Source organism: Pelophylax lessonae, assembly GCF_965119305.1.
Source record: "Pelophylax lessonae genome assembly, chromosome: 1".
NCBI classification, from domain to species: Eukaryota; Metazoa; Chordata; class Amphibia; order Anura; family Ranidae; genus Pelophylax; species Pelophylax lessonae.
In genome coordinates, this window is record NC_138768.1 from 287,827,278 (window position 1) to 287,899,366 (window position 72,089).

A 72,089-nucleotide genomic window follows, 5' to 3' on the forward strand; every position below is an offset into this window, starting at 1 on the left:
GTAACTGCGTTAATACACGCACTTGCTGAATTAAAAGAAGACAATCAGGCTCTGTCGCAGCAGGTAATTAGACTGACACAACTTACCTCTGCTCAGTCCCCTGAACCCAAGATAAATCCCCCTTTGGTATTTACAGGCGATCGCAAAAAATTTCACGAATTTAAAAACGCATGTGAGTTACTTTTTTTGCTAAAACCTCGTACCTACCTTACTGATCACATTAAGGTTTGTACTATTATTTCTTACCTAACAGGCGATCCTCGAGCCTGGGCAGACTCGCTTTTTGAGAAAAACGACCAGCTTCTCAACTCCTATGCCTTGTTCCTAGCAGAACTCACTAGCCTATATGATGACCCCAATAGGCAGAGTACTGCCGATCTTCAATTAAGATCCTTGAAACAAGGAAGGAGGCCTGTAGAAGACTTTGTCGCGGAATTCAAGAGATGGACCCTTGATTCAGAATGGAATGATGCATCTCTGAAAACCCAATTTAGGCTTGGCCTATCAGAAGCCGTTAAGGACGAACTCGCCCGAGCGGATCTACCAAAAACCCTGGATGCATTAATACAACTCAGTATTACCATAGATAGAAGACTACGAGAAAGAAAGGCTGAGAAAATGGGAATGCCATTATCCGTTTCCTCTCGGATTCCGGCCGTTAACCCCGTTCCTATGGAGGTAGGAACCATACGCCCACCGCTATCAACTATGGAAAAAGCCAAAAGATGATATGAAAATCTCTGCTTGTACTGTGCATCCCCGGATCACAAGATAAATGTCTGTCCCCTAGTCAACAAAAAGAAGGGTGAGTGTTCACATGTCCTCCTAGGGGGATTGACAACTTCATTCACTAACCCTTACATTTTTGTTTGTTTGACATTACAGTGGGACCAGAACAGGATTACTACTAAGGCCATGATTGACACAGGATCTTGTGGAAATTATATTGATATATGTTTTGCTGCTTCAAATAAAATTCCTATTATTTCTAAACTTAAACCTGTCTCAGTAAGTCTTATTACCGGTGTTCCGTTATCCTCTGGTCCAATCACCGATCAGACACAAGCACTTCTAGTCACAATTAACGAGTCTCATAGGGATACTACTACCTTCGATTTAATACCTTCACCCCACTTTCCCATTGTGTTGGGACTTCCCTGGTTACACACACACCAACCAACCATAGATTGGAAGGAACGGTCCTTGGCCTTCCTCTCTTGCTATTGCGAGGATACGTGTAACCTCCCGTCTTCCGGGAAGATTCTGTCTATGGAGACAGATGAGATTGCACCACTATGTTATCGGGATCTTTCTGAGGTTTTTCTTGAGAAAAATGCTCAAGCATTACCTCCTCATCGAGACTATGATTGTAGCATTGATCTACTCCCAAATAGCAAATTGCCGTTCGGTCATGTTTATCCTCTTTCACAGGATGAACTTTCCCATCTCAAAACCTATTTGGATGAGAATTTGGAAAAAGGTTTTATTAGACCTTCCACTTCTTCCACAGCAGCAGGACTCTTTTTTGTTCGCAATAAGGACTCAAGTCTCAGACCTATCATCGACTACAGGAAATTGAATGCTATCACAATAAAAGATCGCTATCCTCTACCGCTTATCCCTGAGCTCATTGAGCAGGTGCGTGGAGCTACCTATTTTTCAAAATTGGACCTGAAAGGAGCATACAATCTCATTCGAATCCGTGATGGAGACGAGTGGAAGACTGCATTCAGAACCAGATACGGATTGTTCGAATATCTTGTGATGCCATTCGGGCTATGCAACGCCCCTGCAGTTTTCCAACGATTTATAAACAATATTTTTAAAGACTTACTAGATGTCTGTGTTGTGGTATATCTGGACGATATACTTATATATTCACGATCCCTGTCTGAACACATAAGACATGTAAGACTTATACTATCGAGATTGCTTGCACATAACCTTTATGTGAAACTGAAGAAATGCTTGTTTCATAAAGACGAGGTACTCTTTCTAGGCTACATCATATCCAAGACAGGAATCGAGATGGACATGAGTAAAATATCCTGCATTCAGGATTGGCCTACACCAACCACACGCAAGGCGCTACAGCGATTCCTGGGATTTTCAAATTTCTACAGGAAGTTCATTAAAAACTTTTCTGCTATTGTGAGACCCCTCACACAGCTCACTAGCATAAAAAAAACATTCAAATGGTCAGAAGAAGCCAATAAAGCTTTTCACTTGTTAAAGACAAGGTTTACTTCCGCTCCCATATTACGCCATCCAGACCCATCCCTCCAATACATTCTGGAGGTAGATGCGTCAAACATGGCAGTAGGAGCAATACTCTCCCAACGACCAACCCACACTTCACCACTTCATCCAGTCGCCTTTTTTTCTAAATCCCTAAGCAGTCCCGAGATAAATTACCCCGTGGGTGAAAAGGAACTGCTTGCTATAAAATTGGCTCTGGAGAATTGGCGACATTTACTTGAAGGCACCCAATTACCAATAATAATATACACGGACCATAAAAACCTCCAATATCTTCAGACTAGCAAAACTCTCTCGCACCGACAGGTACGATGGTCACTATTCTTTCTAAGGTTTAACTTCCTAGTGACTTACACACCTGCAGATAAGAACAAAAAGGCGGATGCACTATCACGACTAACTGAAGAAAACTACTTTGAAATCCCTTCCGTTCCTATAATATCTCACAAACGCATTATTGGAGTTGTCCGTTCCTTGAAGGAAGAGGTTTTGCATGGTATAAGTTTGGATTCACCCCCACCACAACTAAATACTGATGCAGAAGGCTTCCTCTACTACAACGACAAACTTTACATACCACCTACCCTACGCACCAAGATCTTGGAATTATCTCATGATGTGCCTATGGCAGGACATATGGGTATGACAAAGACTCTTAATTTGATTTCCCGGCAATTCTGGTGGCCTGACATGAAAACATCTATACAAAAATTCGTCTCTTCATGCAATGTCTGTGCCAGGTCCAAAATTGACACTACGAGACCATCCGGTCTACTATGCAGTCTACCAATACCCCAAACTCCATGGGAAGTTTTGTCCTTGGACTTCATCGTAGAATTGCCTCTTTCCAAAGGATTCAATACCATCTTGGTGTCAGTGGACCATCTGACAAAGATGGCACATTTCATTGCTATTCGCAGACTACCTTCGTCCAAACAAACGGCAGAACTCCTGATGAAACATGTCTTTAGATTACATGGTATCCCAAAAACTCTTCTGTCTGACCGTGGATCCCAATTTATTTCTAAGTTCTGGCAAGAACTATGTCACATACTACGGATCGAGCGGAAGCTCACTTCTCCTTACCATCCGCAGACCAACGGACAGACTGAAAGAGTCAACCAATGCATCGAGCAGTATTTACGTTGTTACACTTCTTACCAACAGGATGATTGGGTGGATCTTCTCCCTCTGGCAGAATTTGCCTACAACAACACAACCCACAGTACAACCAAGCAGAGTCCGTTCTACTTGAACTATGGGTTTCATCCCTCTATTCTTCCACCATGCATCCTTCCTTCAAACAACCCAGTAGCCTCAGATTATCTTACCCAAATAAAGGATTCTCTGGGTTTATTAAATACTACCATTGCACACGCTCATAGTCAACAAAAGAAGTACTATGATCTTCGCAGAAGACCTTCTCCACAGTACACTATCGGGGACCTCGTTTGGCTCTCAACAAAAAATTTAAGACTGAAGATCCCTAGCAAAAAGCTTGGACCTCTGTTCTTGGGACCTTTCCCAATCAAAAAACTTATTGGAAAAGCTGCAGTACAGCTTACATTGCCAATAGACCTAAAAATCCATCCCATTTTCCATGTGTCCCTACTGAAGCCCCATGTTCCGGACCAAGGAATAAGGCCTAATATTCCACCTCCACCTCCTGTACAAGTTGAAAGTGGAGAAGAATACGAGATAAAAGAGATTCTGGATTCTCGTATCTACAGAAGAAGACTTCAGTACTTGGTTAGATGGAAGAACTATGGGCCCCAAGACGACACCTGGCTAAACACCTCTGAAATACATGCCCCTAGATTAATCCGCAATTTTCATGCGAGATACCCAGACAAACCAGCTCCAGAGGCCTTCAGGAGCCGGCCTTAAGGGGGGGGGGGGTATTGTAATGTTCCGGTACCTTTGGTACCCTAAATTACTCTTTTCACAAGTGTATACGCCCCACCATTCTCTTTTGGAAAGGTGCGCATACACCTTTAAGACTGAAGCTGTCATCACTCAGCGCCGGACTAGATGGCTATTTAAAGCGCCGGTTCTCACTCACATGTGTTCGTTCAAACACCCTTACCTGGATGCCAACTTGGCTTGAAGCTTTCGTGCTTGCAAGCATACTTCGCTGACGGAACCTCGCTGCGCTGATCCCTGCATCCCGCTTCCGGATCATCCGCTCCTCCTGAACCAACCTTCGGCTGTATTGCTATTAGTGCTAAGTACCCCGCAGGGGAACATTCTATAAACTTATACTAAGCTTACACTATCTAGCTCTGCATAGTAAAGACTATTTATCACATCTGCATATCTAGATTGCTAGCTCTTAAGACTACTGCTACTTATTCCTGCACTGGGTTGATCACTCTTGTATGTCCACCTGCTACTCTGTCATCTGCTACCATACATGATTGCTAAACCTACCTGCATCCATCTGCTACTGTCTTACCTTCAAGTGTCTGTCGCCTACCACCTCCACTCAACCTGTCTCTTAAATCTTCATCACTGTGTTACTACATACATAAAGTCACTCTAGGAACCAGCTTGTTGAGTGTGTGTATTTACTAGCTGAATTAAGACCTTCCACACATGATGAGTCATTGAGGTTGGGAATGGTATCTCAGCATCTCTCTTACATGACTACTGAAGTGGAATATTTCTGCAGCTGAAAATCCACACCATACATGAAACGCAGGAGCGTTACAAAGACTTAGTCAAAAGAACAAAAGCATTTGCATAGACACACCCATGGGGGCTGTCCCACTGGTCAATACCCCCCTGCAGTGATCACTCCCAACTGAGTTTGGTAGCATAGCAGTAAGTGTACAAGAAAAAAAACCCAAAAGAGGGGCGGGGGCAGGGACTGTTGGAGGACTCAGAGAAAGGAATTTTACAGGTAAGATTTTACAAAAATTCAGTTTTCTCTTACGTTCTCCGACAGTCGCCGCCACCTCTAAGTCATCACTATTGGGATGTCCCAAAGCAGTGTAGACATGAGGGGTGGGAGACAAAACCAAATAAAAGGCAACGCAGTACCCACATCAGAGAAAGGAACCTTACACGCACAGTAAGAGAACCTTCTGGGCAACAGAAAAAGCTCAACAGGAGCAACAGCCCAAGAAAGCAAATAACCCAGGGGATAAACAACACCAACATTTTTAAAAGAAAATCAAATAAAAAAGATTAGAAAGGCTGAGACTGTAGCCCCAGCACAGGGAAAGCCTAACTACACCTGACGCTAGGCAGAAACAAACTGAGTTGGGAGTGATCACTGCAGGGGGGTATTGACCAGTGAGACAGCCCCCATGGGTGTGTCTATGCAAATGCTTTTGTTCTTTTGAAAGTCTTATGCCTAGCTACTCCTGCGGAGCGAAAGTCAATACCCAATAGTGATGACTTAGAGGTGGCGGCGACTGTCGGAGGACGTAAGAGAAACAAAGGTTAGAGTACATACAGATTGAATCCTTAAAGTATATTTATTGACAAAACTTGAAATCATATATTCATGTCTATATTGAATTGCAGTTATTTCTGGCCCACTCCTATTAATCTGAATGATATTAATGTTTGGAAACCTACTTTTTAAACAATCCTACACTTTTACTTCCTTGAATATAGTGACACATATTCGCCTTGTGAGTATTCACTGCGTAGTCGCCCATTTTACAGAGTCTGCTGTCTGAATTACAACTGCATCTGGACAGTCTGAAAAGAAGGAGTTTCATTAGGCACAGCCAGTACAGAAAACACACACATAACATCATCACAGCTTTCAGGCAGCAGTGATATATAGTCCTTAGAAACTAAAAGTAAACCAAAGGAATGAAGAGAGGAGAATCCAAAAAGCATCCAGGTAATCAAGGAAAGAGATGGCTAGGAGATAAGCAGGCAGCACTCACAACATAAAAGGAGATTTTTTTTAAGTAAGGTTATATTGGTTTGTCAATAAATTATTTTATTTGTATTGTATCTCAAATAAAATGTTATTGAATGAACAATTGAACAATTGTGCCAGCAGTACAATCTCAGTCAAAATACAATACAACATACGGATTTAAAATCATAAAAGTATTACATCCATAGAAACATAATAAATCATAACCATTAACAAATACACGACTTGCATGAATATGCCCATAACCCCACACCCCATTACCCAAGGGTAACCTCTAAAACCAATTCGTAATCACCCCCTACCAATGACCAGCCAGTCCACAGTCAAGTCTACTGCTGCTAGACCAGGTGTGTGTAATCAAGGTGCCCATTGTTTATTGAATTTATCATAGCAGCCTCTGTACTGAAAAATATATTTTTCTAATCAGGGGGTATCCCACATTTGAACTAACTATTCCTTTGAGGTAGGGGAGTCTTCAGAAATCCAGTGGCGAAGTATTACCTTCCGGGTTTGAAATAATGCCCCTGGTATGGCCTGCCTGGGTGCATCCTCTATCTGTAGGTCATTAAGAATTCCCAGCACACAGATTTTTGGATCCTCAGGTATATGTGCCTGAAAGACTGTGGCAGTGACCTCCTTCCAATATCTATGCAACTTTGGGTAGCGCCACAAAAGGGGAATCAAGTCTCCCCGGTCTCTATTACATCTGGAGCATGTAGGGGATTCCCTTCTCCCCCTGCGGAATAATCTCACTGGGGTGTAGTGGACCCATAGGAGTAAATATAGCTGTGGCAGATGCTGTGCCACATTGAGGGAGCACTGCTTGACTGCCAGGAGAGCAACCTCCCACTGTTCCTCCTCCAGAGAACCTACATCCCCTTCCCTTTTGGATACCACACTCATGGGGTGATCCTTTAGGAAATTGTTTTATAGCATTGAGTAACATTGGGAGATGAAAACTCTGTATGAATCAACCTCACACATGTAATTGAATATCAGAGCAGGCGATTGTACCCACAAATCGGACCCACCTTGTGTTTTCACCACATGGGATAGCTGCATGTAAAAGAAGAACATTGAGGCATAGGGTTTTTATATATCTTGTCATTCCGGGAAGGAGCACAGCCTACCATTAGTGAAAATATGGTGTAAGTGAGTGATCCCATAGGGGGACATCTCGCTTCACCATCCATCCTATCCAACTCCTGGTAGTACTCATTGTTTCCAGATGGGACTAAATCTAGTAAAACCCATTATCTGTTGCAACTGCCTAACTTTATTTCAATTTTTTTTGCATTAAGGTATATGTGGGGTATAGTTTGTTGGATTTTCAAAACTTAAGTCTCTCCAGGCCTCATGCCACATTTTTCACCCCTACTGTGTGGGTAATTACTTTAACAGAGGGATCTGTCCCTTTTTCATTAGTGGAGGAGTGCATGGAGCGTGCAATATGCTGCATTTGGGAGGCCAGGTAATAAAGCCAGGGGTTAGGAAGAGTCAAACCTCCTGCATCCTTAGGTCTCTGAAATTGTTCCAACTTCACCCTTGGTTTTTGGATAACCACAGAAGAGATCTAAATATAGTGTTAATTATCCGAAACATTTTAGTGGGATAACCACCGGTGAGTTGTTGAGTATGTATTACAGTTGTGGGATGAGTATCATCTTAAACATGTCAGTCTGACCAACGAGAGACATTTTAAGTTTTGCCCATCCTTTAATATTAAACTTATCATGTGTTATATATTCATCCGCATTTTATAAAAATGTTTTATACACTGTATGTTACATTTATAAATAAAAAAGTAAGCCAGTTATAAAAAAAAAAAAAAACAATAAATCAGTATTGGAAGTATACCTGCTTAGTTAGTAATATTAGAAACCTTAAAAGCGAACATAATATTCCTCAGTTTTAGTTTTCTCACATAATCCTTTGCCTCCAGGAAATATTGCAACTAACTCACATTTGAATGTAGATAAGCATTCTTATTGGTCATGAAGAAATAAGAACGATATTGAAAATCTGAAATCATTCATTAATATTGAGATTGTAATTATGCTCACAAAGAAAGAGCTGCTGATTTTTTCAAATCTGTTTCTGAGTTTGGATTTGTTTGCAGATAGACCAACATGTTAAAAAATGTGGCTACTGTTAAGGCTTTTCCTCAATAGCTGATAAAGCAGTACTAATAAATCTCCTTTTAAAGCCTCACTCCAAACCAGGCCTGCAGTAAAAAATCAAAGGACTCCTTAAGTGGAGTACACACTAGTAGAAAATCTGCCGAAAATTCCCGTCGGAGGTAAAATCGTACGATTTTCGGCTAGTGTGTACACAACTTTCAGCAGCCGATGCCGACATTTTCAACGAAAAAAGACGGAGGGACAAACACCAAAATTTTTATCGTCCGTCCCCAGACGACCAATTTTAGTTTAATGTGTATGCAGTACGTCCGCGAAAAAACGCATACGAAAGACCGCGCATGATCTGAAGTTGCTGACAACCCGGAAGTCTAGGAACAAATGTCCCAAAGAAAAAGAAAAAAAAAATCAGACTAGAAATTTTGTAAACATTATGCACTGTCAACTAATCAGACTAGAAATTTTGTGAACATTATGCACTGTCAACTAAAAACGGTTATGACCGCTGAGCATGAAAGAGAAAAATCGGAGGATATTTTGTCCGATTTTCGTCAAGTGTGTATGAGCCTTTACAGCCTAGCTGACAGAACAGAGAGTCAAGCCTAAGTGTGTACGAGCCTTTACAGCCTAGCTGACAGAACAGAGAGCCAAGCCTAACAGGCAGCTCCGGACGCATGAACAAACCACTCATTCATGCAACCAGTATACCTGTGAGAATGAGCCCTTCAATTATGTTTTTACATTATTTTTTACAGCCCTGTGGGGGTTGGTGAAATATTGGGGGCCCAAGCCGACATCCAATGTCTTGAGTTAGAGAAGGCTAGGCACTGGACTAGTAAAAAAGGGGGATTGTGCTAATGATTTTTTAAGTCCTGTGATAATTGTGCAATTGCTTATCAAAAAAGTCATATTTTAATAATAATGCTCTAAAATCATTATTAGCACTTACAAGCACAACACAACTCACAAAATCCCTACTAAATATACAAGCTAAAACTATATCAAATTAATAAAAAATACATATTTATAAATCCTAAATTGTGCCTTTTTGTAAAACAGTTAAAAAACTGTTTAAAAAGGTATACAAAACTGTAAATAAGCAGTTTATTCTAAAAATAAAACTGGAGGTTATTATTTTCACTTACAGCTTTCAGAGTTTGCAAAAGGCACTTCAAACTATTCCCTGAAGGCACAAGACTGGGGGAATAAAAAGATGGAGCTGCTGGTTTTGTAGATGCCAATGCCATGATAGTTGCTCAAATGTTTATCAAAAAATATATTCTCTATAAAAAAATTCACTAAAACTATTATTAGTGCTCACAAACACTACATCATTTACAACATTTCTACAAAATTCCTAACAAATTAAAAAGCTAAAACTGTATTGAGGTAAAAATAACAAATATTTGTAAATTTTAAATCGTGCCTTTTTGGTAGAAGGCAAAAGAATGAAGGTATGCAAACCTTCAATTTAGCCGTTTGTTCAATAAGTCGTTCAAATAAGCCATTTGTTCTAAAATTCTGGAAGTTATAATTTTTCCCTTACAGCTTTGTAAACCCCCCCCCCCCCCCAAACTATGTTTTTTGAAAGCATAGGACCAGTAGAATAAAATGATATGGCTACTTAAGGCCCGTACACACGTACCGATCGTCGGCGGACGAAAGATCTGCCGATTGTACGCGTGTTAGTATGGTGCCTCCGACAGCTGTCTGCGCACAATCCGCGGACAAAAGTCTTTCTTGCAAACATGAACATTTTTGTCTGCGGACACCAGAACGGACGATTGTTCGCCTGTCAGTACAGAATTCGGCCGACACACAGCTACAAATCCCAACACGCATGATCAAACCAAATGAGTTCCCGGAAGAATTTTCTCTAGTAAACTCATCATTTTATTCAGAAAGAACTTTCGGCTCACGGCAGTCCAAGAAATAGGTGAAATGCGGAGCACATGCTCATCTTGATAAATGTGAGAAGAAGGAAGATGCTGCTCATAATGCCATACTTTTCTAATCAAAAGGCATGTGTTCTGTTATGATGAAGATAATGTTTGTCTATTCTATCTGTTCTATCAAATTTTATAATTAAATAATTTGAACTCTTCACCATTATTATTTTGTAAACAGCAAAGATCTAACTATTGATATGACCCTTTATTCTTGTATGAATTAATGTCTAAAACATATTTTTCAGGTTATGCACAATATTAAACATGTTAACAAATTCAGATAGGCCATTTTTTATTTTCATTTTCTTTATTTTTTGTATCTCAGCAAAAAAAACCAAAGAAAACATTAATACTTTCCGTATAACTAAACATAAAAAAGGTCCATTTGGACAAAATTAAACTAGAAACTGGCAAACAGGGGTAAAATAAATAATAGGGGGTTACAAAAATTAAAGTTGCTGGTAACTGAAATCAGGTTGCCATGAGGGCAGGTTTGGATCCTGCTGGCCATATTGCCACTGGCCATGTGGCATTTGGCGAGGTGGTGGGTGTTGTGGAGGTGGAGGTGGAGGGCACGGGTGCTCCTGGCATGCATGGCTGTGCTCAGTAAGTATGCCGTTTTCTGCGTTTTGCAGCACATCGAGGATAATTTTTCTGGCATACTGACACTGCCTGAGGTCCACCTTATCCAAGGTGGACTCATTGGCCTCCGGTTTCCGACGTAGGGCTATGGTGGCCTCCTGTATGAATTCGTCTGTGATATCATCCACGTGCTTCCTCTTTTGCCTCCGTTTGGCAGGAGGAGGTGGTGGTGGAAATAGTTCCACAGGCTCCTCAGGCTCCGCAGGCTCCCCAGGCTCCTGGCTGCAACCTGGCTCCTCCTCAGTGACACTTCCCTGTTGATGAAATGAACAATTGATTAGAATGTTATAGTGTATATAAAAAGTCATGTTTGTTATATTATTGTGAACAAATAGCAGACTTTACATACAGTGGCGTATCTAGGGTCTCCAGTGCCCTTGTTGAGGAGCTGTATTTGGCAACAACCCCCCCCCCCCCCCAAGATCAATGTAAAACTGTAACCCACCCCCCAAAAAAAAATTAAAGGGCATTAAAAGTTTCTAATTTGCCCCTTGTTTGCCCAGTGTAGAGCTCTCTAGTGGGCAATCATTGTCTCAGGTGTGAAAAAGAAAGAGAGGGTTGAGAGCTAGAGAGAGGGAGAGAAAGAGGGGGGAAAGAGGGGGTGTGAGAGAGAGAGGAGGGGGTTGCAGAGAGAGAGGGGCCTGAACTTGCAGAGGGCTTGATGTAGGGCATTGAGGGTGAAGCAGTGCAGGGAAACAGGAATAAGGAAGCCACCTGCCTTGCTGACCCAGAGTGAGAGACCAGAGACATGGAAGCAAGGATGGATGGATCATTTGCAGGAGCTGTTAGTTTTGTATTAAAAAAGGTTGAGCCAGAGGAATGCTGAGGCTACAGCAGTGTTTGTTAGGACCAGAGGTGTGCTGGGGATGCAGCAGTGTTTGTAAGACCAGAGGTGTGCTGGGGATGCAGTGAGAGGCAGTCTCAGTCTCCTGGTCTTTTGGCTCAGCTGCTCTCAATGTTTTACACCTGCATGAAGCAGCTCTCAATGTTTTACACCTGCATGAATCCGCCTGCAAACTGGGGGTTCTGGGGTGTGCAGGCTGAGTGGATTGTTAAAATAAACACTAAAACAATGCCAATGTTTTTGTGACCCACCCCCCTTGGCCTGCGCCCCTGGCGGTTGCCTGTCATGCCAACCCCTTGCTATGCCCGTTTACATAAAGGGTCAATTATGGTTTAGCTTATAATTTTGTTACATGATTACATTTTAGCAGACAATATATTGTGAAATGCCATACCTGAGTAAAACTCTCCTCCAGGAAATCCTCATCCTGGCTTGGATCTACAGACACTGAGCCCTCTGCTGAAGTCGAAGGCAGCGTAGAAATTGACGGCCTGGATTCCAAGGTGTCTGCCAGGAACCGCAGGTTATCATAGTACCACAGCCGTGGTACATGTACATTCCGTGCACCTGCTCCAGACTGGGTGGACTCTTCTATTTTCTTTACCTCCCGCCTGTAGGCAGTGCGAATGCTGTTTATTTTTTTGCGTATATAATTAAAATTTGCCCCAGGACAGACGGGCTTGTAGAAGGCCACCAAATGTTCCATGGCCTGTTTTTTTAGTTTCTTATTTTTATATTCTGCCGACTTCACTTGCCACAAACACGGCAGTTGCCTGAACTCATCAATGAAACTGATGAGAAAGTTGTGGCTGGTGTAATTGTCCACCATATTGCAGGACAGTATATGCCTGCAAGACACAACACAACACAAAACATATTAAAATAGCATGTATTTTGGCACATAATAAAGATATTCCTAATAAAAGCTGTATAGGGCCCAAAACACACACTTTCTATTAAAAGAGTCGTACCTTTGTTTGTGGGGAAAAGTCATGATTCGCCGCTCGATCGTGCTCCAACCCTCGATATGTCCGCTAGCGAATCGTCGGCCGAACGAACTTGCGTCCTTTAAATACAGCGCAGGCGTCAACTCCTCCTCCAGTGGCGGGCTTGTGCAGGGGTGTGTACGTGCCGAAGATCAGGCCTACATGCGACACTCACACCTGAAGCAGAGGAACAATCGTTTTTTAATTACGAACCATGTCTCAACAATCTGGGAGCTCAATTAGTGCGGGCCGAAGTGATTGGGCCACCAGAAAATCAAGGGCTACACCCATGTCAAAGGCAGAAATGGTGGAGATGGTCTCCATTTTACAAAAAATGGACTATGATGGCAAGTTGGCAAATTACGATCGGCCCAATGCCAGGAAAGATGGCATCATGGATAAGGTGGTGGCCTGTTTGGTAAAAAAATTTGGTGTGGAGCGATCGAAAGATCAGATTCGTAAACGGTGGTCTGACCTGAAACACCGTGAGCAGGATCAGCTTTCCCAAATCCATCGGATTTTGAAAAAAAGTAAGTTTTATTTATTTTTATTTTTTTTAATCATGCAATATGTTTTTTATAATTTGGTGTATGTTGTATTAACATGTCTAGATTATAATGTCTATGTAAAAAGTTAGATTACTCATTTTAGTTGTCATGTCGTGATTAGATCGATCTATTGTTGATGTTTTAGTATATGACATTAAAAGTCAGGAAGCCATAGTTAAAAATATATGTATTGTGTTGCAACGAACGTTCTTTCCTGCACGAATCTTCTCAGCAAACATTCCTATTAATCACAGATTATTATTCAAACCTTTAAATAGGAGAAAAACGTAAACTCCGTGCCAAACAATGGGAAAGGAGGAGGAGAAGTTTGGGAGCTCCATCGGCAGTTGTGGAAGAAGAGGAGGACATGGGCCCAGATGGTGGCACAGATTCGACTAAAGGTAATTGGTTCCTATGCACTGTCAAACATTAATGTACCATATTTTTCGTAGATAACCATGTACATGTCTTCATATTTGTTACTGAAAGAGCTATCAAGCAGGGCACCATGTCCTAACAAATGTACCTCTTGTGACTTTTATGATATGGCCAATGTTTTGTATTATGTAGATGAAGACATTATGCCTGAGGTTATTCTGGTGGAGCCAACAAGTGACCAGACACCAGAACAACAAGAAGGTTGGTAGTCACAGATTTTTGTGTAGTGGGATCATAGAAATATGTGTATTTGCAATGATTGTTTAACCTTATATTCTTGTATTCCCTTACAAATTTACATTGCAGATGTTGCATCATGCCAGGATGTGGCATCCCCAGCCAGCTCAGAACCCAGATCTCCTGGCAACTTGCCAAGCAGCGTGGAAGCCACTTCCCAAAATCTTGAGGATCCCGGACCAAGTGTCCAAGAGCCAATTGTGTGCCCACGTAGGTTTTTTCAGAATGATTTTTATCAGTGTTATTTTTAGCCTCCAATTTACAACACTAGTTCCCTATGGGAGCCTCTTTATTTGAATGGAAGTCGCACCGTAAGTCGGATCAGGATGCTCTGACTTGCGGGGCCACTTGCGTTGTGAAGATTTTTGAGGGGGAACTACACCAAAAAATTGAAGAACCCACCGTGGGTGTCCCCCTAAGTTCACAACCAGGCCTTTTGTGTGTGGTATTGAGTTTGAGGGTATGCCCACAACAAAAAAACAGCGTGGGTTACCCCCAAAACCCCTACCAGACCCTTATACAAGCATGCAGCTTGTCAGGCCAGGAAAGAGAACGAGCAAGCGGAACAAACACCCCCTGGACCACAGCAGGACACATGCCCTCAACATGGGGGGGTTTTGTTGCTTTGGGCCAGGGGGCCTCTGCACCGCACACCCAAAAGCACCTTACTCCCATGTAGAGGAGGACAAGAGCCTCATCCCCACAACCCTGTCTGGTGGTTTTGGGGGGTCATGCGGCCAGGGGGTTCCTAGGACTTTGGAAGCAACCTTCAACAAAGGGTGGCCCCCAGATCCCGGACACCAATCACTGTGTGAATGGGTATGGGGTACATAGTACCCCTACACATTAACCACATAAATGGAAGTGTATGTGAATAACGACAGGAGACGTTTATGAAATGTTCTTAAATATCTTCATCCGGTCTTCTCCACTCTGCTCTTTGGATCTTCTCCTCTCCACTCTTCTGCTGTGCAATCTTCTGCTCTTATGTTGTCTGCTCTTTTGCCCTAGGTTCTGCTTCTTCCTCCTGTCCTCATCTGATGCTGTTGCCGTGCATTCTGCCCATCTCTGGTCTCTGCAGCTTAATATATATATACATTACGACCATGCCCTCACAATGACGTCATCATGCGTTCACACCCCTAATGAATATATAGTAAGCTCAGGAGACCGGCAGAATCATCAGCAACAGGATCAGAGGAGGACAGGAGGAAGAAGAAGAGCCTAGGGCAAAAGAGCATAAGAACAGGGTAGGTATTAACTCGAGAGTAATTAAAAATAACCTGGACACCAAATGTTTCTCTATTATGACCTCATGTAGGTGATTCACATTGACTCAGTTGTATATTTTTTTACAGATCATGATTTACCTACTTGCACTTTAGCAAAACTAACCCGTGAGGCACTCCAATGTTGCTCAGACCTCGAGCAAATCAAGGAAACAGCAACGGCATTGCAATCAAAAATGCGAGATTTTGTCGACATGATTGCCAAATTTTAAAAAGTTTTAAAGACATTTTTTATGTTTTTATTGGTTCCTTTTCTTACAAAAGTTTTTTAATATTTTATGATATCTTGATGGCACTCAGTTGTTAAGAGTGTACCCACGTTTGGGAAAAAAACTTGAAAACACCCTAACCCTAACCCTAACCCTAACCCTAACCCTGTGAATGTTTTGAAAAAAAAATTTTGTACATTCAACAATGTGTGTTCCATTCTTTATTTGACTTTCGTTGGGGGGGTCGAGATCTAAAGCTGTGTAAAGAAGCATTACATGTATGATGGCTGTCCTATTCCCACATTTACATGTTAATGAAAGCATTTTGGACACTGCCATATGCGAGTTGCTGGAGGTGTCAATGAAATGTTAAAGATCCCAACCGTTTATACGCATATCACAGTGCGATCTGACATTTCATACAGGATTGGATCATACAAGTGTGAACGACTGTGCAATCCTATCCTGATGCAGCTGAATAAATGCATCATGTGCGACTTTTGTGCGAGTGTAGTGCGAATTGAGACATACACTTTGTATGGCTACATTCACACTGAACACGCACACAAGTCGCACATGACCCTTTATTTCTGATGTATCAGGATTGGATGGCACAGTTCTTCAGACTTGTGTAATACAATCCTGTGGAAAAAGTAAGTGGTGGGTCACCCTTATGCGATGCAGGAAGGATGCAAAGTCGCAGACTTCCCACATTGCATAAGTGTGACTCAACACTCAAGGTACTAGCAGTCCTAGGATTCAATATGGCATTGATATTGGCAGTGTAGGGAGATCAGTGTAATCTATAGTGTATTGCTTGTTCGTTGCTCTAGTTCACTTTCCATTACTTATATATATAACACTTTGAGATGAACAATGATCAAGTTTCACATAACACCGACATATCCTAACATTGGTGGGCAGTGAGAAGGATGTCATAAATGAACACAACATAACAGGTGTAGGTACGTTGTTAATACCCTAATGTATTATATTAAATATATACTATGGGCAACTCCTGGACAAGAACCACCAATGTAAGGTGACATTAGATGAACCATGGGTGTGACCTAGTTCTCAATGTGACAGGGTTTGTGTAAATTTTGTGGGGTGCAGAAGGCCCTTGTATTTACACCACTGGCTCAAAAATAACACATGGCCATCATCACTTTGGATCAGCTGGTGAGAGACTACAGTAAAGAAACACACTGATGAATGTATTAACCCTTCCAAAGTCACACATATATAACACATGATTAACCCAAATAATTGTGTTTGGCATATGTGCCCAAATGATTAGAATCCACAATACTGAATCATTGCAATTTTTTTTTAATGTGTTGAAAAATAATATATCTCTGACATTTATCTTGTGTGTCCAATCTTTAACAAGATTAATGGGTGTGTGACAGTGATTGCTGCCAGGACACAGCTCCTCTCCCCACGAAATAGTCCAGATATTCTTGGCGGATCTGATGGGCCCTGTGTGATGCCAATGCTGACCGTCCAACTTCCATTGACGTCATGGACTCCACTTGGTTAGAAGGTTGGGCCTCTCCACTTGTACCTGGCATAGCAGGGTCAGTATCCAGTTGCTGCAATACATAATTTTGTGCATTCCTGCGTAGGAAGTTGTGCAAAATGCAGCAACACAAGACCACATTATCCACTTTGTACAGTGCCAGGTTTATGGACGTCAGGAATATCCGGAACCGGTTGGCCATTATCCCGAAGGCATTCTCCACAACTCTGCGAGCTCTGAACAACCGGTAGTTGTAAATCCTTTGGTCTGGGGTGAGGTTCCTCTGAGGGTAGGGCTTCATGAGATGCTCCCCAAGCGCAAAAGCCTCATCTGCGATAAACACAAAGCTCATACCCTCAACAGTTTGCTCCCTGGATTGCAGGTTCAGAGTGCCGTTCTTTAGACGACGAGCGAACTCCGTCTGATCAATAACTCCCCCATCCGAATTGCGGCCATTTTTGCCAATATCCAAAAAAATAAACTCATAGTTTGCATTAACTATGGCTAGCATGACTATACTAAAAAAACCTTTATAATTATAAAAAAATGTGCCGGAATTCGGAGGGGGGACAATGCGGACGTGCTTCCCATCAATAGCACCCCCACAATTGGGAAAATTCCACTTCTCCAGAAATTGATCAGAAATCTCCAGCCATTGCTCTGCGTTTGAAGGAAACTGTGGGGAAAAAAAAAAAAAAATTAGTGCTTGAGCACATCACATTATTAATTACACACACAGTTGTCTGTTAAATGCTTATGCAACTTGCTAAAAAAATAAACAACAGGAAGGCAAAGGTTTGGATATGGGGATGTAACATCTACATACATTTATTTTCAACCTCCTATTGTTCTTATATTGTAAAGGGCCATACACACTAGAAGATTCTCTGAAGACTTTTTCGTGCAGATTTACCTTTTCTATGTAGTGCAAGGGCCTACCAGATTGCATAGGATTTGAAAGTGTTTGTTGGACCTCATATTATTTGGTTTTGGTAAATCGGAAGGATAAATTGTTCTGACAATCTTCTAGTGTGTATGGCCCATTATACTCACCAGCTAGAGCTGAGATTTACAAACTACGGCCCTCCAGCTGTTGCAGAACTACACATCCCATGAGGCCTTGTAATTCTCTGACATTCACAGACATGACTAGGCATGATGGAAATTGAAGTTTGTGAACAACTGGAGGGCCATTGTTAAACTTTCAGTGCGAAATAGAAATACATTTTTATTATTACAGGTCAAGAATTGTGAACTTTGAGGCCTCCATTGACCTTGCTACATATTGAGTCAAAACTCTTTCAGTTTGAAACACACATTGCGTCCATTGTTTGACATGGTTTTGTTTGCCTGAACTTTGAGATGAGAAGCTGTGTCATCTGCCCCGAAAGGAAAATGTGTTTGACAAACTTTTAAATACAATACTCAGAAAGACAGATAAATAAATCGCTTATCACAGGTGGATCGGCCTTTGGGGGAAAAGGTTTACATAAGACATCCTTCCCCTGGTCTTGAAACACGAAAAACCAGAGAGGTCGTAAAACTTTATGTTCAGGCCATGACTCACACAATGGGCGAAACTCAATTTCAGGATAACACCTGTGTTCAACCATCTACCATGCAAGTAAACTATTGTTTCCACCCTGAGAAGACAAACAAAACTGTCTGGACAAAGACTAGAATCTGTCAATTATTTACCTAAACACAAACAGGGGGATAAAGTTGTTGAAATCTACACGGAGTCACATAAACATTGTCACTTAGATTGATGAGAACTGCAAATCTCAAAATGAATTTCAGAAAATCATAAATTGATATCTCTGCCCCATCATATACAAAAGGTGTTATGGAACTATGATGTTATGACAACCTCCTACTGAGAAGTACATTATATTCTATCATATAGTAGTGTCAAATGGTCAGAAATTTCACCCATATTTTATCATCCAGTCCAAATCATAAATGTACTGTTGTTAACATAATAATCCCTTAAATGGATAATACTCCAATTGGAAACAAACCATGTGTAGAAAAAGTTACATATACAAGCTGTTGTGTATCAATATATATAACTGTATGTATCTATATAATTCTTACTGCTACTAATCGAAGTCTTGGGTTAAAAAGTAAAATCCAATATATATATATATTACGTAAGATATATTAAATATTAGAATAGTGTTACCAAGATTAATCTTTATTCAGATACCTGGTGGATTAAATGGACGTCATAGATGAGAGCATGATTACATTTTATGTTTTTTATAATAGTCTTAAATAGAGGAATCTTTATTTAATTTTAATATACTGGTTAACCAAGAGGGGTCACCCTATGACATCACCAGTTAATGAATAAGTAACTCCAACCAATAGGATAATGTTCCTCCCACTGGGTTTGGCTTATGATAATTTTTACTGCCCTTTTGTTCAACACAAAATAAAAAGAAACCAGAGATGTAATAGGAAACACAACACAACAGACACACACAAGACACAAGACACATCACACTTACAACATACACATTACAACAACCATGTATAGACTCATCTACACAGACGCCATCTTGGTCCACCATGTATCTGAACCTTTGAGGGACGCCAAGCGAAACTCCTCCCTAATTGGCCACCATCTTGGAAATGCAGCCATCTTAAGGAACCTGGTAACTACCATTCTAAATTAGCGGCCATTTTAAATATAGTAATTATGCCTTGCTGTTACTTGATTATTATTCAATATTGTTTATGTACTTCCTTAAATGTTTTACATTTCGTATTTAAAGGGTAACGAAAGTACAATCCCAGCCGTATAAACCATATGTAGATTTTTCTCTAAAGAGATGATTTTTGTTTTTATAACATTTTTAATATCAGATTAAGCGCATTATTTGCGATTTTACGTCTTCCGTTTTGCATGGCTTATTCTCACTTCATCTGCAGTGGAATGACTTTCGGCCATGTGATTCGCAGACAATTGTGGTCTGATTATATAGAATATTAAAATATGGTTTCTACTACATCTGGGAAAAACGTAATCTTGCCTTAGTTTCACTTTCATCGTTTAGCTAAATATCACATTGCATTTATCGTTTTAAGTTTGTATCTTATGTAAGGTTATCTCTTTGTGTCACCCAAGTATGATCATTTATGGTGAAAATATGTCTTGCGAATAAATATTCTTATATATATATTCCCTACTGTAGACTGTTTCACTAAGATTGGTATATGCTTTTAAAAAGAAATTAACTGATAAAAAAAGAACTCGGGAAAATTACGTGGTATACTATGAGTGTCTGAACAAAATTGATTGGGTTTTGTTTTTAGTTATTAAATTATTTGCCGTAATCGGCTGGAGGCACTGCGTCATAATTCTATTGATAGTTCAGACATCGCCTTTTAGTAATAAATTAAAAATAGTCAAATTTTATACCAAAACGCACAACACCATAGTTTGAAGACCTCTGAACTTGAGCTTTGGTATATGCTGACTTTGAGATTTAGCATGTGGGTGGGGGATGGGTAAGTAAAACTGGGCATTTATACATCAATAAGGGCTTGTGGTCAGTGAAGGTTTTAACATCATTACATAAACATACAGAATCATAGGTGGGAATGGATGGACTGATGTATTTTAGATAAATCATTAACTAGGTACTAAAACATTGGCCAAGGAATAATTGTTTGAGGGAAAGCAATAAAATTTGAAAAATTCGACATACTGTTAACAGGCAATGCGTTTAGGGACACATAGGAGAGAATGGTGGGGTGGTTAGTGGGTAATTTTACAAATGGTTAAAGATAATCTACATCTTTACTACTATGTGCATGCGGACAGAGGGTAGTTTACAAATAATGGCCTGTGTCAATTGCTGTACATCCAAAAACATCATAATTCGGGTGAAACTAGTAATACATGTAATGTAATGTAAAAAATCAAACATACCTTGATATAGTCCTTCTGCAAGACCTTGATGATGGCAGAGCAGGTCTCAGGGATGATGATACCAAGAGCTTGGGGGGAGATGCCTGTGGTGAACTTCAGATCCTGCAGGCTTCTCCCTGTTGCAAGATACCTCAACGTCGCAATTAACCTTTGCTCAGGAGTAATTGCAAGCCGCATACAAGTATCCTGCTTCAGAATATAGGGGGACACCAGGGCAAGAAGACGGTAAAAGATGGGATCCGTCATCCTCAAATAATTCCTGAAGTCATCAGGATTATTTTCCTGGAGCTCCCTCAGCAAGGACATATGAGAAAATTGATCACGGTTAAGCAACCAATTTTTCGTCCAGGAGGTCCGCTTCTTCTTCCTATTGCTCGTACGTCGTCTCAGAGCCAAAACTCCAACACTAACGACAGCAACGGACGAATTCACGGTCGCCATAATAAATTCTCGAACGATGTTTCGGAAAATAGCGAAATGTCGTCAACCAAACAAATGCTACCGAAATCAGCGCGAGATGCCCAGAAGGGTCACGGCCAAACACTCACTTCCTCTTTTGTAGCGGCGAACGTGCGTGGAACGTAGTGACGTCATTTTCTGTCGGAAGACAAATGTCCTGGGCAAGTTTTGAGCACTTTTCAACAGACAAACAACAAACACACCAGCCGCGAACATTTGTAGGACGTTCTGTCGGCCGACGATCGGTACGTGTGTACGGGGCTTTAGTTGCTCAAATGTGTTTCAAAAACAATATTTTCAAAAAAAAATACACTAAATTTATTATTAGTACTCACAAACACAACATAACTTATACAATTACTAAGGCGTTCCTTCTAAATAGAAAAGTAAAACTTTTCTGAGATTAAACACACAACATGCAGCAACATGCCTAAGGGCCATTCTGTGTCAAGAAAAAAAATCTATTTCTCCTACACTGGTGTTTGCATTCAGCTTTTACCAGTCTAGAACAGGCTGACAGATGTCATTACTGAATGCATGTAACCATACATCTGAGCAGTTGCATGTGTATAGGGATGTATGCGCATCCAGGATGTGTGGGTTTTTGTATACACCTGCTTATGTTTATGTGTCTGTCATCGTGTTTTTGATTTGTAGGCGAACACCTATGACTTCCAGGTGCATAAATATTCTATGTGTATGAATGAGGTCTTAGGGCTGTATCCAGTTCCTGCTGCCTAAGCAATCTATTCACTCACACTGCATGGTCCAAAGCACTCATGTGAGTGAACCCTTAATTATGTTTTATTTTTATTATTTTAATTATTTTTTTTCAAATTATTTATTATGACATTTTTATTGTGCACAATTTTGTATGTTTACGTTCCTTTTACAGGCTTATTTGGGGGGGGGGGGGGCTTTTGTCAATGTCAAATATCAGAGATCTATGCAGACTTCTGATATTTCCTTTTGAGACAGCCATAGCTGCACTCACTGAAAGAATGAACAGAAAGTGTTCTATACAGAGCTTTGTGCTTTTTCACATAATATCGCATAGTAAACACAGTTTATCAGTCACTGTGGTCATTCAAGAAAGGAGGGAAGGAGGGGCTTGGAAAATATGACATGTTTTCTGCCCCTCAAATTCATCCTGAAATCCAAGCCCCCATGAAATTGCAGGCTCTGGCAGCTATCCAAGACAAAAGGGGAGAAGCCAGGGGATCAGAGCTGCGGGAGGCAAGACATAGAGGAGCTTAAGGCACAGTGAGGAAAAAGGGGGTGCACAGGTACAGAGCCTGCAGCCACACAGGCTGCAGAAATAGAGGCGTAAGTGGTACAAAGCAGTTGTAAGTATCTGGGGGGCACATTTTTAATGAATACCAGTAATTAGTGGCCTGAGGACAGTTCTGGTATATGCTCATGGTCATGGAAGTGACCATGAGCTTATAGCAGAAGCAGGAATGCAGCCAAAATACTGACCTGGCCAGCTGTAAGCAGTTCTGTGCTGCCGTTTGGCTTAGGTTGGAGACAATAAGTTTCAATGCTGATTCAAATTTTTTATTGTTTATTGAAGAAAGTTCACAAACATTATTAGGAATGAGGGTGTAAGAAAGAGGAATCCTAAATATCAATTGTTCAGCTGCAACTTTTGTAGCATAAAAATGGTGCAGTAACAATGATCAATCTCCAGACATGGGCATCAGGCAGCTAAAAATGCCTTCTTGTAGTGGTAAGAGGTGGTTAGACCCAAAATTTTTCTTGTTACCCTAGTACAGTGATGGCAAACCTTGGCACCCCAGATGTTTTGGAACTACATTTCCCATGATGCTCATGCACTCTGCAATGTAGTTGAGCATCATGGGAAATGTAGTTCCAAAACATCTGGGGTGCCAAGGTTCGCCATCACTGCCCTAGTACAACCAATTGGGCAGCACTCATCAGGTATTGGACAGACTGATAAACATCAATTCACAGAGCTAGTGCCCTTGACACTGATGACTGTAGCTGCTAAACAGTAGCGGAGCAATCATCATTACAAACTTAAGCCTCATACACACGCAACGAATTTCCGCCGACTGGTCATCCATCTTTTGTCCAGAGTGGTGTCTGTTGGTTGGAATGTGCTCTAGACTGCACACAAATTTTCCCGCAGGAAAGAATTCTACTTCAGAAGTGATGTCATGTGTTGGATTGCTTTCTTTGTGTTCTTTCATCTCTGAGCATGCCTAGTTTTGTTCATAAGATTTTTCCCCATCGAAATCTGTACTAATGAGACGAAAATCTGACGTGTTTTGACGGTCGACAAAAATTATATAGCCTGCACACCAGGATTTTTTCGGCCGAAAAGTCGGAGTCGGTTGTCGGAAGCACCATACTAACTAGCCGAAAATCGGCAGATCGGTCGTCGGACTGAATTTCTACTCGTGTGTACGGGGCTTTAGGATCACACAGTTTGAAGGACAAAATAGACATTTAACTGGCTACAGCCCAAACTGCCCCTTGTATGTAAAAAAAAAAAAAAATGCAGGAGGTAGGGTCGCTACAAGTCTATGGTGTTGTATCATCAGAGTTTAAACTTTCTATGCAATAAACTATAATTAAAATTTTCTTCTAAAGCTAGGCATGAAAAAGGCATCTTAAAGATTTTTAGTTTGTTAGAAAGTAAAATCAATACCAAGAACAGGTAACCAAGGTTTCTTATACATTTTAATGGCAAATTGTTGTCCACTGAGTGTATAGGTGCAGTGTTAGGCATTTCTGCTGAACGAGTACATGCATTTTTAGTAATTTTCTTGGAATTTGTTTTGTTTATGTTTTATTAAATTTCTCATAAATTGTAAAAAAAAAAAAGTACAAAAACTATAAAGACAATGCAAACATACAGTGTCACAGTGTACAGTGTCTCTCACATCTCTTAGATTTGCAATTGCCATGAGCACTACAATACAAAGTACAGATTAGTCCATTGTAGAAAATGAAGCATATCAATGTCTTGTAACCTTGATCTAGAGAGAGATCAATGTATGTGGACTAGAAAGTCACATGCCGTAAAATGTATCAGAGTTGTGTTTTTTTCCTGAGTTTAAAGTATGTACAGAGGAAGACTACCATTAATTAGCTGAAGCCAGGTGGTTAGCGTGGGGAGAAATATCTTTTTCCAGGACAATAAAATTGTTTTTTAGCAACAAAATATAGGATTAGTAATAAACGTTTCAAATATTTAGATATAGTAACATCACTAAATATACCTAGCAGACTATTTTTGGGGTGCAGTATATTAGGGAGGCCTAACACCATGGATATGAAGGAACCATTGTCCAACCAGAATGCTTGGACTAGAGAGCAGGACCAGAAACAAGGCATAAAGTCAGCAACACTACCACAACCTCTAAAGCCCTCTGCCATTGGGTGGAGCCCCATTTTTTGTAACCGAACAGGTATAAAATGACTATGATGGGATATCTTCAGTTAAAATATTCCATCTTTAGAAGAGATTACTGAGCTTTTAAGTATTTCCAATTCAAACCTGTCAGGGCCAGTGAGCTGGATGTCTAGGGAGCACCATCGAGCTTGGGCAATGGAGAATCTAGGGTTGAAATCTGTCATTAAGGCAGCATAATATTCAGAAATCAATTTTGTTGTATCAGGTCATCGCAGCAGCATCTCATGGTGTGCGATTATGAGTAATGTGGTTAAGGAACCAAATTGTGTTCTAATATCATGGCATAGTTGATAATAGTAAAACAAGTAAGTAGGGGGTGGCTAAATTTTTTTTGTAGTTGTGATAAGAATTTAAACCCTTGTGGGGTTTTTATCCACTTGCACACCGCCCACTGTTTATTTATTGTGGCAGGGTGGCCACTCTGTGTCAGATCATATACCTTGTACGTGATCTGACATTTCTGGGTCTGGGGGATGTGCACAGCGGGAGCTGATCGGCGGGTAAGGTGGACTCGATGTTCGCTGGCAGGCTTTGGTACACAGGCAGAATGGCAGTCTGCCTATGTAATCAAGGCATCAATGCATATTGCCGTTCTGTCAGTACAGAAGGTATGGATCCTGTGTTCCTGTAAAGCAGGAACACTGATCCATGCCTTTCACTAGTAAAAACACCTCCCACACTACACTAAATCACAGGCTAGGCACACAGTTAACCCTCTGATCGTCCCTGATGTTATCCCCTTCCCTGCCAGTGTCATTAGTACAGTGACAGTGCATATTTTTAGCACTGATCACTGTATTAGTGTCACTGGTCCCCAAAAAGTGTCAAAATTGTCAGTTAGTTTCTGATTTGTCTGCCGCAATATCGCAGTCTTGCTATAAATCACTGATCACCACCTTTACTAGTAAAAAAGAAAATTAAACATTTTTTAAAAAAAAATCTTATAGTTTGTAGACACTATAACTTTTGCGCAATCAATATTCACATATTGGGATTTTTTTTACCAAAAATATATAGCAGAAGACATATTGGCCTAAATTGTTGAAAAAATTTGATTTTTTACATTTTTTTTGTTGGATATGTTTTATAGCACAAAGTAAAAAATGTTTTCTTTTGCAAAATTGTCTGTATTTTTTTGTTTACAGCCCAATAAAAAAAAAAAAAACCCAGAGGTAATCAAGTCCCGCCAAAAGAAAGCTCTATTTGTGGGGAAAAAAAGGACATAAGGTCAATACACAACAAAATAGTATATAAAGCTCAAAACAGTGCAGCGCAAAAAACAATTAGTAATAAGTAACTATAAAGTCCATAGATAGAAACAGTTCATAATAAACAGGATGTTTGCCACTGTGAGGATGTGCGACCAAGCCAAACATGCAAGTGTCAGAGTGAGTCCAGCCCATCCACCAAAGACATCAGCAGCCGCTCACCTTAATAATATGACCAAAGGGCCTAAATAAGCTTTCCCATGTAGTGGGGATAACAATCCTCCAATGGTCAATCAATGGAACAGAAGATGATCCCTCCAACTCCCCTTTATGAATAACTCACAGATGAGGGAATTCCTTTCACTCAGGGTACCTTTAAATCTTTCCCGGACTTTCAGCTGGAGTTTGGTATACCACATTCCGCATATTGTGGAGATCTTAAAAAAATTAGAAGATTTTTGCAGAGGGTTGATCAAGTAGGAAAGTACACCGGTCGTATCCTTGGAAAGGTCCTGAAAACTCTGTTATGCAGAAACATGCAGTTGGGGTTGATAATGTGCTGAAGATGGGAACTTCACAACAGATCATATACAGTACTCATCAGCTGTCTCTCACAGGAGATTTCTAGTGCTCCAGTGTCCAAAGATTTACATCCACACGGTGATGGTGTTCCTGGAAGTTTCCTGAACCAGCCTGTAGGAAACAGAGGAGAGACAGATAAATCATGCTGGGTCAACAACACAACCCATCTCAGCATCCACTGTAGAAAAACAAGTAGCTGTGAAGGAGTGCAGACAAGTGCAGACAAGACTATAGGCAAATAGACTGTTCACTTTTCAAGGGCTGTTGCACTTTTCAAGGGAATTTGCCTAGAATTCGGTGAATGAGGTGAAGATCTGCAGACTTCCAACATCCAATTATGTGCAAACAAAAAAGGCAACTTTTTATTTTCCTTGCACATGATCGAGTACTATTTGTAAAGTGAAACTTCACCACATTCACTAAGCTCTCAGCAAATTCTCTTTCATACTGTAACTTTCCTTTAAGCCAATTTGCCTTTAATAAATCAATGCCTACTCTCCCTCTTAAAATTATGGCCTAGCTCGGGGCGTGGTCTAGCCATGTGAGAGAATAGCTGCCTAGACTCTGTGCTCTGCTCCTCCACAGCCTGTCTCAGCAACTTTTAATGCTGCACACCGCTCCTATCTCCTCTGGACTGGAGGCTTGTTATCTGGGCTTCCCATGGATTATGTCCCGCAAGCGATCCCAGCCTCGGGGATCACGCCGGTTCCTGGACTTTTACATAAAGCCTCTACATTACGCTGACAAAAATGGCGCTGGGCAGAGCCCCTACGAACAGGCACCCCTTTCCCCAGCTGATACAGCTCCTGACGAACCAGCCACAGACCTGAAAGAAACTGAGGACCCCCAAATGGATCAGAGCCTCTCTCCTGGGGATAGAGGTAAGAGAGTGGCAAACTCACCAGCGCACTCTCCTTCCAAACCTCCCCTCCCACTCAATTCAGACATTTTTAGACTCGCTACAACTCCCAACCTTAACGACTACCCAACTACATGAGCTTTCTCAACCTTTTACCAACTCGGGATTACTCTCTGCCAAACCTTCTCTTCCCCTACATAAAGCTCCCGGACCCGACAGATTTTGAAACGAATATTGCAAAGCCTATACCGACCAACTACTACCCTATCTGTGTGATTACCTTAATAGATTCCTGACCACGGTTGATATACCCACTGAATCCTTAGAAGCCTTGGTTGTAACTATTCCCAAATTATGGCCTAGCTCAAACACTCCAGGCCACTAAACCCATCTATCTGAGCAAACAGACTGTATCTATTAAGCTTTAGGTTAGATAGCCATCTCTTTTACAAAAGAGTAACAGCATAGATAAGTCCAAAGGGAGGGAGGGTAGGCACTTAGCAGCAAGGGGAGCCCTCTCAGCACCTTGACCTCAGATCAGGTATGTGACAATATATCTAACATGCTCTGCAGTGTGGAAAAAGGTTTGTAAATCACAAGATTGGCTACAAGAGATTACAAATGCTTTTGAAATATATATGAATTTCAGTTGGGTATTTTGCTTTTTGCCTAAAATCCTACTCCAGGCAAAAACTATTTTTTCATCCTACCTATTCCTTATCCCCTCTAACCTATCCTTATATCACCTGCCATCTCATGAAGGCAGGTATACTTACCTAAGACCTCCATTTAGGTCTCTCACTGCTGCCGGTTCTGGTGTGGTCTGGTATTCCGATTGCATCCTGAGACCACCAGCCTCCTGCCATCCCCTTGTGAATATGCCACCCTCATCTTTTTCCTGAGAGTAGGGGCCAACATCGCTGGGGATAGCCCAAACATGTAGGGGGCTGTCTCCAAGCTGCTTTAGCTGCTGTGTGGAGCTATTTTCCAAATCTGGCCTAGGAAGGAAAATGGGTGGGTGAAGCAAGAGAGAAGACTGCAGGCTGTAGCAATTAAAAAAAAAAAAAAACTTTCCCCAGCCAGGAAAACTGTTTCTTTATTCTCGGATGCCAATGTAGTAATCTCCTGTGCCAGACAAGTACATGACAGTCCCGACTTGCCTGGCGGATTGATTTGGAAGAGGCCAGGGCTGTCATGTACTTGTCTGACACAGGAGATTGGCACATCTCTTTTCTAAATATGTGGAGGTGTCTCTTTGCTGGATTGGGCCAACTCTTTGCTGAATATATGAGGATGTCTCTTTGCTGGATTGGGATAAATATTTCCTGAATATATGAGGATGTCTCTTTGCTGGATTGGTATAAAAATTTGCTTAATATATATGGGTGGCTCTCTGTGATCACAGCTTGAGATAAGTTAACCAGTTACTGTGGCAAGCAGCCCCTCCTGCACGAACCAATGTAGGACTATGTCAGTCGCGCGCCTGGTGCTAGGGGGTGAACGCGTCCCGCCGGCAGCGGGCTCCTGTCCCCACCCCCACTAGGCAGCTGGGATGCCGATGCATGGGGCTGGTGGCACCGATTTCCGCCGGCAACCTGCGATTGCTCCCCGCTGAGAGAGAAGAACGGTCAGCTGTTGTAAACACAGCTATCTGTTCTTCTCTCTGAAATGATCACAGAGCACCTGTGATCCTTCTATATAGGATTACAGGTCTATATGGTAATTTCACAAGCCCCTCCCCCACAGTTAGTAAACACTACCCTAGGCTTACATTTAACATTTTATTCACCCACTAGGTTAACCCCTTCCCTGCCAGTGTCATTATTACAGTAACAGTGCATATTTTTAGCACTGATTACTGTAGTAATATCACTGGCCCCTCCAAAAGTGTCAAAAAGTTCAGTTAGGGTCTGATCTGTCTGCTGCAATGTCGCAGTCCTGCTAAAAATTGCAGATCTCTGCCGTATTCATATTTTATAACATACAATTTATAATATATACATTTATAATTTAATTATATACACACAGATTTTGCATATATTTAAGAGATATCATAGTTAATCCAACATTTTTAGTATATTTATATTAAATAGTTAATTTTGGTATGTTGTACTTATTTTGGTGTATGTATTCACATAATTTTTATTTATACATTGCCTCTATTAGCTATAATGGGCATATTGGTATTATTGCCTTAATTGATAAAAAATGTGAGTGGCCTATTTTAATAATAACCACTAGGGGGCCACATCTCATATGCTTATAAGCGTCGATTTATCTCATATATGGAATATTCTTTTTCCAGCATGTTAGCCTATGTATTTAGTCTATGTGACCACTAGATGGCAATGGGTGAGAATTAGGCTCTGGAAATATGAGGAAATCAATTAGGTGACGCTTAGCTCATACGATTGGTCCTCCGCCCGCTCCGGCGATATATAAACAAGGAAGTGACTGAACGTACCACATGATCCCTGATGACGCAAGACGTTTTGCTGACAAAACGTGTCGGGTCTTGAGGTAGGTCCCTACATCACATCCGGTCAGTGGAGCGCAAACCGGAAACCGGTTGTGGTCAAAATAGAGGAATTTGAGTGGTCAAATAGAGGAATCTACACACAGCCCCCACCGCACTCTCTACAGAGGGACACAGTGGAGCCTCCCTTAAGGAAAAAACCCTATTCCAGGAGACAACCCCTAAAGTACTGTTCCAAACAGAGGGACCCCTAAGAGTTGCCCACAGAGACCACTTACCTACGCTAGCCCCCAAGGGATCATCTGGTAAGTGGGCAGTTTATACGGTGGAGGATATTCACTTTTCAGATACCCACTGAAGTCTATACCTGTTTACAAAGCACTAATTAGCACTTTTTTTGGATCATACCTGAAAAGTGGCACTTTTGGAAGCACAATCACCTTATCAGACTTTTTATTGATTATTGCTGTTTGCACAAGGACTGTTATCATTATGCATTGCACAAAATAATATTTATTCACGTTGTGCACAGTCACTTTATATATATATATAATCATTTTAATTTTTATGAGCACTATTGGTGGTATTTATTCATGTTTTATGCTAATAGAGCACCTTTGATATAATTCATACACCAATAATTTATTTTAATTTTATCCTAAGGCGACACTAGATACTAATCTGTGAGCGCTGTTTACCATTTTTTGCATTTCTTCAAATACCTGTTGTTTAACTAGCAGCTCCCTAACATTCGCAAAACTCACGCTAATTTAATTTAGCTTCCCCCACATTTATAAAAGTGATCTAAGGAAAATCCTGAGCGCAACCACCTGAGTACCCATCACTCATCTTATTTTCAAATCAAGGAGTGTTGGCATGAGGGTGAAAATTATCCCGAGAGAGTCAGTAGCTTACATACTGTGTAAAACATTAGGCACACATTAACTTTAACTTATATTTTTAGAAGACAAAATTAACAATTGCAAAAGATGATACATGATAGCACTATATGCAGTCACAAAATATGTGCAACTGATCTCCAGTGCTAAAAATCAGTGTCTGGGACAGAAGTATTTTATATGTTTCCCAGATTACGATAGCATTTCTCAACAATTATGAACCTAGGATTTATATATTACATCTATATACTGTAAAATAGATCCCAACTACAGAAAAAATATGACTGTACGCACGGGAAAGTAAAAGCCTGGGAAGAATACTCATTTCCTCAAAGCCTAAAACAAATGATAATTTCTGATCTCAGTCTTTAGTTAAGCTCTTAATAATTATAAATCACAAGTATGGTCTGGAAATTACTGTCATATTCTAAAACATATTATAATGATTGCCGATTCATTATTTTTCAAAGTAAGGCTGCAGCACTTCTGTGTGCCATTATTTCTAATGCTTTTTAGGAGAGTTTTTACTGAATCATTGTGGACTTCTAATATTGTGGGTTACTGTGTGAGACGGCTATTTCATGCCTTTATCTATAAGCTACTTCAAAGATCACAGGTGATTAAATGCCCTAAATTCTTCTCTACCAATGATTCAGCCAATCTGATTCTTGCTGTTAAACTCTTCTACAATTCACAAATGGGTCTGCAGTTGTCTTTTATAGGGTCATTTTCTTTTTTTCTATTGTGAAAAAACAGATGCGATATCTTCCTTTTAAATTTGCATGCCCCTTTTTCCTCTTCTGAACCTGAATACATTTGCAGAAAGATGTTAAGATATAGGGTGGGATTTACTAACGCATATGTACATACTCAGTGCAACATTCGCAGACAAACAAATAAGTGTGTCATGCCTAAAATAAAAATTTACTTTTTTTTCTAATGTGTTTTGGTCTGTCTTACAACTCTTAGGATTTTTTTTGACATGTGCATCTCGCGTAGAAATAAAACTGCACAAATTGGATACAGATTTCATTGAAGGAAAGTATTTAAAAAATGTAGATATCACCGTGCACATATACAATGTATAGATACGCCTTCTGTAGCATGGCCAACACGTGTAGATGATTTCCTGCAAGACTGCCACTGAACCGATTTCCAAAGGTACAGTACATACTCACGCATATATTTAATTTTTTGCTCCAACAGGAGGGCCTAGGTTTTTTCCTGTCTAATAAATAATAAGGAAACTTGACTTTTAGCATCGCCATTCCACTTTGCTCTACAAAAAACACAGTTATGTGGTATCTAGTTGCCAAAATGCTTTGTCAATTATATATTGTGAAAATGTGGGGCTGCACTAATTACATGAAAATTATGTTGGTAAAAGCTACAGGAAATTTCTTTCTAATTTCACCCTCATTCTTTCTAAATAAAACCAAATAAATTAAAATGTATGTGTTCAAATCTGCCACCAAACTTGAAATCATATCTGCTGAAAACTGTATAGTAAAGTATATTCAAGTAGGCTTCAAATCCCAGAAGTGTATAGATTAGAAAATTGAGAGACCCTTTGTCTTGTGATCTTTGACAGGTCATGTGACCAGACTCTCCTGGCTTTTTTTTTTTTTTATTCATTTGAAAAGCACTCATCAAGCAAGCCAAGCACAATACATATTGTAAAGCACACTTTTTTGCTTTATCATCACCAGCCATTGCCCAGGTTTTGCACAAGCTTTCTATGCTTTCGTTTTTTAAATTTAGCCCATGTGGTTAATTTAAAGAGGACATTTTTTTTAAATGTTTCAAAATATTTCAATAATCTGTCTTCTTGCATGAATGTAGAATTCTTTCCTTATGAGGATATTAAAGTGATTGTAAAGCTCAGTTTTTTTCATGTTCAAACATTTTTATTGAAGAATACAAGTAAGTACAACGTACAATGTACAACATACAGAGGAGAAATTACAGTCGTAATACTGATAACAGAGTTGAACTAGTTACTGTAACTGTGACAAACCATGTCAATGGACAAGTGCTAGGGATAGTGGAATTGGTGACCCAGAAGGGAGACCCGTCGGGCGCAGCCAACACCCTGGCACTCCTAAAAGGAAACTTGCCGTGCCTGTGTGAGGAGGCACAGCCGGCGGTCTATATATCTCATAGGAAAGTAATGTCACCAGAAGTAATAAGCATAAGCATAACCAGGAATACTGACGTTAAAATGATAAGGTCAATGACCTAGACAATGGGATCAAAGGGATATGAGCAGTGTCTGTGAGGAGGTAAAGTTAACTCAGTAAATGTGGAGAGATGTCTCCAAGGCATTAGGGAATTATGAGATCTGGGATGTTGTATATACAACAGTATAGATACTTAAGAAAGAAAGGTAAGAATAGGGAGGAAAGGAATAAGGAAATAGGAGGGAAGAGCAAAACAGGGGGTCGAAGGAAGGGGAAGGATACAGGGGGAAAAAAAGGAAGGGGGGGGTAGGTCACCGGGGGGGGGGGGCAGGATTTTTAATTGACCGATGCAGGTGGCGCAAGGATGTGGTTCAGGGCAATAAAAGGGAGCTGTCAAGGTTTGATGGTAGAAAGTGGTCTACCGTAAAGCTCAGTTTTTTTAAGTCAAATAACATACATGTTGTATTTCCCTGCTCTGTGCAATGGTATTGCCCAGAGCAGATCTGCATCTCCTCTTTTAGGGTCCCCTGCCTGGGCTGCCCACACCTCCTCTTCTCTGAGTGCCTCCACTTGCGTGTGGGCGCACTCCAGAGCTGGGCAATGTACATCCATAGACACATATAGTGCATCTTGGCCTTGCTCCCACTTCCTCCTCACAGGATAGGACCAATGGCCCCCACTGCTCTCAGTGAAGTCAGTAAATTCAGAAAGAGAGCAGAGCAGGGCTGCCAGCAGGGCCAGTGCTAGGTAAAGAGTGGTCTTTGGAAGTGTTTAAGAATAGTGGGGGAGGCACAGATATTTAAAGTTTTTTTTTATCTTAATGCAGAGGCTGCATTTAGGTTTAAAAGCTTCTGACTTTAGAATCACTTTGAAGTGTATTTTCACTTTTGCAGTCAAATTTGAGAAAACTCCACTATATGTGTCTACACATTCCCATTCACACAGTATACCTACATATAATTTAAAAAAAAACAAAATACCTTTCTAGGTGTTTGTTAAGAGTGGGCCTCGGGGAGACTGCAAGCTACTCTGAACAATTTGAAATCAGGGGTACCTCAGTTTGTCCCCACTGAAAAGGAGGAGCACAATGGTGTTTATTTACTAAAGCTTGAGAATGCAAAATCAGGCTCACTTCTACATAGAAAACAATCAGCTTCCAGGTTTTATTGCAAAAGCTTAATTGAACAGGCTGAGGTTAGAAGCTGATTGGTTTCTATGTAGAAGTGAGCCTGATTTTGCATTCTCCAGCTTTAGTAAATAAACCTCACTGATCTTCCATATCTGTACTGTTCTCTGCATCAGTGTGTACCCCCCAGCCCAGAAAAGAGACAAAGAAAAAGATTGGTCTGTGACACCATGCAACCAGCCTGAAGCCATCCGAAAATCGGTAAGTATAGAAATACATATAGAAAAAAAAAATACACAATAGGGAGGCCCCAAGATAGGGTGGGTGGGGGGTCAACTGGGGGAGGAGGAGCACCGAAGATGGAGTTGGGTTTTTACCCTTTTGCTGCCAGAGACGTTTTTTGCATTTTTTACACACATCTTTAAAAAATAATGTTGGGCCAGAAGATTGCATAAAACTGTCAAGACAGATATATATTATTATATTTTATGAAAGCAGACACCCTAGAGAATAAAATAATTGTAGTTTACATTTTTCATGTTACCTGATATTACCGCAAAGGTTTCGGAAATGCAAAATTTCTGTAAAAAATATTATAAAGTTAATTTTAGAGCACACATGCACAATAAATTACCACATTATTTGGTAACATATAAAAGATGAGGTTGCACTGAGTAAATAGATACCCAACAAGTCAAACCTTAAATTTGGGTGTGCCCAAGAAATGGCAACAAACTTTAGTACCCTATATTTTCCATAGGCAACACTTTAACCACTTTAAGACCAGAGGATTTTCCTGCTTAATGACCAGGCCACTTTTTTCAACTTGGCACTGCGTGATTTTAACTGACAATTGCGCAGTCATGCAAAGCTGTACCCAAATTAAATTTACCTCCTTTTTTTCCCACAAACAGAGGTTTCTTTTGGTGGTATTTGATCACCTCTGCGCTTTTTATTTTTTGCGATATTAATAAAAAAAGAGCAACAATTTTGTGAAAAATTGACATTTTCTACTTTGACAGTTAAAAAATATCCAATATATTAAAATTTTGTCATATATTTAGGCCAAAATGTATTTAGCTACATGTCAATGAGCGTATTTTTAACGGCTTTAAGGCCGGAAGATTTTACCCCCTTCTTGACCAGGCCATATTTTGCGATTCGGCACTGCCTTACTTTAATGGACAATTGCGTGGTCGTGCAACGCTGTACCCAAATGAAGTTTACGTCCTTTTTTTTTCCACAAATAGAGCTTTCTTTTGGTGGTATTTGATCACCTGTGCAATTTTTTTAATTTTTGAAAAAAAAGAGCGACAATTTTAAAAAAAAAAACAATATTTTTCACATTCTGATATATAACATTCCCCCCAAAAAAGTTAACTAGTCAAAATTTTTTAACATTTTAGGCCAATTTGTTTTCTGCTACATATTTTTGGTAAAAAATCACAATAAGCGTATTTTGATTGGTTTGCGCAAAAGTTACTAACCACGGGAAAGATTTGTCATTTTTATTGTTTTTTTTTTTACTAGTAATAGCGGCGATCTGCGATTTTTTGCAGGACTGTGACATTGCGGCGGACAGATCAGACCCCTAACTGACATTTTTGACGCTTTTGGGGGGACCAGTGACATTACTACAGTAATCAGTGCTAAAATTATGCACTGTTACTGTAATAATGACACTGGCAGGGAAGGGGGTAACACTGTTGATGATCAAGGGGTTAAATGTGTGCCTCATGCTTACTGAGGTGTGTGGGGGGAGGGGGTTCAGTAATAGAGACAGAGATCGCAGGTTCAGCTATGTTGAATCCTGTGATCTCTCCCTGTCTGTTACAGAGAAGATCCGCCTGCTTTGTTTGCACAAGTGGGCAGATTTTCTCAGTCTTTCCCTGATGATCGGGGAAGAGAGACACCGATCACCATCTCTCCTCCTCTGGCCCGACTCCCGCTCTGTCTAAACAGTCGATAAAGGGAGGAATCCAGCAACTTAGGTCTACATCGCTGGATACAGGGCTTCCACTTTGCAGCAGTAGCAGCAACATGAGCAGTCCGGAAGTGGTTGAAAGCCCCCTACAGGTCATCAGTTTAGCTTTGTTAGCTTTATGGAGAAGGTCTGTCTTTCTCTCTCTCTCTCTCTCTCTCTCTCTCTCATTCTCATTAACATACAATGCAGTAGTCAAGCTACTAGGTCTTAAACCCTTGTTAGGAGAGACAGTGTTTAAATCTAGTATACAACTGATAATCTGCCCACACAGTAAAGACAGGGTTAATTATGGTAAACTTTAATTCCACAGACCCCTTTACCAGAGGAAAACTTTGTTTTTTGAGTTTTCAGAAAAGTAAATCATAGGCAAAAATGTTTTAAATCATTTTTTTATGCTATGTAAATGACAACATGAAACAAAAATAATGTAGGCGTTATCCAAATTTGGCTGAAGAAAGTGGAAACTCACTTTAAACCTCTTCAATTAATTATAAAGAATGCCCTCTGGTCTTTTGAAGTGACCCAAACTGAACAACTTTATGATTTTATTACATAGATCATTCATGTGTTTATAGTATACAAAGTGATTACTGTATATACCCTCTTATTTGCCTCTTATCAAGGGTGAATACAATCAGTTCAGTTAATCTTTCTGAGGTCCTCCATGCTTCCTATTATTTATTTGGCCTGTTCTGCACTCTTTCCAATTCTACAACATCCTTTGTTGAGCTTGTAATCAAAACTGAGCTGTTTGTTTAAATGAGATCTTATTAAGCGATTCAAAATGTGCTGAAGCACAAATATCAGTTTGGCAACCAGGCAGTTAGTATTTTCAGCAAGAGACATCAGCATGACAAAAGGAGTTAAGGTATTCATCGTATAGATCCAACGAGTCTCAATTTTCAAGATCTCACAGATTTTTTACAGCCCCTCCAGTGAGGATTGCGTTTCTCTATCTCCACAAACCAAAGTCTAGAAGGGTCTCTATTGTGGTATTGGGTATGTTGTATGGGCCATTGTGGTATGGGCCAACAAGCTGTGCATACAAAGACCTTTTCTGGTGTTGTATACATGTTCCTTGAGTCTATCTCTGAGCATTCCTGTCAGCCTAAATATTTCTGCCATGACACATTTCCCTTGATACTATATAAAGTTCATTACTGCTTCTAATTTAAATCATACCAGTGGTCCACACCTTTATTAAATTTTGATTCCTAAGTTCTAGGAAGATTTTCTCTAGATTCAAAATATTTTCTTTTTTTTTTACACAGAAACTCTAAAACAAAATTGGATTCCAAATCAATACATTATAAATGCCCAAACTATGGTTCATTAAGATGAACTCCAAGCAAGCAGCTAAATAGTCAGATTAAATAATTGTATGGGAAAATGGTTACCTGCCAAAATGTTTGTATTTCTGTCCATTCAGTTCTGAGATTTACACAGTTCTGCCATGCAGTATTTCCCTGCCTTATTTCAATAACACAGTGAAAGGAGAAGCAGCAGATGAGATTATCTCTATGTCATGCTGCTTTCTTGAGCAGAATGTGAGGAAAAGGGGGATAGCAGTTTCAAGGCCCCCCTTTTCATCATGGTAATACCGCAGCCAGTAGGAGGTTTCAAGTCCCCTTACAGGTGAGGGCGTGGTCTCTCGGGGGGCTTGACACCTGATAGGTCAGGTAGGTAGAAGGTACTAGAAGCTGCTAGAACTTGAGGGGATAGTTATAAATAAGGGGTCCTGACTGGATTCTGGGCCAGTCAGCGCGGGAAGCATCAAGGAACAGAGCTCACCAAATAGCTTTGCAGCTCAGCGGAGCGCCAAGAAATAAAAGATGAAGACTTTACTGTGGCAGCTGATAGAGAGAGCTGAAGCTGAAGGTGGTGAGTCTTGGCTGAGGAAATGTCTTGACTTACCGGTGAGTCAGAGCGGCTGAGCCAGAGGCAGTGTGGAACCTGACAGGGAGCCTCGCTTAGAAGAAGAAGTGGGAGGCAGCCTGAGCAGTGGGGCGGAGTCCATAATGGAAGAAGAGCGGACCGCGGTGGTAGGACAGAGCAAGAAGACTCTGTCTGGAAGAGCCGCAGAGGCTATCAGGCCGAGAAGAAGGAAGAGCATGCCGAGGAAGCCGTACAGCCCGGCAGACCAGCAGAAAGAGGTACTGCAACACCTACAGCAAGCAGAGGCAGAAGAAGGAACAGTAAGCTAGGGGTGGAGAGAGAAGAGAGCAGGTCTCCCCAGGAGGCGGGGACATCAGGAACTCCCCCTATGCAGCAAGAGACCTTGGGTTCGATACCAGGTCACAGCAGCAGTAGGAGACAAAGAGAAGAGGATTATAAGAGAAGAAGTGTAGGAAATGAGAGGGAAGATGCTAAAGCTGGTGAGTGTGAGCAGCTGAGTATGCTGTCTTCAGTGTCATCAATGCTTCTGCAGCTAGCAAATAGCTTGTCCACAGCTCCTATGAAGAATGTAAGCAGACAAGGCAGTGATGATTTAGCCTCAGTTTGGAGAGGTGATGCTGGGGCAGAGTTTTTTGAGAAGGAGGCTGAGAAAGAAGTAACAAATAATGGTAAAAACAAAGAGGTGTTGGGTAAGAATTCAATGGCAGATATGAATAAGGAATTTATGCCTTGTATTCTTTCCCCATTAGGTTTCCATGTGAATGTCAGTGTTAAAGAGAAAATATGGCGTATGGAGTTTATTGAAATTCTTTCTTTGCTCCCTAATCAGAAAGATTTTTATTACAAATATGAGAAGGATAAAAACGAGGAAGATAAAAAGAAGCCAATTGCAAGATCTTTCAATAATTGGCTTCAAGCCTTTGCTATTTTCTCTAGTATTCTGTGTGAGAAATTTCCTGAACACAGTACAGGATTATTTCAACACATTGATATTATACTAGAGGCATCTAAGAATTTTGGTGGGCTATCATGGTATTTCTATGATGAAGCCTTCAGACAAAAAATGGCGGTTAATCCAGGTATCAGATGGGGTAGCAAAGATGTGGGCCTCTGGTTAAACCCTTTTGTTCCACAGAGGCCCCTTCCCCCATGCCTGAATAGCACAGCAGTTAATAGTCAAGTAAGTAATTATAGGAAAGGGGTGTGTTTCTCATTCAATGATGCCCAATGCAAGTGGCCCAATACATGCCGTTTTAGGCACGAATGTGCTTTTTGTTCAGGACCACATCCTATAAGTAAATGTTTCAAGAAGGCGGCTCAACAGGTGAGTAAGGAGAATTTTCTCAAAAGCCAACACACCAGTGAAAGTGGAAAACATGGAGCTCTGGCTGCCACTATATCCAGACCAGGTGACAGCACAGTTAATTAGGAAGGGTTTCACGGAAGGATTTGATCTACCTAGTTTTGATGGTGTAGGATGTAATTTTGTACATAATTTAAAATCTGTGGAGGAACTTTCAGATATAGTGAGGGATAAGCTATTTAAAGAATGGAGGGAGGGTAGGATTGCAGGTCCTTTTGATTCCCCTCCATTTACAAATTTTCGTTTATCCCCGTTGGGTATTATTCCTAAGAAAGAGCAAGGAAGTTTCCGACTTATTCATCATCTATCATACCCGTTTAAGAACTCATTGAATGATCAATGCAGTGAGGAACTGTGTTCTGTAGCATATTCTTCATTTGAAGAAGCAATTGTAAAGTTACAAAAAATAGGGAGAGCAGCATTATTAGCTAAAGCTGATATAAAATCAGCCTTTAGGCTGCTTCCTATCAATCCGGCCAGCTTTAACTCGCTTGGTTTTCAATTTGACGGAAAATACTTTTTTTGATAAATGTCTCCCGATGGGATGCTCGGTCTCCTGCTTCTATTTTGAGAGCTTTGCAACATTTTTGGAATGGGTAGTCTCAAAGGAAGCAAAATCGGGTAATCTATTGCACTACCTGGACGATTTCCTGTTTTTGGGAAAGGCAGGTTCTAGAGAGTGTGAGAGATTGCTTTTGAAGTTTTTTGAGGTTTGTGATAGATTTGGCATCCCATTGGCAGCAGACAAGACCATTTTCCATCAAATTGCATTGAATTTTTAGGAATAGAGATAGATTCAATGGCAATGGAATTTAGGCTTTCGCGGGGGAAGATTGAGAATGCCTGCTGTGTTATTTTGAAAGTGGTACGGCTAAAGAAAGTGTCCATCAAGATGATGCAGCAGTTGTTAGGATCCTTGGCCTTTGCCACTAGGGTTCTCCCTATGGGCATGATTTTCTCACGGAGGATGTATTTGGCTATTGCGGGTTATAAAAACCCTTATGCACATATCAGAGTGACTCAGGACATAAAAGAGGACCTACTGGTATGGCATAAATTCCTGGTTGAATTTAATGGCAGGTCAGCTTGGCAAGAAGAGTTTGTAGTAGATGACGAATTCAAATTATATTCAGACGCAGCAGGATCTACCGGTTTCGGAGTAATATGGAGGTCACATTGGTGTGCGGAACAGTGGCCAAACAGCTGGAAAGTGAATGGTTTATTAAAAAACATAGTGTTGCTAGAATTGTTTCCAATTGTGGTTGCTATTGAATTATGGGGATCACAATTTGAAAATAAAAGAATCCTGTGTACAACTGACAACAAAGGTGTGTTATACACAGTTAACTGCCTGTCATCGAAATCCAGGCCAGTAATACGGCTGATTAGATATTTGGTGTATAAGTGTTTAAGTCTAAATTTATGGATTAAGGCTGAGTATATAAAAGGTAAGAATAATATATTGGCGGATTCCTTATCCAGATTTAAAATGGATCATTTTTTCCAGCTGCACCCAGAAGCGGACGTGAGAGGATTGTTTGAGTATGAATGCTGCGTGTTTTACCATGACATACAGCAGTTCTTACTAGCTTGTCCCTTGTTAACACATAAGCACTGCAGTACTAGTGAAAATGAATAACAAATACTTCACTCGCGCAAATATGATTTGTGTATAAATAATATATTAATATTGGGTAGGTGTTGCTTTAAATGGTTATATATCTATATACCATACAAAAGATCAAATAAATGGAAAGCTGTGCTTACCCTCTCTGTGTACTTGAAACTTGCGCAAAATTGCAATATAAAGTGCCTGTGATACCTTATACCAATAAAAAAAACTTGTGCAAAAATGCAATATGGTAAAATGCCTATGATCCTTACTACCAATACAAAAGGTACATATAATGTGAGTCCTTCTAAATAAAAACAAAAAGTCCATCAAATACAAAAGCCCATAGTGACTTGCTTTCTATAATCTTCATCAAAAAGTGCTCTGTGCTTCCATGCATTCACTACTTGTGCCCCTCCCAAGGTGTGCACTCATCCAGTATGGACGCTCTCAGCCTACACTTGGACAGGTCAATCAGGCTTTCTTTTGGCTGCTATACCATTGCCAGTCATCTGCAGTGGATCCACATCTCAAGTGGAAGATTTAGATGAGAAGAGAAACCAAGGGGAACAACATAGCGTAATTCTGTATTTTATTGTTTAAAAGTCAAATGGTAGCATGCTCTTACAAATAAGGTGCCCAGCCTGGCACCAGGGATTGTCAGCTGATTCACCAGAAGAAAGATGGCCACTGCTGCTTTTTGTCCCCTAGAGCCAGTGTGCATTCCAATGAGCAGATATGACATCACTGGAAGTCCCCGCCCTCATACATTTCATCATACAGATATCATCAGGAGGCGTCATCTTTCTTCTGGTGAGTTGTGTTGGTATTAAGTATTACAGGCACTTAACATTGCAATTTTGCTCAAGGTTCTTGCACACGGAGAGCGTAAGGACAGCTTTCCATTTATTTTAACTGTAGTACTTGTGACTGGCTCTTTGCGCTTTTTCCTCTCTCCTCCAGACTGAGGTCTGCTGTAACATTTCTTTACAGTTTAATAAGAAATACAGTTCAGTATTTAGTGTCTTTACATCTGCCTATATTTTGTTCATCTTTTAGTGAAGTTGCTTTCATTCAAATAAAACATAAAATCGTCTGCCTTTGCATTTTTTCATAAATACTTCCAGTAAGCTACCAAATTGCATTTTACATTCTAAAATATTATTTGATAGCATTATTTTTTCTATATTCTTTTAAGCTGTTTATTAATATTGTATGTAAATGTTTTACTGTGCTTCAGTATGCTGATTTACAAGGTAAGAAAGGCTTAGCTAACCACAAACTGCTTTTGTTAATTGATACATAATTTAAAACACTGTATTTTATCAACTCTCTATCAGTACAGTTAATATTATTTTACTTAGCTTTAATAATTAGGTTGTGTTTAACAATCTGTGAGCATATTGATTTTTTCATTATCTCCTACCTGGTGTTACACACAGGGTAATACCTATAATTAGCTTTATTTTATTTTCTTCCATGTAGGCTGAATCATCTAACCCTAGGAGGCTATCTACAGTTGACCATGTTGATTTTTGCTTGCACATTTCTTTCATAGCTGTTAGGCTGGAATATATTATCTAGTTTAATCCTTCTACATCCTACAGTGATTTTTTATTTTAAGAAAAGTGAATCCTGGCTGTAAACCTATATTAGTGCATGCATAGGAAATTAGACAACAACTAGGCATAAATACAAAACAAAGAGAGCATGGATGTAAAGGTTACAAAGATGTTATTTATTTTCATTATTTATATAGCACTAACATTTTGCAGTAGTTTCTGTATGTTTAGGTTTTAGACCTCGTTCACACTAAGGCGACCTGTCAGGCGACCTGGTCGCCTGACAGGTCGCCGTAGGTCGCCTGCCATAGAGAAGCTGTGGACCCGTTCTAATAGGAGCGACACAAGTCGCTCCGACTTAGAAAAAGGGTCCGGAGCTTCTTTGGGGCAACCTGGAGCGACCTGCATTGACTTCAATGTTATGAAGTCCGTGCCGGCCGCTGTGAGGTCGCCCCGGCAAGTCGGATCGCCCCAGTGTGAACGGGGTCTTAGGGGTTTGAATGCAGAAGTTCTGTATTGCAAGGCATTAGTAACTAATCTTATGTGCCACTGTGCTGCCACACAACATAACACAATATAACACAAAATGACAGTTTGTAAAGTTATATATTGTAAGGAACAGTATATACATGCATGTACTTGTGAATATTTAATATAACTGAAGTGAATATTTAAAAACATTTAAAAACATGCAGTACCATCTTCAAATTAACCACAGGGACAAAACTTAAAAAATGAAATCATAGAAACTATGTACAAAACCTAGGCAAGTGCTCACAATTATAAACCACATGTGTGCTTAACAATGAGCATTGTGCTCCTCTTGCTTTGGGGCACTTTTAAAATGAATGGGAAAAAAAAAAAAGCCAGGAAGAGAGGGTGGTCATATGACCTGTCAAAATTACAGTATATGATAGGCCTCCACTCCAATCACAGAATTTCTGATGCAGCTTTAAGTAGAGATAACTATGTAGGGACTCTTCATGCTCCACAATGTAGCTTACATTTCATGTAAGGATCATAAAATGCAGTCTGTGGTATGGAGTACCGGTAAGGTATCCAGTGTAGAGAAGATATATCTTATGATATAGGGAAGTGAAGATATGGCTTATGAAGGTAAGCCATATCCACTCTGGGCTATAAATAGACCTGATAGTGCATATAATCATCACATCATATCATGTCATCATGGTAATGGTGCTGTGACTTAAGCATGAGGTATGTATAAAGAGACTTTCTCACTCAGCCTGACTTTGCGTACCTCAATTAGAAAATGTCTATCTATTTTCCTCTTTACCAAATTACATATCCAACTGTTATCAAATAAGTTTTACATTCTAGGCATACAAACCATTTTTGATAAGGGTTCAAACATGACAAAAGCTCAAGCTCCACCAAGTTGCTAGCATGTTATGTAAATTCCATTAAAAAAACTGTAAATTAGTTCATTTTTCAGCCTTTATGTTTCATGCTCTAAAGAAACAAAGCAGTCTATAATATCATTATGAGCATAAATGGTTTGGTTGAATTAAATAAAAGAAAATGTTTAATCTCAATCTATCTACTACCAATGTAATTTATCTACATATTAATCTGCCTGCTAATCTAATCCTACTTATGAAACAAAGTTACTAATAGGGTACATTTTTTTATTGATTCATTTGTGAAATTAGTTAATTGAAAAAATATGTACATACCCCTAAATATGATTAAACAGGACTCAGCCAGCAATTTTTGGAAAGATTCATCCTTTGTATTATATGATAATCATTGAGTGAAGCTCCCTAGTTCATATCTTGCCAGGATGAATCTTGATAGTACAATAGCAGCTATATTTTACCTTCGGACTAATCTTTGTGGTGGGTGTTTTGGCAAATCCTGTTAAATAATGGGAATATTGTTTGGTTCACTAGCAGACATGCTCTCCATAATTACATATTTTTTTAATGTTAAAAAGATGGTGCCATCTCCCACAATAAATCAGTCCAGTACACCAGGCAGGCTGCTATCCCCATAGTAAGGAAATGGTTAGCATTCATCCTCTGCAATGCTGGTACCAGCCTATACACTCGCCAGTATTAGGAGGTGCTTTAAATGATTGACTTAGCTTCCCTTATGTGTATGTTCTGTTGATCATAGTCAGTGTGCCATTATTAACTGCTAATTATCTGCTGTTTTTACACATGGACACAAAGTCAAATTGTGACTTTTTGGAAATACAGTATGTCTACCACCCATGAGTAAATTTACACGCAGAGATTTTCCTAACTGAAGTCTTACTAAATAGAAGGATGGGATATAAGTAAAAATCCATAGAGTCACACCAAGGGATAGATAGATAGATAGATAGATAGATAGATAGATAGATAGATAGATAGATAGATAGATAGATAGATAGATAGATAGATAGATAGATAGATAGATAGATAGATAGATAGATAGATAGATAGATAGATAGATAGATAGATAGATAGATAGATAGATAGATAGATAGATAGATAGATAGATAGATAGATAGATAGATAGATAGATAGATAGATAGATAGATAGATAGATAGATAGATAGATAGATAGATAGATAGATAGATAGATAGATAGATAGATAGATAGATAGATAGATAGATAGATAGATAGATAGATAGATAGATAGATAGATAGATAGATAGATAGATAGATAGATAGATAGATAGATAGATAGATAGATAGATAGATAGATAGATAGATAGATAGATAGATAGATAGATAGATAGATAGATAGATAGATAGATAGATAGATAGATAGATAGATAGATAGATAGATAGATAGATAGATAGATAGATAGATAGATAGATAGATAGATAGATAGATAGATAGATAGATAGATAGATAGATAGATAGATAGATAGATAGATAGATAGATAGATAGATAGATAGATAGATAGATAGATAGATAGATAGATAGATAGATAGATAGATAGATAGATAGATAGATAGATAGATAGATAGATAGATAGATAGATAGATAGATAGATAGATAGATAGATAGATAGATAGATAGATAGATAGATAGATAGATAGATAGATAGATAGATAGATAGATAGATAGATAGATAGATAGATAGATAGATAGATAGATAGATAGATAGATAGATAGATAGATAGATAGATAGATAGATAGATAGATAGATAGATAGATAGATAGATAGATAGATAGATAGATAGATAGATAGATAGATAGATAGATAGATAGATAGATAGATAGATAGATAGATAGATAGATAGATAGATAGATAGATAGATAGATAGATAGATAGATAGTGTTTACATATGTGCTGATTAGTTATTCACCATCATTTCCTTTGAGAAATACTTCTTATGACACAATGTAAACTGTATTTTTTCCATCTCTTTATTCTGCAAATGAGGATACCAGGATAAATGTTGTAATTGTGACAGTAACTCACTAGGCCAAACCTGACATGTTTCTAATTACCTGCTAAAATTGTCGCTGTCTCCTAAAGTGCAAATTATCACCCGAAATGACAAGAATAATGAATGAGTAACTCTGATGTAATGCAACAATTAGACCTTAAAGACACTGTCTAATATGGTAATTCTGAACACCCACTCCCTGTTATTAAGTGGCTGATAATTATTTAATTATCTGTCTGCCAGAATGATTTACTTCATTTATTCAGTAGTAGATATAGACCAAAAACAGCAAGACTTAAGGTCACAATGTACTGTCCAGGAGATAACTAATGTTTGTTTGTGGGGCTTTACCTCATACTATCATAACCAATTAAACAAGCTAAAAACATTTTCTGCTTATTGTCAGAGTAGGTGGCAGACCAGGATGAAACTAAGAAAGCTAGCTTTGCATGGTACAGCTTTGTTTGTAAATGTTTAAAGCTGAATTCCATCCTTACATTCAGTCTTGCACAGATGTACAGGCTCCTCTTCTGTAACAAAACTCTCTATTCTGGTTTCACTGCTTACTGTGAATTTCCTACAGTGAGTATTAAAAGCTGCAGCAAGTTGTTTAGAACCTGCCTCATTTCCTGGATGGAAGGCATCCAGAATCTTCTAAAACTTTTTTTATATACATTTGAATCCCTGAATCAGGCAAAGGCAGGGGAGACATTGGGGGCAGAGCAGTGTTGGTTTTAGTGTGTTGGAAAGTTGGGGGGGGGGGCAAGGGAGGGTTGTGTGTAGTGTGTGGGGAGAAGTTGGAGGCAGAGGAAGGTTTTGTGTAATGTGTAGGGAGAAACTGGGGGCAGAGGAGAGTTGTGTTTAGTGTGTGCGGAGAGTTTGTTGGGGCAGAGGAGGGTTGTGTGTAGTATATGGGGAGAGGTTGGGGGGCAGAGGAGGATTGTGTATAGTGTGTGGAGCCAAGCTGGTGGGGCAGGAGAGGGTGTGTATGGTGTGTAGGGAGAGCTTGGGGGCATAAGGAGGGGTTGTGTGCAGTGTATGAGGGAAGGAAGAGGAGGGCTGTGTGTAGTGTGTGGGGAGAAGTTGGGGGTAGATGAAGGTTGTGCAAAGTGTATTTGGACATGTTGGGGGGAAAGCGGAGGATTGGCTGGGATAACAGGAGGATGGAGCTGGAATGGGAGACTTGTTACTCCTGAGCTGAGAAAGAAGATAGGGAAAATATAAGGCTGCTTTCACATTGATGGGATTTTGCTGCATCTTTGCCTTGCTAGAAATGAAAGAACAAATAATTCTTCCCACTGGGTGTGGTGCATTTTGAAAAGTTCTACATGCTGCATCTTTGGTGCACCCAACAATTTAGCTCCCCATTGAAATGAATGGAAATTGCATCAAACATGCACTACATTTTTGGTGTGTTTTTTGAGTCTGCATGCTGGGAGTCAAGCAAAAAATGCATTGGAAATGCATGAAAAACACACAAGAGTTTTAAATGCTGTGAAAACACCATTGGACAGCAGCACATAAGATCTGGGGGTGCTGAGAGATTGCCTAGACTTATCACCCCCACATCAGATGGGAGCAACTAGGAGCCTGAGAAGATTCAAAAATACGCAGCTGATGGGAGAAGCTAGAAGGCTGCTAAATTGAAAGAATGTCTCTCTAATTTGTATTTCAGAATAAAAAACTACCTCATTCCCGAAATGTAGAGTTGTGCTTTTCAAGTAATCTTTTCTGAATTTGTGACATTTTATGAAACCTTTTAGACAATATCATATGGTACTACAAAAAAAATATCACATGCTAAGCTAAGTGTTTTGCCAACTGGTATACAGTTGGTAGCTTTACTTATTTATTTTTTAAAAGTAACTTTTCCCACACTTCGTATATCTGTTGTAGCCCCTTCTTCCACTTCTAAATCCAGGCCTATTACTGCTGGATCAAAACATTAAGCCTAGCAGCTAAATAGACAAATGTTGGAGTTATTTAGATTGGTGTGGTTGATGCTGGTGTATTTAAGCCAATCAATTATGTAAAGCTAAAATCTATTAAACATGCTAAATATGTGATGCCAGAATACTGTGTCATTAGCACTTTCTGTGAGTTTCATAAAAGGGCTGACCCTCTTCCCACTGAATGGTATCTTTTATTTATTTATTTTTTGCATTGGTACATGTCCTCCATGGCAGTGCTTAGTTCCCTCCCCATGCTCTTTGTCTGCCAACCTCTTGCTTATTAACCTTGAAAATTGCCAGAATTGATTTTCAAAACTCACCCAGCATTGAACTTAATAGGATTCTGACTAGAGCTTGCAATTTGAGGAATTGATAATGAGTTTGATGAATGGTGCGTGAATTGAACCCAGGTTTGTTTGTAACTATTATCAGTTGCTATAAATATATACTCTACCCGATGAGAATACTATGTAACAAATAATATTTAACAAATACATAACAAAACAGTACCTTTCCTTCAACTTTTGCTCAATCATTATATCTAAAGTGGGATGTATAATTTTTGCTGTAATTATTCACTTATGAAAGTGGGAACAGGATCATTGTAAGCCAGAGAATATACTCTACTTTAACTTGGATCTGATAAAAGGGCTCATTCATACCAGAATGCAGTGCTGGAAACCTGAGTTCAGTGTGTACTTCTCTCAACGCATTCAAAATGTATTCAATGTGCGATCTGCTGCAGATGTAAATTTATTCCTAATAACATCCCCAATGCATAATGCAAATACACAGCACCTTTGCATGTGACAGATCACATGGTACCGTAGTACTATGCGATCCGGTGCAGAACGTTTTTGAAAAGTATGCATGCACTACTTTTCCTGTGATTAAAGTGGCATTTCAGGCAATTCAAATTGGCTGAAAATTGCACTGCGCATTCCTGTGTGATTCAGGTGTGAGCCAGCCTTAAGACCATTAGCTAAAACGCATGCATCAAGAACATATACTTTCTGTATTAGGTCGCCCCATGAGGTTTATGTACATTTTGTTCATGGGTTTTTGCTCATGCTTTATTTTTTTATTTATTTTTTTGTCAGTAAATTAGTGTAAGGCCTTGTTCACACCTTTACATTTTTTAGTGTGTTTTCAGTTTTGCAGAAACACACTAAAGTCCATTTAACATGGTTTCCAATGGGTCATGTTCACATCTTTGCATTTTATGGAAAGGGACAGGGACCAGCAGGTTGTGATTTAAGTTCTGTGGACTTCAATGGATCAAAAATGTGTATTGAAAAATGCAAAATTCACCTGGAATTTGCATCAACTGCAACCTGCATAGGCGTGAACCAGGCCAAAAAAAGTCCCTGATCCTTTCCAAAAATGCAGTGGCTGAAAAAACATAGAAAAAAACATAGATGTGAACATGTCCCATAGGAAACAATGTCACATGAACTGTAGTGCATTTCTGCAAAAAGGACCTAAAAACGCATAGGTGTGAACCAAGTCTAATCGGACATACCTCTGCCTATTTAACATTGGGCAGTATGAAAAACAATGCACAAAACCATGCACATAGTTGAACAGTGTGAACTATACAATTTACAGCACTATGTAAAAGTTGGAACAGTGTGCAGTATTCAGTGTACCAAACAGCGTACAGTAGAAATACATTAGCAGATTTTAAGGGGGGGTCATAGATGGATTGAAATGTGGCCGATTGAATAGGAACCGGACAAATTTTGATTCATGTGTGACCACTGCAGTTAACCGCTTCCATACAGAGCAGTTAGACCCCCTTCCTGCCCAGACCAATTTTCAGCTTTCAGCACTCTCACACTTTGAATGACAATTGCTCAGTCATGCTACACTGTAACCAAACAAAATTTTTATCATTTTTTTCACACAAATAGAGCTTTCTTTTGGTGGTATTTGATCACAACTGGGGGTTTTTTTTTTCGTGATATAAGCAAAAAAAGAGCAAAAATTTTGCAAAAAAAACACTTTTTTTTAGTTTCTATTATAAAATTTTGCAAAAAATTAATTTTTCTTCATACATTTGGGCCAAAATTTATACTGCTACATATCTCTGGTAAAATTAACCCAAATTAGTGTATATTATTTAGTCTGTGTGAAAGTTATTGAGTCTAGAAGCTATGGTACCAATTACTGAAAATTTATCACACCAGATGTACTGATGGCCTATCTCCTTTCTTGAGGCCCTGAAATGTCAGGACAGTACAAATACCCCCCAAATGACCCCTTTTTGTAAAGTAGACAGTCCAAGGTATTTAGTAAGAGGCATGGTGAGTTTTTTGAAGTTATAATTTTTTCCCACAATTCTTGGGAAAATGAAGAAAACATTTTTTTTTCTTTTTTTTTCCCAAAACGTTGTCAATTTATAAGCTATTTCTAACACATAGCATGTACACAGCAAAAATGACACCCCAAAATTCATTCTGCTACTCCTTCTGAGTATGGTGATACCACATGTGTGAGACTTTTACACAGCCTGGCCACAAAAAGAGACTCCACGTCCAAGTAGCACCATAAGGCGTTTTAGGAGCATAAATACACATAAAACTTTCTTACTACCTATCACACTTTTCAAGGCCCTAGAGCACCAATACAATGGAAAAGTCCACAAAATGACCCCATTTTGGAAAGCAAACACTCCAACGTATATTCTATGAGGCATTATGGGTCCTTTGAACATGTCATTTTTTTCCACAAGTTTTTGGAAAATGTGGGAAAAAAATGAAAAAAAAATTTTTTTTACACAAAGTTGTAAATTTATAGAATATTCCTAACACATAGCATGTACATAGCAAAAATGACACCCCAAAATACATTCTGCCACTCCTCCTGAGTATGGCAATACCACATGTGTGAGACTTTTTCACAGCCTAGCCATATAGAGGGGCCTAAACCTCCAAGGAGCATCATCATGCATCCTAGCCACTTGCCTAGGCCTATTTTTGACATTTGGTGTTTACAAGCTAAAATCAGTTGTTTTTGCTAGAAAACTACTTAGAACTCCAAAACATTATATATTTTTTTTTAGCAGAGACCCTAGAGAATAAAATGGAGATTATTGCAATATTTTTTATCACACCGTATTTGCGCAGCGGTCTTCCAAACGCATTTTTTTGGGAAAAAAAAATCACTTTTTTTAATTAAAAAATAAGAAAACAGTAAAGTTAGCCCAATTGTTTTCCATAATGTGAAAGATAATGTTACGCCGAGTAAATAGATACCCAACATGTCATGCTTCAAAATTGCGCACGCTCACAGAATGGTGACAAACTTTGGTACTTAAAAATCCCCATAGGCGACATTTTAAAAATTTCTACAGGTTGCTATCTTAGAGTTACAGAGGAGGTCTAGGGCTCAAATTATTGCTCTTGCTCTAACGATCGCGACGATACCTCACATGTGTAGTTTGAACACTGTTTACATATGTGGGCGGGGTTTCCGTATGCGTTCGCTTCTGCGCGCGAGCTCGCGGGGACAGGGCGCTTTAATTTTTTTTTTTTTTTACTATTTATTTTATTTATTATTTTTTATTTTTACACTGTTTTTTAAAAAAAAAAAATTGATCATTTTTATTTCTATTACAAGAAATGTAAACATTACTTGTAATAGAAATAGGCACGACAGGACCTCTTTTTTGTGAGATCTGGGGTCAAAAAGCCCTCAGATCTCACAAGTACACTAAAAGATAGAAAAAATGAAAAAAAAAATTAAAAAAAATTAAATAAAATGAAAAAAAAAAAGGGACCTTTAAACTGGTTGCTAGGCAATGACGTTTGCCGTAGCTCCGGTCCTCCAAGACCATAGAGTCAAGTGAGGGCAAGCTTGCCCTCACTCGACATCCTGTCTGTGAGGATCTGGGACCGGATCGTTTTCCCCGCTGCCGGCGGGTCCGGTAAACGGGGAAAAGGACCAGAATGCAGCGGGAGGGGGGGGGGCACCTCTTTCGCCACCCCGGAAGGGTGATCCCGCGGCGAATCCGCCACTGGGACCACCCTTATCGGAAAGCCAACCGTCCACCGTTTAAAATAATACCAGGGTTATGGCAGCTATCTGCTGCCATAACACCGGTATTTAGTTTTAAACGGAAGACGTATATAAACCTTTTTGGACTTGGACATGGTGGCTGTATGAAGGGTGACAGGTACTCGGGTACTTTGCTGGGCAGGTGACAGGTACTCTGGTACTGATGAGCAAGTGGCAGGTACTCGAGTACTCCGATAGGCAGGTGACAGGTACTCGGGTACTCTTATGGGCAGGTGACAGGCAGGTGATAGGTACTGATGAGTAGTACTGATACTGATAGGTGATACTGATACTGTACTGATGATGGGTACGGATGATCAGTACTGATACTAATAGGTGATAGGTACTGATGGGTACTGATGAGTACTGATGAGTAGTGATGGGTAATGATGAGCAGGTGGCAAGTACTCGGGTACTTCAGGTGTCAGGTACTCTGATGAGCAGGTGGAAGGTACTCGGGTACTCTGTTGGGTAGGTGACAGGTACTTGGATACTCTGATGGGTAGGTGACAGGTACTCGGGTACTCCGATGATGGGTACTCAAAGTACCAGAGTACCTGTCGTCAGAGTACCCGAGTACCTGTCATCAGAGTACCCGAGTACCCATAATCAGAGTATCCGAGTACCCGTCATCAGAGTACCCGAGTACCCGTCATCAGCTTACCCGAGTACCCGTCATCAGAGTACCCGAGTACCCGTCATCAGAGTACCCGAGTACCCGTCATCAGCTTACCCGAGTACCCGTCATCAGAGTACCCGAGTACCTGTCATCAGAGTACCCGAGTACCCGTCATCAGAGTACCCGAGTACCTGTCATCAGAGTACCTGTCATCAGAGTACCCGAGTACCTGTCATCAGAGTACCCGAGTACCTGTCATCAGAGTACCCGAGTACCCGTCATCAGAGTACCCGAGTACCCGTCATCAGAGTACCCGAGTACCTGTCATCAGCCCATCAGAGTACCTGTCATCAGAGTACCCGAGTACCTGTCGTCAGAGTACCCGAGTACCTGTCATCAGCCCATCAGAGTACCTGTCATCAGAGTACCTGATGGGCTGGTGACAGGTACTCGGGTACTTTGATGGGCTAGTGACAGGTGCTCTTTATTGGGGGGGGGGCAATCAGTGTGTTTGGGGTGCACTGTACTTGGTAACTAGCTGTTACCACAATCTCCTCCTCACACAGGATCAGTGTGTGAGGAGGAGAACACGGTGACAGCTAGTTACCGTGTTCTCTGATGACATTTGTGACCGGCTGTGATTGGACACAGCCGGTCACATGGTAAAGAGCCAATTTCATTGGCTCTTTACCTAGATCGGGGATCGACTCTGTCCGAGGGACGAGCCTCGTCCCCGATCGCCGCGCTGCGCGCCCCCGGGGGCGCGCATTAAGGAAGGAACGAGCGGCTCACGCTGGAGCCGCTCATGTGATCGGCTGTGATTGACACAGCCGATCACGTGGTAAACAGCCAATTTCATTGGCTGTTTACCTTGATCGGGGTTGGGCTCAGTCCGAGGGACGAGCCTCACCCCCGATCGCCGGGGGCGCGCAGTAGCGGGGAGATCCGGGCGCCGTCATATGACGTCCGCCCGGATCGAGAAAGGATTTGTGCCGACGTCATTTGACATGACACGGTACGGAAGGGGTTAAACAGAAGTCAATCGACTGATCGACCTCTGTTCAATCGCCCTGTCAGATAAAAGGCGCTTTATCAGCAACTGCAGACAATGGCTGATCTGTGTGTTCTGACAGTGGGGAAGTATCCCCATTGTTAGAATACAAAAGCACAGCTGGGAGGAATACCCCATCCACCTTGAATTTGTGGATGGGAGAATTAGTTAAATTTTTTTCATTCAGCACATTGGCTGAATGAAAAAAAATGAAACCATGGTTAGCCAGCTTAAGATGTACAATACAGTTTATAAAGCGGAGTAGTGTGTAGTAAATAAAATATAATTTACAGCACAATTTAAATAGTGGAGCAGTGTACAGTATTCAATGTATCAAACAGTTTACAGTGTGTAATAGAGTTTAGAGTATATTTAGAGCATAGAGTTTAAGATGTACAACATAATGTATAAAGTGTAGCATGTGTGTCATAAGGCAAAGATGTGGTCAGGAATGGAGTCGGGTCAGGAACTGGCGATGAGGCAGAATCAGGATCCAAGTTCAGGTCAGGGTCAAGCCAGGTAGAACAAGGGAACAAACAGAGTGGCAGCAGGATGCAGGGAATAGCTGAAAGACCAATCAGCACTTAAATATGAGCAGGAGCATCTTTAAATAGCTAATTTGGAACCAGCATGCACTGAGTGCACACCCATGCACATGCGCGTGCCCATTCCCTATTCTGCTAAGAATTTTGCGCGCATGTGCATTTCTGCAAGCCAAACATATGGGGGGGATATAAAGTACAGCATCAGCAGTATGGTGACTGTAATATACAGCACAGTTTACATAGTGCAGTGGTCCATGGTATTTAGGTCCAGACATGCAGCCTGGATGGCCAAAAAAGAGGGGCAGTGAGCATGAGCCCCACTGAACCATACCAGGCCATGTACCTTCTCCATTGAGAGAGTACCTAGCAAGGGAAGTGGCAAAACCCCCCTCCCCATCTTCCAAGGCATCTTGTTCTCACAGTTGAGGGGACAAGGGCCTTTTACTTACATCTTTCAAAGGGGATATTGGGATCTTTGGGGGGTCTTATCAGAATCTGGAATATTCCTTTAGAAAAAAGGCACCCCAGATACCCCTCCTTATGTGACTGAGTACAGGGTACATAGTATTCATTCACAAAAAAACTGAAAAAGTAGGTACAATTGAAGTCAGCACATCTTCACCTCATTTACTGGGTTAAGCAGAAAAATACCACTGCAAGTCAAAATTACATTTTGTTAAGTGAAGAGCCAATACCCCTTTAGTAAATCAATCAATTTGTGGAAAAAAAGGAAAATATATACAATCATTACATTTTTGCATACCGTACGATTGTATTATGTGATTTTATTTTTATTTTTTAGATAGATTACTTCTTTTCTTTAACCCCCACTTCATTCCCACTTACCAAATGTAGCTCTGTTATTATTAATACCGTTTATTTTAAATTGAAAGTGAACATGTTCTCTCCCTTTAGTAAATCTGGGTCAAAGTAGTTGATTTACTAAATTAATGTAGCACCCTCCTAGGTAGGTGCTAGGAAAAGTATATGTGTGGCCCTGTCTGCTTATCAGGGGGGCCTGATCAGTTAGTGAGGATGTCATGTGTTTCCAGGTGTAATCTGTTGAGTCTGAGGAGTCTCCTCACTGTATCCAATGAGTGCCCTTGTTGGACAGTGGAGGAAATCTGGCCAATAGTGCACCAGAGTTTATAGATGTCCCAGTGGGCGGAGTTTGCGCAATGAACCCTGGGATTGGGTATAAACCTGGCGGGAACATGTGACAGAGCGTCTTTGGCAGAAAGCAGAGTCCCAGGAAGAGGCTGACGGATGTCTCTCCTCCTGTCAGATTGAGTGAAGGTGTCCTGGGAAGTCGGCCTGAAGGACCGGAGGTTGAACTGGGCTGCAGAAAGGGATCCAGATTGTTGCTGACCGAGTGGAGCTGCTGGGCAGAAGTTTCCAGGAAAAACAGTATTGTGAGTACTCGAAATCTGCCCAGGGGTCTTCCTAAGAGAGGGGGCCACTCCAGAAGGTCAAAGGCATCCAGGATCCAGCTAACTGGTAGTTGTGGCATAGAAAGGGGGTGCCAAGTGTTAAGCCCTGAAGATAAGGGAGTGAAAGGGGGAGCCAGTGTGGGCCCTGAAGCGTTCAGCAGTGCAGCAGAAGTGTACAAGTAACTACCTCAGGAAGGAGTACCTAAGGCACCTAAGAGAAGATTTCTTTAGTTGAAGCTCAGTTTCAAGAATAGCTCAGCGTTAACCGGCATCCAGCCAGGGTAAACCAGCGTCAAGTAAGCATTGGCAGCGTCAAGCCAGCGTCAAACAGTACTTCTTAATTGTCTCTGCCAAATTGTGCATAGTTGAGTTAAAGGAATATCCCACTCATCCCTTCTCCCATCCAAGTTCCTAAATAAATCAAAACCCCAAAGATACTGGACTGGTCATTGTCTCAGTGCTCACACTTGGAGAAACATGCTTAAATGTGCTGTTGTTGTTAGCGGCAACCCAGGGGGCAAAGGTTGGGGATAATCCTACAGAAGTTGCCAGTATGGGGGAGGGTTCCTACCATTAAATGCAGGAAGTATGTTCCCTCTAGATCACAACTAGCTAGGTGACGGTTGACAAAAAATAGGCATATAAACTACAAAGTATAGGAGACACAGGAGTTCTCCTGAAAGAGTCAACTAGGGGCAACAAGGAGTTAGTGAAAAATAATTTTATTAAGGATCAAAAACATTCACATATAGGTGACTCAAGGTGTAACACACATCACAGTTAAAAAACATATATCATAAAAACATTGGGATGAGCTGCAACAACCCGGGGTGTAATAAGGTGCACATGGTTGGGTCAATGAGATGGAGAAGGTAAGTAACCTTACTCAGAAGATTAATTGAAAAAATATTCAAAAGGATATATAAATGGGCCAGTCCCAACAGAAGGATAGCACTCAAGGTAGCGGGGCATGAAGAGGTGACTTCACTGCAATAGGGGTCCATCCAGGTAATTAAAGATCAAAGCAGCTGGATTAGTAGTGAATATTCAACATGCTATAACTGGCCAGTAGGGGTCCCCGTAGCCACGGTCCTGGGGAGATAATGACAAGGCAGGGAGATCGCAAGTCTTAGCCTGCAGTGTGAGTCACTCCGTGTTGCGGGGCAGTGTGGATGGCACAGGAATCTCTTAGTGGCAGAGATGGGGGACACACAGTACCTCATGCAGTGATGGGAATCAGTCAATGGTACATGCCGGTTGCAGGGAGTCCCGGGGAGTAGCAGAAAAGTTGCGGTGGGTGCTGGTCGGTCAATCGCTTCCTTGTGTCCTCCTTTGCTCTTCCGAGCATATCTGGGAGGAGGCGGGCTTGCGGCCCAACGTCACTCCGGATGTGGGTGGCGGCTTGCGCTTGTTCCAGCCGTAGATCGCACGATCACTGAAGTCCCAGGTGTAAGGTCAGAATGACGTGGGGCTGACGCATTTCACCAGCCTATCACTGGTTTCCTCAGAGCTGAGGGAGTGTCCTGCAGGGACTTCTATAAAAAGGCCCCTCATTGCTGGCACCTAATGGTAATCAAGACAGACACATCTAGTAATACATCATTGTGGCCACTGGGTATCCTCATGGAGATATTGCAGGTCACTCCCAGAGGAGTCATTCAGAACAGGGGAGAAAGCAATGTATATTTGGTAATACAGTAGCCCTCTAAAAGTAAACAGGGAAATAGAACAATAGGAATTAAAAAATACCGGATAAACAAAGAAATACTCAAACTTAAAGACACACTTAAATAGGTACAGAATAACTGTTCAACACTGTGACCATAGACCACCCTCAGCAGGGCAGTAAGTTACCTAGGTGGGAGGGGGAAAGAGAGAGAAGACCTTTCATCCAGGGGGGTCTTTGATGGCCACCGTGGAGAACATCACATCTCACCCATCAGAAGAACTGGTAACTACTCCCCCCGCTTGCAAAAACCATGATGCAGAGCAAAAAAAAAAAAAATTATAGAAGTATAAATTAGAAAATGTGGCCTGTGCTCTTGATTAATGTATACAGGGAGGGCTGACACCATGGACAGTCTCAATCTGTCAAGGTCCTATGCCTAGTTTCAGATTAGGTGCTTCATCATGGCTGATAAATACAGCCATAGCAGAGAGATCCGGATGGCAGAAATCCAGTTAGGGCACTGGTGGGAAGGAGGAGGCCAGTGGGGAGGACCAGATAGAAAAAGGCAGGAAGGAGGAAAGAAATAAAGGATAGATATAGAGGGAGGGCAGGTCAAGATTGCAGAGAAAATAGAAAGACAAACCACGGGGATGCAGTCCACTGCCTGTGCCATTACAGGGATGTTAGTCTGGGGGAGGTATTTATTTAATGTTCAAGGAATGGTTGGAGACTAAATTCAGTATTAAGGCCTATCGGGGCAAGAGACCCCATTTTATAAATCCAGTACTTTTCTTTTTGTAGCAAAATTGTATCAAAGTCCCCTCTTCTTAGGGGGAGCTTGAGTGCAAAAATGCCTCTTATTTTTAAACCATTGGGATTAGAGTTATGGTGTTCCAGGAAATGTAGTGGTATTGTTTTGTTGTCAACTTTTTTCTTGATATCTGCTACATGCTCACTAATTCTGACTTTCAACTGCCTTTTAGTCTTACCGATATAGGTTTTATTGCAAGGGCATATGAGTTGGTAGATTACCCGTGTAGTTTGGCAATTTATAAAGCTGTCTATTCGGAAGGACTTGGTACCGTCACAGTTTGTGAAAGAATCGGATTTAAGAACAAATTTGCAAATTGAGCATCTGCCAAAGGCAAACATGTCTTTTAATGGGGGGAGGGAGGATAACCAATCACCGCCTGTCCGTGTTCTTACAAATTCCAAATAGACCAGTGTGTCTTTTAGGTTTCTGGCCCTTCTAGCCGTAATTAGCGGTCTCAGGCCTACAATTTTGCTTATCAGGGGGGGATACAGTCAGTACTCTCCAGTGTTTATCTAGAATATTCTTGACTTGGCCCCCCTGTGTCCCGAATTTGGTAATTATCCGTGGGTGTAGGATATTGGGATTAGTTGGTAAGGCTGGCTCATCCCCCCTGATCAAGAGGAGGCTTGATCTATCTCTCAGTGCTGCCCTTCTGCGGGCTTTTTTAATCACTCTATTGGAGTATCCCCTTTCCCTAAACCTCTGGTGTAGGTCCCTGGCTTCAGTTTGGTAGTCGGACGGGTCCGAGCAATTCCTTTTAATACGTAAAAACTGGCCTACCGGGATACCCTCCACTAGAGGTCGGGGGTGGTGACTGTCAGCCGCCAGTAGAGTGTTTGCCGCCGTTTTTTTTGTGGAAGGTTTTAGTCTTTAGCTTGTGGTTCTCCTGAGAGATGAGAAGATCAAGGAACGGGATGTCGTTTTTGGTAGCCGTAAATGTCAGTCTAATATTTCTTTCCTTATTATTTAATTCTTCGATAAAGGTTCCCAGTTGGAGGAGGGTACCCTTCCAGAGGAGCAGGACATCATTGATGTACCTCAGCCACATGTGGCAGTGGCTGAGGTACATCGAGGATGGATAGACAACCTGCTCCTCCCATAGGCCCAAGTGTAGGCATGCGTATGCCGGTGTCCAAGGCACCCCCATACATGTACCCCTCACCTGTTGAAAATAAACATTGAGAAACTGAAAGAAATTATTCTTGAGCATAAAATCCAGAAGCTCAATCAGGAATTCGTTGTGTGCTCCTACTTTAGGGAATTCCTTATGCAGAAAATGTGCTACTGCCCTCAGGCCCCATTCATGTGGAATGGATGTGTAGAGAGTTTCTACATCAATGCCAACGAGAAGACAGTTTTCCTCTATTGTCACATTGGCAATTTGCTGCAGCACATCCCTCGTGTCCTGCACATATGAGGGAAGACCCCTAACCATTTCCTTAATTAGGGAATCAACATATCTGCCGACCTTCTCCAGCGGACCCTTTATCGCAGAGACTATGGGTCTCCCTGGCGGGTTGTCTAAGGACTTATGCAGTTTTGGTATCGTGTAGAAGGTCGGCAGATTGTAAGTGTCGACCCTAAGGTAGTAAGCCTCCTTTTTAGAAATTAAGTCTACCTCCCTGGCTAGACTAATTTTGCGGTTAAGGCCAGTGACAAGGGAGGGAAAGGGATTAGAGGACAATTTTTTATATTAGTAGTATCATTTAATTGTCTCAGAGTTTCCCTTTCATAAAGTTCCTCTCTTAGCAATACCACATTCCCTCCCTTGTCGCTGCCCCTGATCACCAGGCCGGGGGCCTCCTCCTCCTCCAACTCCCTAAGGGCCCTACGTTCCTTCCTTGATAGATTGTCAGAGTCTTTTTTATCCCAGTCAATCTTTTTAAGATCTTCCTGGACTAAGTCAAGGAAAATCTTGATATTTTTATGTTTAGATGGTGGTGGAATTTTGAGGGATTTTATCCAAAGATCAGCCTCTCTACGAACCGGATTAGCCTGTTCAGTCTGGGGGGGGTCACCCTCCTGTAGCAATGACGTCAAGATTTCAATAGCTTCTCTATCTGTTTCAGAGAAAGTAGGTTCTTGATTAGAGTCATTACTATTATCCTGATGCCACATTTGGAAGATGACCCTCCTCAGGAAGAGGCTGATGTCCTTAAATACCTCGAACTCTGACATAGAGGACACTGGTGAGAAAGATAATTCCCTACTCAGCAGTTTATAGTGTCTATCCTCAAGTTTGAAATTCGACAAATTTACCACTTTAAGGTCTCCGTCCTTAATGTCTATTTGTACGTTTTTTGGCTCCGAGATCTTGAAGATCTAGTTTTTTACTGATTGTCCCTCTCTCTTATTTTTGGCCCCTGTTTTTCCTTCTGAATACCGTTTGGTAGCTCCTGTCTTGCCTGACTTCCTGCCAACGTCCCTGGGTTTAGACTTACCCCTAAAAAAGTTTCTGATTTTTCAACTGAATCAGAATCACTCCCTGAGGACTGACCTCTGTTACAGCTAGGGGTTCTAGATCTGCTTCTATTTCTTGCTTTTGTAGGATCAAAGAAGTCCTCCCTTTCACTGTCCTGAATATTCTGTTTGAATTTATTTTGTTTGGTAAATTTTAGTGTTTTTTGGAACTTTTCGACCTCTTTTTTGAGACTTTCGTTTAGTTTAGTAAACTCTTGATCTTCTTTAAAGAGTTCAAGGGCTGACGTACTGATATCCAGTTCAGCTTGTATCTCTTTAAGTTGTATTTGTTCTTCCTCAATTATGAGGTTCATTAATTGGATACCTCTGGAGATACAATCTTGTTTCCACACCTCCAAAAATCTGGGGGTGTGGAGATGCTGAGCTGGAATCACCCTCTCTCTCAGGCCTCTAGGAATGACTCTCTGGGCCACATGTGATTGGAGCGAAGCTATATCTCATTTTCTATTTAATAGCTTAAGGGTTAGTTTCTTGCGATTCCTAAAAAGTTCAATATCTGTATTGGTTATTTCAGTTCTAGTATCAAAAGCAATTTCAATCTCTTGTTCAATGTTCTCATCAATTCTATACGCCATACTGGAGTGGTATGGTCACAGTTACACAAATAATGATCAATAAAACAAAAATCCTGTGTATATATATATATACACGATATGAGCCACACCACAAGTCACCATGTGATATTGCACAATATAGTCCTGACACCTCTAGGGGAGTATGATATGGATCAAAAGCAGATCCCAAAGAAACACTGACCAAAGGTTGGGGATACTCCTACAGAAGTTGCCAGTATGGGGGAGGGTTCCTACCATTAAATGCAGGAAGTATGATCCCTCTAGATCACAACTAGCTAGGTGACCGTTGACAAAAAATAGGCATATCAACTACAAAGTATAGGAGACACAGGAGTTCTTCTGAAAGAGTCAACTAGGGGCACCAAGGAGTTAGTGAAAAATAATTTTATTAAGGGGGACCCATATCCAGCAAAACAGCTGGGAATTATGCTACATGAGTATAGGCTGTTTATTTAGCAAATTATGCCCATACTGGGCAGGGAGAAATTGGCAGTAAAAATAACATGGTCATCTTATATTCCATTGCTTAACCACCTGATTTAAATTAGTGAAAACGTGCTTATTAGCAGTTTAAGGACAAGTATCAAACATAGAGTTCTTAAAGGACTCAGTCCATTTATTGAGGTAAATTTTAGGGCTGCCCACTTTTGTTCATCCAAGAAGCTGAAATAACACAAAGGATTACCCTTGTAATGGTTGGCACAGCTTAACACAACAACAAATGATTTTCTTCTTCCTGGCTATTTTACCACACTGCTTGGTCTGCTTAGTCTTTTGTATTATAATTTCAGCAAAGGCAACAGCTTGCCATACACTTAGTGAATTTCAAGCCAGTTCCATGAACCTGCCAAAGTTCTCTTTGTAAGTGACTCCGTTGCTACCCCCTTGCCCAACATCCTTTAATCGAAAGGAGCCAGATCAAAAATTGTTGGCTGAGCAGTGGCTGCATCCAATCAGATGCTGCCACTATTTGGGAATTCTGACAGGTGGAGGTGACTTTTAGAATGTTATGACAGCAGTCTGATATTCCTCCATCTGCACTGTACAGCAAAGATGGTGGAATCTTTGAGATTTGTTTCATTCATTCTGCATGCTGAACAAAAATAATATAACAATGTATGAGCAAATTAAAGGCTAGGTGCAATTAAAAAGAAAAAAAAAAAGGAAATGTACATTTTTTTGCAGATAAAAAATGTGCATTTATTATTTTTTGTATTAGGAGCCTCCAGCAGACCTCAGTACAAATATCTGCCCATACAGAAGGTGCAATTAAGGTAATATTACTGATGTGCAGAGTATTGAACTACGAGGGTGCTCAACAGTGCCCTCACATTCCTTTGAGAACTACAATGGAAGAAGGGACCTATAGTTCATTCATTCAAAGTACAGTTATAAAGAAAAATAATTCAATATGTAAAAACCAGACAGACTTTTAAGGCACCCACTCACAATCCTATATAATTACGTTATTTTATTTATATATCCATTAAAAGTAACATATTGGTAAAAATAGCTCAAATACACATTTTATAGAAAAATATGTCTAAAATGTGGATTATTACTATGCTACACATATAGAAATAGGGTTTTGTAATGCTGGTAGTGTGACATAACCCTTTTCGGATGAGGCTGATTTTACTATAATACAGTAAGTGTATTTGGCCTATTTTAACCAATATGTTACTTTTAATGGCTATATAAATGAAATATCTTATTTTTTTATAATTGTGACTGGGTGCCTTAAAAGCCCATCTGGTTTACATATATTGATTTTCATTATAATTCTTCATAATAGGATGCTGCACCTGTGTTATGAAAGCCCCAATGACATTTTCAATCATTCACAGAACAGATCGCTGTGAATGTATTAGGCAGATGTGTGGGCAGAGAACCGCATAACCTCATTGTTTTAAAATTGTGACAACGGATGTGTCACAGTGGGGGATCGGGGGAGCATAAATGCGGGTGTAACATGTTACTAAAGGTAAACTTATCCTTTAACTCTTTCTCTTGCTGGTCACACTGCCATATAGGTCATAAATCATTCTGATTCAAGTGTCTCTACATTCAGGCCTAACAGGCCTATGCACATGCCCAGAAGCAAGAGTTTCCAGAGGATAGCCCTGATTAAATGCAGACTCTTCCTATGTGTGGGAAAAACCCACTTATATTCAGTTAGAAACCTCCACTGGGCTACCTGTTCTGAGCTATCAATTACCTTTTTACAGGTAGAACTGTTTCTCACAGTGTCATTTACCATTGTGACAGACACACTTGCTGTCACATACCCCCCCCCATTTCAATCTAAGGGTTGGAACACCCCCCCCCCCCTCCCCAAATAATGATCACTTTTTTCTAAGCTTGTACAAACACCAATAACTATTTAATCTATCTTATTTTTGCTGTACCTGCCCCTCTGCCTCTACCACTGATTGTTGCTTTATTCATGAGAAACCGACAACTGAAGATTAATAGAATACAACACTTGTGGGAGTGTTGGATTCCTTGATTATCTAATCCTATAGTGGCATAGAAGGTGGTGGGAGAAACCATAGCCTGCAGTGCTCTAAGACAGGAGGTGTAGGGGGTACTAAGCCTTGGGGAGAATGTGAAGTTGAACCTTGCCCTAGGAAGGAGGGTGAAGGAGCAGAGAGGGAGGGTTGGATTTTCTCTACAGAAGTCTTAAAATATATGTAATCTCAATAACTAAAATATAATGTAAGCTTCAACATAATAAAGTCATTTTTAATAGTTTCAACACCAGACAATCCTACTATGAAGATAATTGTGCCAGCACTTCCTGTTAAAGAAAGTGACGACACTATGTCCCTATCTCCCAGTTTTTTCCTGAATTGATACACTTTTTGCACTTTCACAGTCCACCTTGCTGATGTACATTACACAGGTTTGTTTCAATGTCACCACTACCAGGAAATCCATCCTGAGAAATATGCAGAAGCTGATGTAGTGCAAAAACTGATGGATTGAATGCAGTTAGGAAGTTGCTGTTAAAGCTGGATACACACTATATCATTTTATTTAGATTTTTTTTTTAGATTTACCAAAACCATATAAGATGAGGTCAAACCCAAACTCATTCAATTTGTTTGCAATCAGGCAGGCCCTTGCACTACATAGTTGAAGGTAAATCCAAAGGAAATCAAACAACAAAAGTTGTATAGTGTGTATCCACCTTAAGAGGCTGCAGGTTACTGACATGCAACCAAGACTAAAAATGTGAAAACAACATTTCATTAAAAAGAATTCACAACCCTTTATAATACATAGTGCTTTAGCAAACTAAACGTAATGCAGTTGTTCGAGATTAAATGTAGTTTTAATGCTGTTTATAATTCTTTAATTTTATTTTTTCTGTTTTCAAAAATAAAACTCACAATAAAAATGATGCGGTTGTTTTAAAATGTTCAGTATGTGTCTTAAATTGTCTCTTGTCTAGATCATTCAGTTATGTGTTTATCAAATTGTTCAATGTAATAGTCAGCATTTAGAAAAAACTTTTTTAAAAATAAAAGATAATCTGTTCGCCAGAGCAACATTTTCTCTCTTTAGTTGTAATTTACTGAGTATTTTTACAAAAATGTTGATTTTTTTAATCTATCACTTTTCTGCAAACATATTAACAATATAGTTAGTAAAAAAGTACAAGTATATATTTTCTGCTGTCCTAAATCGCCTGCAGCATTTTGCAATGTACTACCGTTCCAACAATTGCCCTTTCTGTACACATTAGTGAAGCCTAATTCAGTTTAGACTGGTTCACTGGTTTCATTCTTTGTGGAGAACCTTTCTTTTATCTCTTAACTTGGTTTGTTTGTCAATGGAGTGTGTCTGCTCTCGCATCTGTCAGAGAAGCACATTCATCAAGACCCATACGAATCTCCTCTCTTAGCCACTGGAGCATGAGACTTTGTAACAGATTTGATCTACTGTTGCTTTATTGCAAAAATTCATTAAGACCATGTAGAGCTTCCTAAAGCTTTAAAACAATGCTCTCCAGCGAACACTCATGTCATCCTTTATATGTTTATTTACATTCAAAAATAAATAAAAAGCATGCAAACACACACACATATATATATATATATATATATATATATATATATATATATATATATATACATATGTATATATATACAGTATTATTAGATTAGAAATGATGATTAAGGAGATACAGCTGTGTAGTGTGAGGCTGGACTCACTGAGGGAGTAGAGATAAAAGATTGTACAGAGGATAAGTGCCACACATGCAGCTTGATGACGGACATATGCATGTCCGAAACTGCGCAGTTGCTTCTAAATGTATGTTTACTTATATGCATGAAGATCAGAAGTTAAAGCTATTTGGAACAATAATTGGATTGCATCTTCTATTATTTGATATATATATATATATATATATATATATATATATATATATATATATATATATATATACATTGTGTCCATCCAGGCAGTAGTCCTGTAACTTACAATCATGTGTGCATGAATACAGCAATAGTGGGACTACAATTTAATGCCAAAGTGAATGTATGTTATATTATACAAATTAGGAGAACCACCTGAAGAATAATTAGTAGGAGCAGAATGTATTTCCTTTATACTTAGCAAGAGACTTGAGAATAAGTGAATATAAATAGGGATGAGCAAACTTGGTAAAGTTAGGTTTGGAGGAGGGTCAACAAACCCTGCTGGGAATATGTAAGCCACCAAGATAATACTGAACCTGACTGAAAATTATAAGAACCAAATATTGGTTTCTTTATGACCATTTTTAAAGATAATTTGAAAGCTTTTGTTAGAAAAAAGGGCATGTGTAGCTGATCATTGGCACGGGGAACATGTACCAATGAAGAAAAAATGTTAAAAAAAAACAACAGTCTTCAGCAGGTAGAGAGTCTCTTTAGTGGCCTAAAAGGCAACATTGAAAATACACAAATCCTTTTTATTAACATACTTGAGTGATGCCCTAAATTTGCATGCAAAGTTACGAATCAGTGCGGTTGATTTACGAAAACTGGAGGGTGCATCTAGTGCAGCTCTGCATATAAAAATGCATTTAACTTTCCCTAACAAATATTTACATTTGTGCACATCCACAGAACATTACTCCAACATGTAATAAAAACTGTTTTCACAATAAAATGGTATTAGTGAGGCTGTTATGTAATGTAAAGTATGAAACCATTATATGTTGTCACAGTGAATGCAAATGTCATCAATGTCATCTGACAACACTGCTGGATATATAATGTGTGTATATATATATATATATATATATATATATATATATATATAATCTTTTTAAACCTTTACTTACAATTTTACTTCCATGAAGGGTTTACAGCTAGTCAGTAAAGACCCCCCCCCCCCCCATGCAACTGGGTAGCAATGGATCACTCCTAATAGTAATCAAATGCTTGCTGGAGTCAGCTAGACACAGATCACTATATCAGTAATACTGTATGTTGCTGCAGGGAGACACTGAAGAGAGCTAGGACAGATCTATCACAGCCTCAGTACTTAAAGGAAGTGATGTGGTGTCATTGTGATATCACATGTCTTCTATTACAATGCATCAATCTGCTACAATCACTACTATGGAGAGCAGAGTAAAAATGGGAGAAAGTCCAGGAGCTGATTGGTTCAGCGTTTGTGCTTGGAGCTGAGTCCTTCCTGGCTATCGCAGGCAGCAAAAACAAAATATCTTGCACTCAAGTGGTGTGTGATGAGGGAAAAGTAGATGTCTTTTGTTGGTATCACTTGTGGTCTTGCTGCCCCCCCAGGACCAAGGGTATAGAACCATACTAAAAAACAACAATAAGAGAAGGGTGCACCGACCCAGTGCATTACCACTAAAAAGGTTTATTAAAATTTTAAAATAATGTACATTATACTCACAAAACAATTGTAGATAGCACACATATAATAATCAAACGAAAGATCTCCAAGGTAGCCAAGGAACTGCACGGTGCTGGATAGTGTGCAGATGTCTGCACGGATCTGCTGCGGCTGACGCATTTCGAGGGAGAACCCTCTTCCCCAGAGCATTCACTCTCGAAACAAGCCGCAGCAGATCCGTGCAGACATCTGCACAATATCCAGCACCGTGCAATGCCTTGGCTACCTTTGAGATCTTTCATTTGAATTTTATATGTGTGCTATCTGCAATTGTTTGGTGAGTATAATGTACAGTATTTTAAAATTGTAATAAAACTTTTTAGTGGTAATGCACTGGGTCGGTACGCCCTTCTCTTATGGAGGCTCTGGGAGGGAATGAGTAATAAAAAGTACTCATATACTCTGTACTCATTCCTCTGGGGGAACGGGTATCTGGGACCCATTATGTAAGGTGACTGACATTTTAATAAATTCACCCCCTGCAAACCCCCATATCTCTTCTGTGGGACAGAATGTTGGAATGAGTCCCCTTTCCTCTCAACATGGGGACATGTTACCTGTTATAGAGAAGGTTAGTTACCACTGCACACCCCTGTATGAATTGGTGTTTTTTATCTGGCTCAAGTTAAGTCAATTCACCCAAACCTGATATTTTAGATCTGTGGTCAGACCTACACATGTTTTACAGAAAGAACATGAGGGTTTTAATTCCACCTTTGGGGTTTATAAGAGAATTCAACAGGAACAGGGGCTTAATCAGTTCAGCTCTCATATCTGTATAACCCTAATGGACAAGGCAAATTTACATTTTAGTTTCAGGTGTATTGATTCACTAATAACTTTGTCGTAATATAAAAAAGTAATTCACATATTGTTTGTTTCATTACAAACAAGGCTATAATGTTTTGAACCCACGATTTTCTTTTCTTTTCCTATCTATGGAGAGGAGGGTGAGGAAAGGGCTAATTAGGGCTAATTAAGGTTAACTAAAGTGGGGTACACACTAGTAGAAAATCTGCCAAAAATTCCTGCCCGATGTTAAATCGTCAGATTTTTGGCTAGTGTGTACACAACTTTCAGCAGCCGATCCTGACATTTTCGGAGGGACAAACACCAAAATTTTTATCGTCCGTCCCCAGACAACCAATTTTCATTTAATGTGTATGCAGTACGTCCGTGAAAAATCGGATACGAAAGGCCGCGCATAATCTGAAGTTGCTGACGACCCGGAAGTCTAGGAACAAATGTCCCCAAAAAAAAAAAAAAAATCGGACGAGAAATTTTGTGAACATTTATACACTCTCAACTAAAAACGGTTGTGAATGCGAGCATGAGAGAGAAAAATCGGAGGATATTTCATCCGATTTTCGTCAAGTGTGTACAGCCCTTAAGGGCTACTAGGGGGTTAAATGACAAACACTTTTAAAAAAAAAACTTGCAAGGTTTCTTTAATTGACATCCTATGTAGATCAAAGGTCACCCCTTTGATAAGCTACACAGCAAATGAACAAGAGAAGTTAAAATGAAACAATTGCATGGCATCATTTTAGCTCTTCTTGACACTGTAGACACAGTTATGAGTGTCATTTCAGACAGGAGACGAAAACATGCAATTTGGGAAAAAAATACAATTCCCAATGCTGTTCTGAGTGTCAGTTTATACAAGATCTGTAAGAATTGCTCCTGTGTATAAAAACATGTTTCAGCTATACCTGGTAATGCCGCAGGAGAAGGAGGAGGGGCTGAGTGTACTGTACGGGGGCCTAAGTATTTGCATGAACATTTTTAGGTGTGTTTGGTATACCATATGCCCTAAAGTGGTTGAAAATCCAAAACCCCATGGTGGATGGTAGCATAACCAGGAACTTTGAACAATTTTGTTAATGAAGGTATAAGAAACCAGTGGATATCACTTTTGGGTAGATGGATAGTTCAAAGCAAAATAAAAAAAAAAAACTCTAAGGAACAGCTTATGGTTACTTACTGCAGACTTGCACCTTGATACGTCAAATAGCAGGCATAATAGAGAAATGCATTGAATTTTAGTTAGTACTGTAAAATTAAACAATGATTACATTTATAGATTAAGAATGAAAAACAATTTTATCTTTTGTTCTTTGACATTAACTTGTTACTTTGAAAGAAGCTGACTGTTCTCTTGTTTGAGAAACATTTGATGGGTAAAATATCATGCTTAATAAGTCAGAAATGTTGACAGAAATAACAGATCCTTCATCCATTTGAAACTGCTCTCTATTCAAAAGTGATAACAATTAAGACCTGGCCAGTTTGAGTACTTTCACCTAGAATGTAATGGTGCATGTGAACATACAGGAAAAATTGCTAATAATTTATGAAAGCTTTTCAAGATAAAGGTAACAACTTTTCAGAAGTGTGGAACATATTTGAAAGGTAAACACTTTAAAATGCAGCCTGCATATCTCCTGTGTCAATTTAAAATTTACTACATACCATTAACCAACCTAAAATAACTTCCATGGTAATAACCCTTCAGATACAAATGCCTGTGTGCAAGGAGGTATTATTAAGTTAAATTACCCTAAAAGTGTTGGATTGACACAGAAAGGGTTCACTCAGTGATTTGGAAAACGATGGGTCTTAGTAACAAAGGTAAACAGCTACAGCTGTTCTTTTCTTAATAGCCAGATTTTTAAGCTTTGCTTTAACATGATTTCAAATGAATTCTTTAAATATTTCATAGACTACATCTTGAATATCATGTATGTCCTTGGGAATTGCATCAAGTTTCTTTTTTAAAACCTAAATTCTCTTGAAGGCTTTTAACAGCTAAAATACTTAATCTAGACCATTTCATGCTGGGTGAAATGAGTCATGTTGGAAGGTACGGCAGGACTTTTTTGTGGAGTCAATGAAAGCACTTAATAATATTTCTTATGGGCAAATAACAGCTGAGGGACTTTAGATGTTTATTTAAAATATATTTTTTTGATATTATAAAAGGTTTGTAAATGTGATGATTCAGTTTATTGTAAACAATACTTAACATTTTAAAAGTTTGTTTCCATTACTAATATTTAATGATATGCAGCTGCAACCAAATTTCTTTGTTACATAGGCATATGGGCCAAGTACTTTTAGGCACCATAACTTCAACTGCCATCTAACTGGTGTGTTTCCTAATGAAAGAACTGAATTGCTTCCAAAAAATCTGCTGAGTTTTACATTGATAAAAGTTAATCTATTAATTTAGGTAAAGGGTGGTTATGGATAAGGCGGCCATCTTGTTGGTGGGAAACATCCGGAGATGCACACTTCCAAAACGCTGCTAATACTCTGCAATCATGTGAGTGCATTATAGGATTTTGTTTCAATAAATTCCCTTTTTATCGAGCATACTACACCATGAGAGCCTTTCTTTTGTATGTCTATGCTATATGCGCGGGAGGACTCCGGTGTTTATGAGTTTCCAGGACATCCATCAGGGTCGGTCAACTGTCCTTGAGGTCTATGCCATTTGATTGCTCAATTTGTGGTGTTATCTGGTGCAGGAGGACTCCGGTGTCTATGAGTTCCCAGGACATCCATCAGGGTCGGTCAACTGTCCTTGAGGTCTATGCCATTTGATTGCTCAATTTGTGGTGTTATCTGGTAAGGGTATTTTTGATACCTATCTTGGTGGTGGTTTGAGTCACGCAGCCCTTGAAGGAAGGAAGGATTGCTCACATAACTTTCCAACTTGCACGTGGTTCTCCAACACCTGGATTATTCTTAAAAAAGACTGTTTCCTTTCTTGATTTTAAGGACTTTTAACCCAAGTGTTAGCGCTACAAATTTATGTATGTTATGATCCTGTATGCTCCAGTGGGAAAAAAAATATCCTTACTGATCCACCAAGTGGCAATTACATATTCTCTGGATCAAGTTTACCTATAAATATAAGTATCCAGTTACATTTTGTTCGTTTAGGAAAGAATCTATGCCCTTTTTAAAACAATCTACTGAGCTGGCCAGAACCAGCTCTTGAGGGAGGCTATTCCACATTTTCGCAGCTTTTACTGTAAAAAAAAGCCTTTCCATATTTGGAGGTTGAATTTCTTTTCCTCCAGACGTAATAGTACCCCCTTGTTCTCTTTGATGATGTTAAATTGAATAACTCTACACCAAGTTCACTATATGGGCAACTCATTTATTTATACATGCTGATCATATTCCTCCTTATTTCTCTCTTTTCAAGAGAGAATACATTCTATTCAGTTCATCTTTCCTCAAAGCAGATATTTTTGTGAACTAGTGCCCAAAACTGAACTACATATTCTAGATGAGGTAGTACTATTGATTTACACAGGGGCAAAATGCCTCTCTCTCTTCAGTCTATACCTCTTTTAATACAATAAAGGCTTTTGCTCACTTTGGAAACCAAAGCTTGACATTGCATGCTTAATATTAGACTTGTGATCTTCCAGAACACCCAGATCCGTCTCTACCATTGATTCCCCCAGGTGTATTCTTCCTAGCATATGTAATACATGCATACTGTATGTTTAGCCCCAAAGTGCATAACCTTACATTTATCAACATTAAACCTCATTTGCCACATAGCCGCCCAATTAAACAGAGCATTGAGGTCGGCTTGTAAGTTCTCCTGTAAGGATGTTTTCCACTGCATAGCTTGATGTCATCTGAAAATACTGAAACAATACTTTTAATCCCAATTTCTATATCATTTATATACCATATATATTTAAAAGTAAGAGTCCCAACACTGAACCTTGGGGTACAACACTAATAACCTTAGACTATTCAGAGTATGTATCACGACCCATAACTCTCAGAATATGGTCTTTTATCCAGTATTCTATCAATTTATAAACTGAGTTTTCCAAGCCTGTTGACTTACCTTACACATTAACTGTGTGTGGGAAACTGTGTCCAACACTTTTGCAAAATCCAAGTATTCCATATCCATGGCACTTACTTGGTCTAAGGTTTTGCTTACCTTCTTCTCATAAAAATAAATCAGATTTGTTTGAC